At 51.6% G+C, this 68427-nt stretch overlaps 9 protein-coding genes across 9 annotated transcripts; 6 read left to right on the top strand and 3 right to left on the bottom strand.

Annotated features, from left to right (window-relative positions):
• Nucleotides 1-792: 792 nt before the first annotated feature.
• LOC100906359 (protein strawberry notch homolog 1) lies at nucleotides 793-4427 on the top strand. The gene is given in 2 exon segments (XM_029111712.1): nucleotides 793-2692; nucleotides 2695-4427. Coding segments are annotated over 2 exon segments (3561 nt in total). The 5' UTR covers nucleotides 793-858; the 3' UTR covers nucleotides 4422-4427.
• A 4185-nt stretch (nucleotides 4428-8612) lies between these two features.
• Nucleotides 8613-12764, bottom strand: LOC100906216 (uncharacterized). Its single transcript, XM_018639880.1, has 8 exons — nucleotides 12663-12764; nucleotides 11895-12053; nucleotides 10465-11763; nucleotides 10086-10337; nucleotides 9684-9927; nucleotides 9240-9572; nucleotides 8950-9155; nucleotides 8613-8750 (listed from the first exon to the last, which is right to left on the bottom strand). The coding sequence occupies exons 1-8, from the start codon at nucleotides 12762-12764 to the stop codon at nucleotides 8613-8615; spliced, it is 2733 nt and encodes a 910-aa protein (XP_018495396.1).
• Nucleotides 12765-14548: 1784 nt separating this feature from the next.
• Nucleotides 14549-17101, bottom strand: LOC100902358 (bifunctional coenzyme A synthase). The gene is made up of 6 exons (XM_003744239.2): nucleotides 16892-17101; nucleotides 16586-16706; nucleotides 16199-16447; nucleotides 15866-16080; nucleotides 15328-15780; nucleotides 14549-15219 (listed from the first exon to the last, which is right to left on the bottom strand). The coding sequence occupies exons 1-6, from the start codon at nucleotides 17099-17101 to the stop codon at nucleotides 14911-14913; spliced, it is 1557 nt and encodes a 518-aa protein (XP_003744287.1). The 3' UTR covers nucleotides 14549-14910.
• A 2010-nt stretch (nucleotides 17102-19111) lies between these two features.
• On the top strand, nucleotides 19112-21457 carry LOC100906070 (transducin beta-like protein 3). The gene has a single exon (XM_003744265.1). The coding sequence runs from the start codon at nucleotides 19112-19114 to the stop codon at nucleotides 21455-21457; it is 2346 nt and encodes a 781-aa protein (XP_003744313.1).
• Nucleotides 21458-21806: 349 nt separating this feature from the next.
• LOC100902216 (peptidyl-prolyl cis-trans isomerase NIMA-interacting 4) lies at nucleotides 21807-22732 on the top strand. Its single transcript, XM_003744238.2, is given in 4 exon segments — nucleotides 21807-21876; nucleotides 21879-21898; nucleotides 22313-22420; nucleotides 22551-22732. Coding segments are annotated over 4 exon segments (369 nt in total). The 3' UTR covers nucleotides 22722-22732.
• Nucleotides 22733-24184: 1452 nt separating this feature from the next.
• On the bottom strand, nucleotides 24185-45458 carry RhoGAP71E (Rho GTPase activating protein at 71E). Its single transcript, XM_003744264.2, has 10 exons — nucleotides 44964-45458; nucleotides 33050-33186; nucleotides 28724-28939; nucleotides 28340-28527; nucleotides 26768-26904; nucleotides 26438-26612; nucleotides 25686-25910; nucleotides 24963-25172; nucleotides 24498-24836; nucleotides 24185-24373 (listed from the first exon to the last, which is right to left on the bottom strand). Exons 1-10 carry the CDS (start codon nucleotides 45062-45064, stop codon nucleotides 24185-24187), a joined length of 1917 nt encoding a protein of 638 aa, XP_003744312.2. The 5' UTR covers nucleotides 45065-45458.
• Nucleotides 45459-48094: 2636 nt separating this feature from the next.
• LOC100905776 (solute carrier family 22 member 2) lies at nucleotides 48095-51845 on the top strand. Its single transcript, XM_018639879.1, has 2 exons — nucleotides 48095-49772; nucleotides 51697-51845. The coding sequence occupies exons 1-2, from the start codon at nucleotides 48095-48097 to the stop codon at nucleotides 51843-51845; spliced, it is 1827 nt and encodes a 608-aa protein (XP_018495395.1).
• Nucleotides 51846-55514: 3669 nt separating this feature from the next.
• On the top strand, nucleotides 55515-60329 carry LOC100905629 (leucine-rich repeat-containing protein 42). Its single transcript, XM_003744262.1, has 3 exons — nucleotides 55515-55669; nucleotides 59570-59764; nucleotides 59990-60329. The coding sequence occupies exons 1-3, from the start codon at nucleotides 55515-55517 to the stop codon at nucleotides 60327-60329; spliced, it is 690 nt and encodes a 229-aa protein (XP_003744310.1).
• A 4173-nt stretch (nucleotides 60330-64502) lies between these two features.
• Nucleotides 64503-65913, top strand: LOC100901921 (GTP-binding protein Di-Ras2). The gene is made up of 4 exons (XM_003744236.2): nucleotides 64503-64742; nucleotides 64931-65116; nucleotides 65293-65460; nucleotides 65803-65913. Exons 1-4 carry the CDS (start codon nucleotides 64605-64607, stop codon nucleotides 65911-65913), a joined length of 603 nt encoding a protein of 200 aa, XP_003744284.1. The 5' UTR covers nucleotides 64503-64604.
• Nucleotides 65914-68427: the final 2514 nt, after the last annotated feature.

Here is a 68427-nt window from a genome sequence, read left to right as displayed (position 1 = left end):
GCTCCGAGAGCCACCATGACTGCCGTTGTGCAGAATCGTCCGACCGTAGTGAAGACAGTCACCACCAACAACAATGTAGTACCAGGACAGCCGGTCAAGATTCTGCTGAGTCGACCTCAGACGGTCGTTCGGCAGCAGGTGGTAGCACCTGGCTCCCAGATCGTTCGAATTCAGAGGGCTCTCGCCCCCGGAACCGGTAGGCAGCCAACCTTAATCAAAGTGAGAGCCCCACTCGTGTCGCAAGGGGTGGCAGCTTCTCCGCGAGGGCAGGCCGTTCATGTCGTCAGACTTCCCACAAAACAAGTTTCGATGGCAAGACCGGGTGTTTCGTCACCCCAAATTCGACTCGTGCAAAACGGTTCTCCAATGCTGATTCGAACCACTCAGGCCGCTCCATCCACGCCGGGTGGCAGTGGCGGTACACCACACGTTGTCCGAGTCGGTGTGGGTGGTGGACAACCGAAAGTTATCACGAGAGTGTTGACGTCCAGAGGTCCGGCCATGATTCAGTCTCCACGCGTGGTCAGAGCGCCTGCGGTGGCGGCGGGAACGTCTTCGACGACAGCGGTATCTGCAGCTGTTGGATCCGGAGTGATGTCAACACGGATTATACAGGCGCCTGCTCGAGTTTTGCAATCAGCGAACGGACATACAATTATCCAGCGAGTGGTCACCACGACGGCACAAGGTACGCCGACACTGAGAGGAGTTTCCACATCGTCGATTCGTCCCAACACTCCAGTTACCCAGTTCATCCAGAAAGTTGCGGCACCTGCCGGCGCGGGGACGACGACGACGACAGTAGTCCGGAAGCTCACGAACGGTATTCCGACAACGAAAACCACGACCACCGCCGTCATGAGCAGGAACGTGCCAAACCCTCGATCTCTCCTCGTGGCTCCGAGATCGACGCTGGTTTCCAGCCCCGCGCCGAATCAGTCGCGGCTTGCCATCGTGCCCGGACACCAAACTCTGAAGAACGGCGAAGCGAAGCAACCGAGTCTCATCCGGCCGCAGCTCGTCGACGACGGGGTCGTTGACGAAGAGGAAGAAATGGGGGTCGCTGAAACTTACTCGAATTACGTCCCGGCCAAGCTACGGATCGGACTGAAGCACCCCGACCCCGTGGTCGAAACGGCCTCGCTCTCTTCAGTACCCCCACCCGATGTACATTACCGCCTGAGCATTCCCGAAGAGATCATCGATACCGGTGCGCTATCAGCTCTACAACTGGAATCGATAACTTACGCATGTCAGCAACACGATGTGATTCTTCCAAACGGACAACGAGCCGGCTACCTGATAGGCGACGGCCCCGGTATCGGAAAGGGTCGGACCGTGGCCGGGATAATTTTCGAAAACTATTTACTCGGTAGAAAGAGAGCTTTATGGTTTTCGGTGTCGAACGACTTGCGTTTCGACGCCGAACGAGATCTGAGGGACATCGGGGCTTCGAAGCTCGAGGTGTGTCCGCTAAATAAATTCAAGTACCATAAGATCACGAGCAAGAAGAACGGCTCTTGCAAGAGAGGCGTCATATTCGCCACGTATTCATCGTTAATCGGGGAGAGCTCATCTAGCTCATCCAAGTACCGAACACGGTTGAAACAGCTGTTGCACTGGTGTGGTGATGATTTTGACGGTGTTATTGTATTTGATGAGTGTCACAAAGCCAAAAATCTCTATCCTGCCGGTTCTTCGAAACCCACAAAGACCGGCCAGACGGTGCTGGAGCTACAGAATCGACTGCCTAAGGCGAGAGTCGTTTACGCTTCGGCCACCGGCGCGTCCGAGCCCAAAAACATGGCCTACATGACCCGGCTGGGCATTTGGGGCGAAGGCACGCAGTTCAAAGAGTTCAATGATTTTCTCAACGCTGTGGAAAAACGCGGTGTCGGAAGCATGGAACTGGTCGCCATGGATATGAAACTCCGCGGAATGTACATCGCTCGACAACTATCGTTCTCCGGTGTCACGTTCAGAATCGAGGAGGTCGCACTCCAAGATCATTTCGTTCAAACATATAACTTGTCTGTGAAATTGTGGGTCGAGGCACGGAGGATGTTCTCCGAAGCCGCGCAGCTGATGGACGCCGACACCCGGGTGAAGAAAACCATGTGGGGGCAGTTCTGGGGCGCCCATCAGCGCTTCTTCAAATATTTGTGCATCGCGGCCAAGGTATCATACGTGGTGAAAGTGGCCAAGGAAGCCATCAAGGACGGCAAGTGCGTCGTAATCGGTCTCCAATCGACTGGCGAGAGTCGGACCCTCGAGCAACTCGAAGAACAGGGCGGCGAACTGACGGATTTCGTCTCGACAGCCAAAGGGGTCTTCCAGAGCCTTGTGGAGAAGCACTTCCCGGCGCCGAACCGGAAGAAAACACTCGCGCTCCTGGGTCTGGGCGGCTCGTTCCTCGACGAGCGGGATTTCATGCCGAAAAAGGAAGAATTCCCCATGAAGACCGAAACGGAGCCCGAAGAGAGTTCGGAGCACGACTCGAGCTCCGAAGTGAGTTCGGGAGACGCGTCTGACGATTCCGACGAGGACGATCTCAGCGGCGACGACTTCAACCCTTTCGGTGGAGACAACGGCGACGAGGACGATCCCTGGGCGAATCGGAGCCTGAAACGGAAACGGAAGAACAAGGATGCGGACAAGAATCCTAAGCGTGAGAAGAAAGAGAGAAAAGTCAAGAGCGAGAAGGAAGAGCCCAAACCGTCCGTCCCAAAAAAGAGCGGTCACCTTCCCCCTTCTCGGAGATGACGCAGCCCCTGTACTTCAGCAAAGACTCTGGTGATAAAGCAGCTGCCATGAAGCTGCAGCTTTTGAACATGCTCGAAAACATCGGTGAATACCTCCCCATCAACACGCTGGATCAGCTGATCGACGAACTCGGCGGGCCGACGTTCGTCGCCGAGATGACCGGACGCAAGGGCCGACTGATCAACGGGAGCGCCGGGGTTTCGTACGAGTCCCGGACGGAGAGTGACGTCCCGCTGGAAATTCTCAACGTCACCGAAAAACAGCGTTTCATGGACGGGGAGAAGAACATCGCCATAATTTCCGAAGCCGCGTCGTCTGGAATATCGCTCCAGGCCGATCGACGCGCCGAAAACCGCAAGCGGAGGTTGCACATAACGCTCGAGCTGCCGTGGAGCGCCGATCGGGCCGTGCAGCAATTCGGTAGAACCCACAGATCGAACCAGGTCTCAGCTCCCGAGTACCTTTTTCTCATTAGCGATTTGGCGGGAGAACGCCGATTCGCTTCGATCGTCGCCAAGCGCATCGAGAGCATGGGAGCTTTAACGCACGGCGATCGTCGGGCGGGCGAATCGCGAGATCTGTCCGTCTTCAATATCGACAACAATTACGGTCGGATCGCCCTCGAGCAAACGATGAAGGCTATCATGGGTCACGAGAGACCCATGGTCAAACCTCCCGCGGATTACGACGGGGATTTCTTCCAAGATTGCAAGGAGGGTCTTCTCGGTGTGGGTCTCGTAGTGAAGGACGACCACTCGCAAGCGATGAGTCTCGACAAGGATTATAATAATATTTCGAAGTTCCTCAACCGATTGCTCGGTCTAAAAGTCATGCTGCAAAACGCACTGTTCAAGTACTTTATGGACACGATGGAGGCCGTGGTCTCTACGGCGAAGAAAACCGGTCGATTCGATATGGGCATTCTCGACTTGGGCGCAAACGCCGACAACGTCAAACTAGACTCGACTGAAGAGTTCGTCCGGGAATCCCCCACCGGATCGACCGTTACCGAGCTCCACACGGTTCGAATCGAGCGGGGAATGAGCTGGTTGGAAGCAATCGACAAATACAAGGAACTGTGCGAGAACGATGAGGGTTTCTACTCGTTGAATCAAATGACGAAGAACGGCAAGAAAACCGCTATTCTCGCGGTCTACGCCGGTAAAACGAAGAAAGGCAAACAGAAGGAGAAAACCTTCCGAATCTTCCGACCGCATACGGGCCTACAGATGAAACAGGAGAATCTTGCCGATCTCAGGAGCAAGTACACGTTCCTCACGCCCGATGACGCCCAAGATCTGTGGCAAGCCCAATATGAAAGCTCGGAGAAATCATGTTCGCACATCTTCGGCAACGGCTTCTGTAACAAACGAAACTCCGGACATCCTTGCGATGTTGGACTCCGATCTCGGACGTACCACGTCCTCGCCGGCTCCGTTTTCACGGTATGGTCTAAAATCGAAACGGCACTGTCGACCAACAATATGAACTCGTCGAAGCTGCAGGTCGTACGACTCAAAACCGAAGACGATCTTCGCATTGTGGGTACGATCGTGCCTCCTATCTGTGTGCCCACCCTCCGCACGATTCTGGCTCAAGACGCCAAAAAAACTAGCATAAAAAAATTCAATGAAGACGACGAAGTCCAAGATGACTGAATTGGAAGAGACTCTCTTTCTCTCCTACGCCCCCCCCCCACTTCGTCTCCCCAGACAATTCGGATTCCATCCTACTTTAAACTAAATTCACCGCTCAGAATTCTCGCTCCGCTCGCACCTCGTCCAAGGACCGAAAACTTTCCCTCCGAAAATCCGAGATTTCTCACAACGCCTGATTACTCGATCCGTTCCTTCCGTCTCGCAATTCATGCCTCTCGCGTCTTTGTCCTCACCCCAAGTGTTCCCTAGAATCGGCTCTGGATTGAGTGCATCGTATGAGTCACCATATTCCCTTCGACCTTCCCTTATCCCGCGACCGACCCAGGAGTTCCCAAAACCGTCCTGACCGTCGTAGATAGCGATGTTGAGGGCACCTCCTCATTCGGTCCAAAGCTCAAACTCGATCCCAAATTCACCGCATCGATTTCCAAAAGGCTGATTGTTTTCGACGGTGGGTTGTTTGTTTTTCACGCGCAGCCGAAGAAACTCCGATATCTAGTGCTGCCCTGTCAGTCTCTAAGTTCGGGGTTCTGAAATCGATTTGAAGTCAGGTCAGCTGTGCAGATGGCCTTTCGAAAGTGTGGAGTCTTGGAACGATCTCGGGGACAGCCCCGTAGTCGCGTCGGAGGGAAGGATATCTAAATTGACGAATAGGTTCGGTATCCGAGTAAAAGCGATTGATCGCACGGCAATTCGTGCGGAGAGAATAGGGGGGACGAAGCTGCGCAGAGAGAAAAGAGCATGCATAAAGCAGAGTCGGTCGCACGGTACGGCGTCTGATCATCTGGCGGAGGCCGGTTCCCGCGCGTGAGTGGCACGATTGCCTCGCCACGTTGTTGAAGGCCGTTCGGAATAGGCCCAAATCAAGTGAGACTTGTTATATACATACAATGATATGCTCCACCCGGCAATTGTTAGATACCGATGATATTTTGCGTGAAGACATCCAAGCTGTTAGGTAGTCGTGAACTGGAACCAAATCTTCATGCGTGGCCATCCAGTGCCTGAGGGGATGAAGAAAAAAAACGAGAGAAATATTTATGTATATTCAGCTAGTTACATGAATACATCGCGTGTAAGTCGATGAAACAGAAAAATGCCGAGGGTAGGGCGATCGTTATAAGCGGGGTCGACAAAGTGTCAATGTAGTTCCAGTTGGAAACGTTGTACATACGATCGATGATGACCAGCTGAAGTTTGAGATCGATTGGAAAAGTTGTATTAAAATAAAATCATCTGCAAACAACGAATAAATGTTGGAAAATGAGCCCGAGTTGAACCTTGACACCGCTTCTTTTCTCCTAGTTTTCCTTCCCATTTCGTTTCCCATTTTTTGCACTGTTGTTCCCCGGCATGCGATATGTTCTCGGAGGGGGAATCCATCATTGGATACAGAACTGCGAACGAACAGAAATTTCCGCTTGAGAAGTGGGAGAAACTTATATCTTGCTTACAAAGATTCAAGCTCTCTCCACAGATCTTATGACAGTCGCTCGGAGTCGAGATGATTCGATCGTCTCTCAAACAATTCGGCGACGAAAAGTGAACACACGAAATCTCAGCTGCTCAGGATTCATTCTTTCGGGTGTCCCGTTTCTCAGCGAAAGTCTCGAAAATATACCTGAAGGTACTCATCTCGAGAAGTCGGTGCTCGATCCGGGTACCCCGGGAAAAATGATATTCATGGAGAGCCGAGCTCCTTCATAGTCGGAAATGCCGTGGCTCACACCGGTAGGCGAGGAGCTAACCTATCTGGAGTCATTCGTAGTCCGACGAGCATTACGGTTTCCGTCGCTTGGTTTCTCAATGACAAGCTTGATGTCGCTTCGTCGCGATTTATTCAAATTACTTTCGTTCAAGCTCCGTCGCTTCTGGCATGCGTATCGGTGAGACTCTCCTTGGTAAAGCAATTGCGCTTGTGACTCATATATATGCTGCAGACATCTGAGACGGCAGCGATATGCGTTATCATGAATTTTTAGCCGAGCGTCAGTCCTCATGCAAGAGCTCCGAGAAATGTTTCGATTCGAGTTCTCCGCTGTCCGAGTTGCCGACTGCCTCGAAGCTCCTGAACAAGGAGCGGAGCGATTTCGCTTCTGGATCGATAGAGGAGCTTCAAATTCTGTCTGGCAGTCACCCGGAAGCGATGACACATGCATTCCCTATAACATCATCGATCCGACTTGCGACTCGGAAGAGCGACAAAGCTCCAGACGGAAATGCTCCCCATGCTTCCTCCGATACGATGAGTTCCTCCTGCATCTGATGTGATTCTCGCTCCTCAGCTCATGTTTAATGGCCGATCCCCCATCCCCGCATCCCGACGGCCTTCCGGAGGAAGAGTCCCCTCTCTTTCAGTATAGAGCATCCATCTCGACGGCAGACGCGTTGTTGAATGATGGCAGGTACGAGCCAGTGGGATTCGAGATGCGAGGACCGTGAGCAAGTTGGCACCCCATAAGATCTTCTCAGATCTTGAGCACGGATGGTACGTTCCAGACGACTCGGCCGTCGAGAGGAATTCGAGCATCGCGGTACGGCTAGGCGCTCTTCCTCAGGGCTAGGAACGTCCTCCGACGATCCTCGGAATTTTATACCGGGACTCGTCTCGGCTGAGGAATGCCGCTCTCCCTGAGGCATGACATAGCTCGCGAGGTCCTGTCCATTGCCTCCAACTGACCGCGGGCCGTGGAGTCGACTCTGCATCCCTCGATTGGCGGAATCGATGATCCTTCGCTGAAGATTCGATGCCCACTCAAAGCTCCCCAGATGAATGTTTCCGAAAAGACCATCGGGTCAATCAGGCATGGGAGACGTCCGGCATGAATGGGGCAAGCGTTCGAAGCTCGAGGCGGAGCGTCGGAACGTATCACAGAAGCAAGCCTGGGCAAAATCATGAGTCACTGCATGAGGACGTTGTTCGTTCCCCGGAGGATTTCCACCAGGAGTTTCCCGAGCTGATTGTGAATTGTGAGTCATTCCTCGAAGAAAACTTAAAGAGCTCACGAAATCCCGCAGTGTTGCAAGAATCGCGACATTCAAATCTCCCATGGATGTGGATGGTGGAAAGTCTGATCGATAGGATCAATCAAAGAACGAATGGAGACGAAATTCAGCGGAAGTTTCTCGCTCCTCGCTGAAGCACGGTCGTCATTTTGAGCATGGTGGGATCGGAGCCTCGATTCCCCAGTTCTCTGGCTGAGATGGAGCGGATTCTAGTCGGAAATCGAGAGCGATCAGGTGAATGTCCTCCACATCCCAGCAGATGTGAGACACGTTCGATGTCAATCCTTCTCGACGCCCCTGACAGTTCGAATCGGGCACCGTCTCCGGGAGAAATGTCTTCCAGAGATTGACTTCCTTGACTTGAGACCGGTCTCTGACTCTGCTTTCGTGATCCAGTGATCGCCAGGACGTCCCCCATCGCTCGCATGACAGACCCGACTCGGTATTCAGATGATATCAGGTTCGCGCTCACGGTTCGATCCAAGACCCTGCCTAGACAGGGATTCTCCCGGGAGCTTCCCAGGAAGACGGCTCCGTGGAATTGAAAATCATTTCATTTATTGATTCTGACATCCTCCGACTATCGTTCCAGGAAGATATCGCTAATCTGGATCCGTTTCTATCCTGAGAACTGATATCGCACATGCCATTTGGGATATTTTACCGGCGCGGCTCACTGCGCAACGCACCGGAGACTTTATACAATTTTTGGCGCTCCTAAGAATCTATCTCGGCTAGTCACCTGGATCAGCCCGAGTAAGCGAATCTGCGAGAGGGATGACTGGATAGGAGCAAACAGCCAAAAATTTTCGGAGCTTGGGCGGAAAATTCGGGCCCAGGCAATGGGGATTCGAACTCACAGCGACCTATAGCTGATTGAACTACTCTCCTGGATGAGGGTGAGTCTTGATTGCTTGACGGGATGTGCAGCCCACTAAGACGAAGCTTCCCTACAGCACAGCAGGAGTCTTGGGCGACGATTTATACAGAGACAGTCACAGTCGCATCCGTGTTTCGCCTGAGATAGGCTGCGAACGATACTTCAAAACGGATTAAAGTATGACGTGCGACCGTTGTTTTCTCAGTGATGTATTTTACAAATGAATACTTTCCCAGTTCCTTCCTGGGAGCTTGACAAAAAAAATGGTCGAGCATCCGTCACAGAGGATCGAATAAACCGATATCCTAGGCTGCTCCTTCGGATGCCTCCCCCGCCGAGGCTTCCGCCACCTTGACGAGCTCCACGCCAGCTGATTTCTTCAAATCCTCGACTACGTCATTATCGTCGACGCCGATTGGAACGATGACGGCTTCCATCATCTCCTGGGAATCGGGAAAAGAAAGTACGTCGTTATACCCCAATCGATTTCATGATTAGCCATATCAGACCAACTCTGTTTTCCAGAAAGATGGAGATCGTGAGAGGAAAACCAAGCTGCAAAGCGATACCCTGAGGTTGTCTTTCTTGTCTTCGATCTGGATATCCCAGAAGTTCCCTCATAGCTACTCGACTTTTCCATACCTCTCCCCCACCAGCTATAATCACGGCGGGGTCCGAAGGATCTGTGTCTACTTTGGCTTGGGGAGCGATTTCTTTGATGGATTCATCTTGGCCGTTTTCTCTCGAGTCCTCCAGTGGGGTCAGGACGGCCAAAACCTTCGCCGGACTCGGGTTCTCGCCCACGGGGTCAGTTCCGTTGCTTGTGCTCACTTTCCCTCTCAATTGGGCTGGAAAATCAATTTAAAGATTAGAATTCTCGATTTTCAAATGCATGCGGAAATGGCCTGTGGTCGGAATTGTGAGCAACGAACCTCGGGCGGGTGCGGGGTCACCGGTTATGACGCACATATCGTCGTCGTCCTCGTCGTCATCATCATCATCATCATCGTCGTCTCCCTCCTCGACAATGTCTTCATCACAATCGTCATCGTTCTCGTCGACTTCTTCGACTATTTCTCGCTCTCGGTCCGCGGCAGCTCCTCGGCCGATTGGATTGTTGTCGGCGGTGTCTGAGCTAAATGGCTCGACATCGTCTTCATCGTCGTCATCAGCCTCGGGTTCACCCTCTCCGACCCGGAGTTCCGGCTCCCTCGACGAGCATGGGCCTTCTCGCGTGATGACGACGTCGTCATCGTCGTCGTCGTCTGCAAGTCGGAATCCGGTTATGGGAATGAGTGCGGAGATTAAGACAATGTCTCGATGTGGACTTCGCCTGGCAGCAGCCGAGCGGGAGAAAATAATTATTTCAGACTGACCTGCAATGATCACGGCTGCGTCGGAACCGTTGGCGTGTTCCTGAATCGGTATCATGCGACTTCGTTTCGCGAGCGGCATCTCTACGTCGCATTCCATTTCCCCGAAGGCCTCCTCTTCATCCTCCGCGTCGAGATCTTCGTCATCATCGATGTCTTCGGCGTCTTCATCGAGATTCTCCTCATCGTCATCCTCGTCCGACGGCGTCACTATTTGCGTCCTCCCAAGCGCTTCACCGAGTTTCCTCTGGTAAGGGGAGGAGAGAGGAATGAAGGAACGAGAGGAGAAAAATTTCATTAGGCACCGATTAATTATTATCAGGCTGATCGGGGTGAGCTCAGTGTTAATGAAAAATTTGGAAGTGGATGGAAATTTCCCGAATGGCGTGATAGAATCGCGCGCACCTTTTGACTTTTGGGTCCTGGTCGCGATATTGCACGGATAGCTGCATCCATTTGGGCTTGCCGCACGCTGGGAACGTCGGTATTCGTCGCCTTTTCGAAAGTTTTCGGTGCCCGGAGTGAGCTCTCAATCGTCTGCGTCTCCACCGGACGCGTCCGCTCCGCTCGAGTCAACTGTAAACGTTTGATTTCTCGGTTGTGCTCGTGGAGAGCGTGTGAGTAACTCGTCGAGAATGCACACTCGACGGGATTAATCTGGAAGGATCAAGCTCCTAGTTAGATGCCGTAGGCTTCCTTGAGATCGGAACCACAATCTTCTGGGGAAAATCGACAAAATTATCTCGACAGAATAAAAAAGGGGCCAAGCTGCCTGAACACTCACGATGCCGCTGATTATCTTGTAGGAAGCTCTACAGGTTTCCTGCACACGGTGGTCGTCGTCGTTCATTCCCTCGGCCACGACCTTGCAAATCTCCGCCGAAGGCGGAAGGAGCGTGGTGTTGGGGTTTGTGCAGAACGCTACGAGTAGCTCGTAGATTAGATTTCGACAGGCGGGGCTCGTGCAGAAAACTCCTTTAAACGGCAAGGTCATCTCGATGGCGTAAGGAATGAGTTGCATGAGCAAGTTGCGAACGTGATCCTTGTCCCGGTGACCGTACGACAATACGACGGCGCGTTGGAGTTTGAGCGCTGCGCAAACCAGAACGACCTGATTCGGCCCCGTGTAGCTCGTCACGTCCTCACACGAGAGTTTGATAATTTTCATGAGCGAGTCTGGCTGATTTCTGTAGAAAGCAGACGGCGGTATCTTCTGCAACCAGTCACTCATCGCCTCGTAGATGTAGGCTCGCATGAAACTCAAATCAACCGATGCGTTCAACAGCGTGATGTCAAGCGCATCCATGAAAATCGGTATGAAGAGATGGTTCTTCAGGATGAGTTGATCACCGAAACGACAGATCAGCTGCCGTAAGACGGTCATGGTCTTGAGAATCAGAGACGGATGCAGGAAACTGAGATGCTCATCGCGTCCACCGGAAACGAGCACCGTATTCAAGAGCTTGAAGAGAGATTCAGTTGAAAAGCTCTTCGACAGATTCGACTCCAGAAGAGCTCCGATAACTTCCAATTGGAACGTGAGACGTCGCCAAAGGATCAACTTCGCCTGTAGATGATCCACTCCGTCCGGGAACGCGGTCTCCCCCGTGATTCCATATATGGTGCCTTGGAAGGATTCTTCGGTGGGACGGTCTTGAGTTTGACTATGAAGCCTCTCGGTGAGTAGGCAACTCCTGATCATGACGTCTAAATACGAGGTCTGAACGTCGTGTCGGGTTTCAGGATCGGCAACGCATGTCGATAACATAGCAAGTGTCCTGGCGAGAGCTTCACACGTGGCCTTGTTCAGCAGCTCGGCCTGGACGATTTGCTTGAAGAGGAATCGCTCCATGTGCTCGCGATTCGGGCCGCAAGATTTCGAGAAGAGAGACACAACTGACTGCGTCAGAGACAGCAAGCTACAGCTGACAGGGACTTTGGCCAGTTCTCGGGTGACCAGTTGGATTAATTGAGGGAAAACCTCGTGTCGGATGTCACGCAACATGTAGAGCATCGACTTGCACCTGATGACCAGCCGGTTCAGGACTCCCAAGCAGGTTTCAGCGTGGCTCTCGTTCGCACACTGAAAGCCGAAGTAGCCGGTCAGGATCCTCCCGACAAGGGTCGGTATTTGATCTCATAGGATTACGGATGGAATAATTTTCTTTGAAAATACCCTTGACCCCCGCCTAGCTCTCCATGGACACCGCTTACCATTCCGATGATTTGCTTGAGAAAAAAGACGAGATGCTCGCTGAAGATCTGATCTGGAACTTTGTCTAGAATCAGATCGAGGAGTATGAGGCCTTCGACGCGGCGAGCTTTGTTGGTTAGGAGATTTTTCACCAATGGGCATATTTCATTCAAGTGATGCTGGAAAGAGGAGGACGGTCAAGTTAGATTGACATTGCGAGTACCATGGGGTGCGTGCTCCTAAATATCTGGGTATCCCGATCCAGCCGGTGTAGAGATCCCTCGAAGCAGCTCATGCCATAAGACTTCATCGCTATCGGCTATGTAATTCTCCCCAACCCCGGAGACCGCGATATGTCTCGAGCCGTTAATTCAGGGGAGGGGGTACCGAATTTTTCAGAAAGAAGATACAGGAAACGTCAGGGAAGTAAGCGCCGCCGGTAAGTTCCGCTTTTAATATTATCATAATCGCTCATTCATTAAACCTTGTGATCAATCGCCCGTTCGAGCCCTCGAAATCTGAGATACCAGATCTCGAGAACTCGTTCTTCCTTTCTCGAAGAAATCTCTGTAGTCGAAGAAGTCTGCTCTCTGAGTGAGTGGCGCCATTCCGCCCCGACCCAGTCCGTAAACTTTCGCTGGAATATCAGCTCATTGGATATCTTTCCAATGTTCGAGGGATATTCGCCAGAATGCCCGAGCATCCCGTCTCGATAGCAAACACAGTTGTCTTTCGGAGACTCACGCGACTGACTCCGGTAATGTGAATCTCAAAATAACTCCACTCACTTTCGGCACTCCGATTCCAGGTTCCTTGAGACTTTCGTAAAATCGAATTTTCTGTTCGAGAGGTATATTTGTATTCTTCATGTACTGGATGAGAATCTGCATCTTGTCTCACTGAAGCGATCGCTTTCTAGAAGAAGGAAAAATGTTCCTATGTTATGAAACCGTCACAACGCGCTAAGCGCCACGAGCTGCGGTGGAACAGGAGTGATGATGGTGGTTGGTGGCGGTACCAACAACAACAAAGGCAATCCGGCTCGTAGGCTGCGTACGACGTGTTCTTGGACGCTCGTAAATATGCCTGGGACAGCGTAGAATAGTAGATATGTCAAACCAATTGGCACAACGTACAAGAAGAACGCGGGGTAAAATTGCGCAAAAATGGAATCTGTCGATGGGAGAGTGTATACAATGAGATTGATGATCTTTACTGTCAGTTTGTGCGGCCCCGGGCGGTCCCGTCCACAGCTTCCCGATTCTGATATTCACACCCGCGATGGGATACACCTGGATAAGATCTTTAGGCTGATCTCATGGGATCATTCAGGATCACGACAGTTCACAGATGGCCCAAGCCGGTTCAGAAGAGGGTTGAGCGGAGTTGCTACATGAATGATGTGTTGCCTCGAGTCAGTCTGGGGGAACGACACAAACGGTTCCACGACCGTCGATGTTAGAGGTCAATCGGACAGAACGCCATAGGCGATTCCGATCAGAAATGATGCCACCGAACCTGGCTATCCCCCCTCGAAATCCCCCCTTCCTAAGAGCAACACAGAACTCCGCTCTCAGCGTGGTGGCAGCACTGATTTCCCACATGAAGAGACTGATTGCAATACGTGATCCGGGCACAACTCCGACAAATCCGAGGATACGGATCGACAGCTGAAGCATCGCGAAGCTTCGGAACCTAAGCGGTTCATTTCATCAGCCGGACGGCCCAGGAGAAGCGATCTCGACCGCCAAACTGGACATATTTCGAGGTTTCCTCATTTCGTTGCTCTTGCCCCGGGCGCGCAATTCCTCGAGTATTCAATCATGCCCTGCTCCGACCAGCGATCGTGTGTTCAATACTCCCTCTGACGTGCTGAATTTCACACGCTCGATCCTTCACTTACTATCGGAGCTCATTCGGTGCTGGCGAGATCGACACCGCGTTCCTCCCTGAAACCGGAGACCGCGAGAAGCCTCCATTCCCTTGATGCATTCCTTCCGGGCACTTATCGAGCTCCAGACCCGACTCCTCGAATTTTCTGATGTTCCCCTATGGGAATGGGTCTCCTGTACCACGAACAACGACGCACAGATGCCATACTCTGGTCACCGAGAGCTCTCCGCGAATGGGTGAGCCGACCACAATCAATCTCTAGCTCGTCAGAGGTACATAGGTATGTATGTGGTTTCTGCGGCTCAGTGGCTTCCTCATGCCACCATGCCATAAGCTAGGGCTAAGCTCTGCGCTGAGAGAGTAGCTCTTATGACATACATAACGAGATATGACTGATTGTGAGTATGATATAAGTAAATCAATGGAGCTGACAAAAAGCTAGAGCTCGAAATATATCATGGATCAAGATGATGATAATCGAGTCTTCCTAACCGCTGCATGCCGAGTCGAGCCATGTAAGCGGACCACAGCTACCTGAGACAGCTCTCTTCGCACAAGGGGCGGCTGCTCAACATTCAACACTGCGTTAGTTCCATCCACAGTTTAGGAGAGAATCTGTGGATATTGGAAATGGAGAATGTGATGCCTTCAAATTGTCTGTGCTTCTGCTCAAGGGAGCAGATACCTGCATCCGCTTATCCACACTGATGATCTGCTTCAGGGAGGTCCTTTGAGTCTCGCGAACTTTCCGTTCAAAGAGAAGACGATCCAGAGCAGGTCTGGTCCCAGAGGGCGCTTTATTTCTCTAGGTATTGAGAAGGTTTCGAAAAAATATGATTTATACAAAGCATGAAGACGAAAAGCCAGTTCTCATAGATGCAGTCAGATATAGCATTTTTCGGTGGTACCACCAATGTTACTGGTGAAAGACCATAGGGTTATGGTGTAGAAGAACAAACCATCAGGGATATCTATAAAAAGTGTCTCTAAATCAGTTGTGTCTCGAATGGAGCTCTGGTCGCGAGACACAGAGACCGGATCCGTATAAGATCGCAGCATTAATCTACACCGAGTCATCTCCCCTGCGAACTGCGTAGTCGCTCGAGATATTCGGAATCCGCGCTCAATAAAAAAAATAGCCATTCAACGGACGTACTTCTGGATTGCCTCAAATGCTCGACGAACTTGCTGTTGCGTCACTTCTTTCTCCCACATCGACGATAAAACAATGTGCGCTTTCTCAATGAACATTTTCGCCGGTTTCTGCGAGCGGATTTTCTTCAGGGCAAGTTCATGATCACAATGATCCCTCTCCGTGACACGACAAATCGCTTCCTTTTCCGAAATGAGCGAATACCAAACCATGTGAGTCAGACGATCCCAGCCTCCCTCAAAGAGCAGAGCAGCTTCTATTACCACAATTCTCGCTCCAGCCCGACCAGCTTCCTCAATCTGGAACCGAACACGAATTAAAATTTTGTCCCTGGTATCTACATGAGCATATCCTCCATGATTTCAGATCTCCCGCTGGCGGTGAACGAACTTCGAGCAAGCACAAACCTTCTGCCGGATCAATCGCTCAATCTCGGGCCACACGAGTCCGTTCAATTGCTCTCGCTTCTTCGCGTCCGCGAAAATGATCGCTCCGAGCGCCCTTCGGTTGATGCTCCCGTCCTCCGCGCGAACGCTTGCCCCGAAAGTATCGACGAGCTTCTGGTTCAGAGCCGTGCCAGGTTTGTACGTTTCGTGACCGAGGAGATCCGCGGAGATGCAAGAAGCTCCCAAAGTCTCCAGCGTTTTCGTGATGTGCGTTTTACCCGTGCAGATACCTCCCGTGAGTCCAATAACGAAGGGTGATGGCGGAATATTCGGGTTGGGGCTCGGCTCTCGGAGAATTCTGCCGAGTAGTGCGATGCGTTGCGAGGAAGACGAGATTTTGTCGTCCATGAATTTCTCGAGCTTGTTGTGGTTTGGCAGCAAGGACACGTTAAATAGCGCCATCGCGGGGAAATTCTGAGGAGAACGTCGGCCATCGTCATAATGGTATTCACGATGGAAAGTATCTAGGAAATTGTTTGAGACCTATAGTAGCAATTACCTTCTTCGCGCGTTCCTCGTTGACCTTGTGGCCGCCCTTGATCGTCTCATCCGAGACATACAAGCATTCCAGACTGGGATCTTGAATTGTTGGCCCGTAGGGATCGTAAATCGGGGTGACGTCATAATTCAAAGTTGGGTCCATATCCCGCAGACATTTCTTTAAGGCGTCGATTCTGACCTCCAGGGGTTCAATTAACTCCCACAGGAGCTTGTCTGGAAGGAAGGAACATGAATGAACATGAATATATGATCCAGAATCCAGAGGATTATTATCCGAATAGACGATCAGAACCGGAGCAGGCAATGACATTGATTGATCTTGCTAACCTACTTTTTATCATGTCGCCATCGGTAACTCCGACCACTAATTTTTCCGTCGCTCTTGCTACCGCGGAACTCAGGAGAACCTTGTGTCCGAGATGCAACCTGTCGAAAGTTCCTCCCAAACACACGCTCTTGAAGCTGGCGGAATTTGAGCTCGTCTCCGGCTGATCGTCGTCGGACTCCAAGGTCGTCGACGGCAAAAAATGAATTTTCGGACAGATGGCGAAGTTTTCCTTCACGTAGTCTTCGACATGATCTACGAACAAACATCCACTTTAGATATCAGGCATTCCATGCTGCGATGAGGAGGGTGAGCCGGAGGAGGACCCCCTCGAATACTTCGTGGGATAGAGAACAAGGAACAAACACTCCTCAGTGAACCTAGAAAACTCACGGAAACCGCTCTGAGCTAGCACGACTTCCACGCTGTTGTTCAGATGTGTTTCTCGAAGCTCGACGTTCTTCAGGAATCCTTGAAGCACTCGGACGTCGAGGTGACTGCACTCTCTCGCTGCCTGCGGGAAAAAATAATGTCAGAAGCGCTTACGGTAAACAGTACGGAGAGGCCAACAAGGGGCAGGTGAATGCCGAGGTGACCCTAAGAAATCCGGGTCACCAGTCACCAGATGCTCGGGGCATGGAACTCTGAACGCCGAGTCTTCGCCGGGGGTCGTGTCTACGCATGGCAACCGGTACTCACCTCTCCGTATATTCTGGGAATGAGACTGCGTAACTGCGAAATTTCGCCGAGAGTGAATGCGGTTCTCTTCAGGGGCCACTGGTATCCGGGTTCGAGGCGGATGTAGAGGGTCTGGTCCACGACTTGCCGGGCTTCGCGCAGGAACGGAGCCACATTCTTGAGGATTTGACGGATCGGGGTCGCGATGACCAACAGACCCGTGTGAAACATCTCTGTAAAGGAAGGAGCGTTACTGCTCAACGTGTTCGAATTCTCTGACGGAAGGAAGTGACGTTCGATCGCTGAACGCTCCGTCACTATCGGAACTCTGGAATCTCGCCCTTGCTCGAAGGTATCGAGACAGCTCCGCTCCACGACACAGTTCGAGAATTCACCGAGGGTACACTCGGAGCTATTGGCGTTGGTCGAAACTAGAAAACTCCGTCGACCATCGTCCGCCGAGAGCTCAGAGGAAGGATAGAAAACAGGATCGAGGCAACATTCTTCCCGGTTCGGGGCTCAAGTTTTCCCGAGGCACAGCAGTCAGACACTCATTCCGTTGTAAGAACTCACGTCCTTTTGCCTCGTCGCCCATGTCTCGATCGAAAGAGGACACTCTTGGCTGACCACTTATCTTAACCAAACCACAGACTGTCAGATCTGCTGACGTGCCACCGCTTACCTCCAAGAGCTGAAGACGTGGAGAGGAGGTCTGAAGTGAGAGCTTCGCGGCCTCTTCACAAACTGTACGAAGAATACCACATCCGGCAGGAAGGACCAAGAGAAATTACTTCCCTTGCAATTCCAATTGTCTATGTGCACACCGCACAGCTTCTAGCAGACCAGTCGAATCAGCCTTACACAAACGCATGTGTGCCGTTATCAGGAGATCGTAAGCGCAACTCTCGAAGGTTCGCATACGGTGAGATGAGCATGCCTTGGACTCGCATCGCTCCCGCAGCGAAATCGCGGCAGGTACTCAATCCCCGACTCGGGAGATGAAGAGCAAAGATGAATGCTGGACCGGCGTTGTGTGGGAGTTGACTGAGAAAATCTCAGACTTTCTCTCCGAAACTGCTACAATGGAAGTGCGCCCGCAGAATGCATTCACGAACACATGGATACCTCCTGAAACAATCAGCGAAGAGAAGCGAACTCCGAGACGCGCGGGAGCACGGAGACTGTGTGCCTCATGGGATACACTATATCTGAGCATGCGAATTGCGGATAGAAACCTCCTGCGGAGGGTAGGGTCGCTGCGAAATACCTCGGGAAGGTGCCAGAGAAGTCGTCTACCCCCCAATGCTCAACAGATCGATCATGTAGATGATCTTTGCTTTATGATTTTCAGAATTCGGAAGCTTTAAGCAATTCTTGATCTTTTCGCGGAAACGAGAGTTCTTCAGCGGTGAGGAATCACCGAAGGCTTGGTCTCTTCTTAGACAATCAGATCTCTTGAATTCATCCATTGTTCTTCTGCGATGCAGAGTCCGAATGCTAATCGCGCACTCATGACGGTGATGCAGACTCTATCCCAGTCGCATGTGGTGATCAGGACCTCAGGATATTTTTGCTAAGCAAGCTGTCGATCTAGAACAGCGGCATCGCGCGTCAAGAGCCGAATTCAGGGTCCGAACGAGTGCTAGAAATCCTCGGAGGCCACTGAAAACTGTGAACTGGGGCGGACCGTTCTCGTCCAGACGTCAACGATTCCTCAGATTAAGATATCATTGCATTCGGTACTCCTTGAATGAATATTCCAGAATCCGCTACACCTGTCGCGCAGAATCCCGCTCGGCTGGACTCATATCTCCCAGTAGAACCCATAATCATTCACAATTGACGGCATTTCTTAGGAATCGTGTGAAATGCCCGACAACATGTGTTTCCCGCAATTTCCCCGGGGACTGTGACAGGTCGAGGGTCCGAGGATTATCACTGTTGACAATCTCGAGGACTGTAAGGAGCTGCAATCTATCATTCGCCCCCAACCGCTATAATTCGGAAAATCGTGGAAAGCTCAGAGCCTCAGGAACTTTCTCTTTTCTCCAGCAGAGATCATCACTGTCATCGCAAGCTCCGTCTGGTAGTACCTCCCCCTCTGTGTCTGTCGTCCCCAGTGGCACGTGCTCGCTTTGTTTTGGTTTCTCCTTCTCAACATTGATCAACAATAGTGTGGCCGCGCAAGTTGGGGGAAACTCTGCGATACTTCTCGAGGATCAGTGATGTCAAGTTGACAACATGAAAGAAGTGCTCAAAGTCGAACGCCAGATCAACGCTTTCTACGCCGGGGGCGATGTTTTGTGGACATCGAATGGAGAAAAACTTTTTTGTCAGTCTGGATCGGCGGTGAATCTCGTCAATGTCGGAGATGGGCTGGTCGACTCGGTTTTTCGACTCGGTGAGGAAGAGACGGTGACCGCGTTGTCCCTGTCTCCAGACAACACTATACTGATAGTCGCCTCAAAAAATGATCTCCTGCGACAATTCAATTGGCAGGAGTCCGGCACCGAGGTCCGTCGGAGCTGGAGGACCATGTTCAAAACACCGGTCCTGAAGCTCGAGTTCGACGTGGACAATCGGATGTTAGCGTCCGGAAGTGCAGATGGTGCCCTGAAAGTTTGGGATGTCGTATCCAAGTATTGCACGCATAACCTTAAAGGCGCATCTGGGACCTTCACCATGCTGCGCTTCCATCCAACGAAACATTTATTGTACGGAGCGACTACCCACAGCGGAACGCTTTTCTGCTGGAATCTGAAGGACTCTCGGTTGGAGCAACAATTGGAGGCTCACACCTCGGTCATCACGGATCTCCAGTTTGTGGACTCGAAGGTCGCCTTGACGTCATCCAGAGACAAGGTCGTCGTTGTCTGGGACATTGAAAAACATCAGGAGATCCGAAGCATTCCCGTATTTGAGAACGTTGAGAGCCTCATGCTTTTGAGAACAGAAGACGCTGGTTTCGCAGAAGGGCATTTCGTCACTGTCGGCAACAAAGGCGTCCTGAAAGTATGGCACATCGCGAGCGGTAAATGCGTAAAAGAACAAGTCGAGGAGAAAGCCGCCGTCCTGGCCTCAGAAACCGACACCGTCGTTGTGAAGGGAATGTTCAACCGAGAGATCGGTTCCTTCGCCGTCGTGACCTACGAGCAGAATATCGTACTCTATGATGCCGAAGATTTCGAGCCCACGAAACGCCTCACCGGGAACTATGATCAGATACTCGACCTCGTTCTCCTGGGACCGGCTGCCGAGCTCCTCGCAATCTGCTCGAATTCCCCGCTGATAAGAGTCCTCAACAGAACAACAGGCCACACGTCGCTTCTCAAGGGACACTCCGACATTGTCCTCTGCGCAGCTGTAGCGGGGTCTTATCCGAATCTGCTCGTTTCCGGGAGCAAAGATCAAGATATCCGGGTCTGGGGCTGTCAGGAGAATGAAATGAAATGCTTGAGTAAGGGAAGCGGACACACGCATTCGGTCGGAGCCGTCGCAGTTTCGAAGCTGAAGGCCGACGTCAAAGGCAACATCCAGATCTTCTCCGGCGGTGAAGACAAGACCCTGAAACTCTGGAGCTACAACCTCGATAATAATTCGATCTCCTGTCAATACACGGTCAGGGCTCACGAGAAAGACATCATGTCTATCGATACTAGCTCGAACAACCAGCTGGTGGCCACCGGTTCCCAGGACAAAACCGCGAAGTTGTGGAGAGCGGCGGATCTGTCGGAACTCGGAGCTTTCAGAGGTCATCGTAGAGGAGTCTGGTGCGTGAAATTCTCGTCCGAGGAACCGATTCTCGCCTCGTCGTCCACGGACACCACGGTGAAGATTTGGAGTATCGACGATTTCTCCTGCCTGAGAACCTTTGAAGGTCACGAGTGCTCTGTGCTCCGAGTGATGTTTGTCAGTAGAAGCCAGCAGCTGCTCACCGCCGGAGCCGACGGCAATCTCAAGCTCTGGAACATGAAGACGAACGATTGCGCGGGGACCTTCGACGGGCACGAGGGCAGGATCTGGGCCCTGACTGCGACCGCGGACGAGATGACTTTCGTGACCGGTGCGGCCGACGCAACGATCAGTGTCTGGAAGGACGTGACGGAGGAGGAGAAAGAAGCGGCGATGGAACTCCGTGAGAAACTTATTCTTGAGGAACAGACTCTCCTCAACTTCATCCAGGACAAGAAATGGTCGAAGGCGCTGAAGCTCGCGCTAAATCTCGAACATCCGCAGCGGACGTTGAACATCGTCAAAGCTATTCTCTATGAAGACCAAGCCTCCTCGAAGCTAGAGAAAGCCCTGCATGGCCTCGAAGCGTTCCAGGAGAACACGCTATTAGGTTTTTGTGCGACTTGGAATACTAACGCCAAGCATTGCCACGCAGCGCAGGCCATTTGTAGGCTGCTCTTGACTTCGCAAAAACCAACGGCTCTCTTGGAACGATGGAAAGACCTGCACGAGCACTGTGCGGGACTCCTTGTGTACTCGGAGAGACATTTGGAACGGCTACAGAAACTAGAGCAGCAATCGACGATTCTAGAATATATGTTGAAGAATATGCATGTAGCCGCGGATGTTGAATAAATTAAAGTTGGTTGACCGGATTCTTCATGCCGATTTCCTGAATCACACCGATCCGAGTTTGGCTTCCTTCATCGAATAGTTCGTTTTTCGTATCTCGTCCGAGCGACATCGTCCCCACGGAGAACTCCGCACCTTACGCTCGTGGACTGACGCGGACTGCACTGCAAGCTGCAGGTCGAGCGCGAATCTCTCAGACACCATCGTCGGCCGGAGTAGAGCGCGCCGTTCGAATGCGTCCATAAGCATAGGGATCCCTCCGGCGGAGAAAGAGCCAAACAGCGCGTCTGCTTCAAAGCTGTCGACAATAATTATTATTTGTAGGATTCCAGTTTCTCCCTGTGGTGGACTGATGCCGCCGAAGAAAGGTGGAGGTGCCAAAGGCGGTGGGGAGAAGAAGGACGATAAGAAGGAGAAGGGGGCTCCGGCGGAACAGCTGTCAAGGTAATCAATTCGCAATAAAAGGGGATTCACCGGATCGGATTCTCGACTTCTCCTGTGAGCTCCGCCAACTATCGAACGCATTCGGCGAACGGAAACTGGCCTAGGTATTTTCCATCTCTTGTGATTCGTCATAGATTTTCTTCATCTCTGTCTCGGAGCACCGCTTGCCAGCTTCCGGCGCCGGCTCAAATCGGCGTAAACAAGGGGTGCTTAGGACCGCATGCTCGGAAACATGTTGCGGTTGTTTTGCTTCCGAGTAACTCGAGCGCTGCGCGTAAATTCCGAAGATCGGAGCTCTTGCTGACAATTCATTTTTTGCGGGAGCGACTGGGGAATTTGGGGATGGGTAAGGAAATGGTTGACGATGCATTTCCGCGATGGCTCCGGGAGTGAATCGTTCATTGTTCCTCTCAGGTACGTCACATTTTGTGCGAGAAGCAGTCGAAATGTTTGGAAGCGATGGAGAAACTCAAGGCCGGAGAATCGTTCGATAAAGTCGCCGCAGCCTTCTCTGAGGACAAGGTGAGCATTCCACGGAGAGTCATGCATCTACCCCCAAGTCACTCCTCCAAGCTTTCGCATTCCCTATGGGGGGATGATTCCGCTGTAATTTGTGAAAATCGAGAGAGCTGATCTTTGTTCGCCCCCATAGGCCCGGCACGGCGGAGACCTCGGCTGGATGACAAGAGGATCTATGGTAGGACCTTTCCAAGATGCGGCATTTCAGCTGCCAAATTCTACGTGTAATAAACCTGTCTATACTGACCCACCCGTGAAGACCAAGTTCGGATATCATATCATCATGGTTGAAGGCAAGAAATAAATCCAGTCCAAGTTCTTGCCTCGATCGGAGCGTCCCGTATCTTTGCTCACAGAGAACACCGCTCCTCCATGAAAAGAATTCCTGTAATATTCTAATGGACGGGCACCCCAACAACGAACTTTCCTGTGCCTCTCGCAGAAAACTATCAAGCACTTCCGAAAAGGAGGCTAGGATGACGATCCGGCCGTCCACGAGGAATTCCAGACACGACGAGTGGATGAGTCCTTTTCCTTCGGCATTCTCAAGTTTTATTGAAAACTTATGAAACTTTCCCCTTCGATGAGTCAAAACTGAACCCTTCCATAACATACACAATCAGTTTTCCGTACACAAGATCTCGAAAAGTAATCCTCAGCTAGATATGTTCGCCATCGTTCGACACTTCCGCACAAGATTTCAATCGCACAAGTCGCTATCGTAAAAAAAACCGAGGTCAATCCGGACCCGACCTCGATATGGGGGGATACAAAAGTACAGCATCATTATATTATCATCATGGAGCGTGATTCTGTTTTTTTCTTATTTTCGATAGATATACCTAAGCGTCGCGCAGCCAATAGTTCTCCGAAGCGACGGACTCGCTTCGGAGGGCTCGCGACAGCGGTTCCATTCTCCTTCTGATTTCTTTGATTTTTTCCTCTCGATAATAGGCTCCAGAACCAATACAGGAGGTCACGATACGGTTACCGTATTCTCGTCGAGTGAGACAAGAACACCATGTCCCTGAGCTCAAGTTCTCCCTCACGATTCTGGTATGCCGCAGTATGTTTCGCTGTAGTAACTCAGAAGCTTCCATGCACTTTGGTTAATTAATATCACAATTTAACCACTTGTGATACACAGCAGTAATGAGGCAGTGTCGCCTGCTTTCTTTAATGGGGCCCAAGAGTCTCTCCGGTCTGAGTGGTGGGGTTTTTGGAGGAATTCACGGAGGATCCCCTGAGAGTCTTTTCACAAAATCATCGAGCTCGTCAGGCCTTCAAGGAATGATTTTCATCGCCGAACGCTCATGAAAATCGTGAGGAGATTTCCAAGCGAGATGGGTGGTCAGATCAAGACGGTTGCACTCTCCGTCGACGATATAGATATATATAAGTCGATCTCAATATGTATGTATATGATCACGTATATGTGAGATGATTGAAATGGTGAGGCGAATTGAATCGGAGGTGTTATAAAAAAGAAGTATCGGAAAGATAGAATGGTTCGTCTTCAAAAGACGGACACTATAAGTTCGTTCTCTTGTTGAGGTAAGTTGTGACGATAGAAGTTTTGTTGATGTCCCGCTTATAGATCGCTTAGCTTGACGAATACGAGCAGATGTTTAGCACCTCATGAACCCCACCAGCACCGAGTATTGTACCCAGTTAGCTCCAGCTAAGAGCTCTAGTCACCTGGGGTAGCATTCCCCGTTTTTGATGCTTAGTCCCTTCCTGTTGTCAGGACATCGGACTCCGGCGGCTCTATACGCGAGGCTTGAAGGGAGCGTGACCAGGAGCGGTCTGTGAGGCTTGGTCGTTAGACGAATCCGCAGTCTGTATCAGGCAACTGCCCCCATTCGGTTCTACGGCCACTGAGATCGTGCTGCCCGAAGAAGTGCGTTTGGCTGCTCCATAGGACGAATTTTCTTTGTTCTTCCTCGAATTGGATCGCTGTAATTCGAGGGAATGTTCATTAGAAACGGGGGAAATTTTATTCCGAGGTTCGAAAGGGATGAAATACTCGTCCGACGATCATCCCTCGTGCGATTCCCCGACACCGCGTCACCACTCGTACCTTGAGGGATGTTTTTCTCTGAATTCCGCTTGACGAGTTGCTGGAGGTAGAATTAGTCGACGAAGACCGATCAACTTGCAAGAGGGAGCTCTTCACGTCATCGAGAGCGGACGCCGAGTTCGAGTGGGATGACGCACAATTCTGCATTTTGCCAACTTGATTCAGTGGCTGCAGCGGGTTCTTGCCTCCGACAATGCCTAACATCGTGACGGGCGCGCCTGTTGAACCCGCGGTCGGCGCACAGCTTAACTTCATTGGGACTTCAAGCTGCGCGGGCACCACAGGGTTCAGGAACCACTCGGAGCGGGTGCGCATTCGTTCAGTTTGGCGTTCATGAACCTGTTGACGACAATAATCCGGATTGTGAAACGAGGAATCGATGGATCCTCGCGGACGATTGGAATCCCTGATACGAGACGACGCAGAGGTCGTCTTCCGATTGCCTGACGCCGACATGCAACTTACCAAAGGAAGGAACGACATGGATTTATGGACGGCGTCCTTGTTACTCGGGTTGGGAGTTTGTGAATCAAGCGGGAGAAAGTCTTCGATGTTATTCATGAGGCTGGTCGTTTCCTGGAGATCTCCAATATCTCGCCGCCTCAGATCGGTTCCGAGGCCGCCTGTCACCGTGTAGGAATGAACCATCAAGTTCGGCTTCTTCGCCGGCGACCCCTACGGATAATGAAGACCAACACCGGGAATTGTAAGTGCGTCAGCCAAAGTGCAACCGGCTCACCTATTGGCTTCTTAAGTGACTTAGTGGTTCTATTCTACGGGTCGAAGATGGTATATGGTATATGGTGTTGACACCAAGAATGATGAGTAAGGTAAGTTTTGTTTGGAATCCTCGGATATTATTATTCACAATATTATACAGTAGTAATCATCGTCGTCATTCCTCTCTCTATGCATACACCTTGCGAAGAGAACGAGATTTCTGTCAGTTCTGAACAATGTACAAGGAGTCAATATTTGGTTAAAAACAAAAGGATTCCCCTGTAGTGTCCGTATTCGAACGAAGTGAGGGTACGTCAACGGATATTTTATCGCTATGTGGCGAGTGGGGAGAATTTTTGGTTTCTAGTAGGGAGAAATGAGATTCGTGCGCCGTAGTAAATAAACATCGTTCCGTCTAGGTCTACTTGGCACAGATTCTAATAGGATTTATGGATGATCCTAACTAACCTTGGTGGTAACGACTTGCATGCAGTTGTTGAACAATCTGTGCTGGTCATATTGTCTACCAGAGTCCTGAGGAGCTTTCTGCATGCATTCGCTGAGTTCCAACTGGTTGTTCTGTTGCACGTGTTTTCCGTTTTCGGGGGCGCCAAGCGATTTCAGCACGGTGGGGAGTAGAGTGTTATCCTCAAGCGATATAGAAAGCCGACCGTAGCACGCCTCGCCCTCGGCCTACACACCACGAAACGAGCACAAGCATGGGTTAGCACGGTTGTTGAGACACACTCAGTCACGCGTCACGCACGGACTACGTTGCGTTCACGTGCTGCTCGAACAGGACGAACTGACCGATGACTGAACCGCATATGGAGACCTATTCGCTTCAGGGCTTCAATTCTCCCAGGAATCCCTCTTTCTCTCGGGACAGAGCAATGTTCCGGATAGATCCGATCGTTCGGTCAGCTCGTCTATTCGAGAGCTCAGTCTCACAACCCGACAGCATACGTGATCGCTCGATGGCGGAAAGCAGCAGAAAGCGCAACAGAGGAGATCAGAGTTTGGAAACAAAGAGGGGTTGAGGGGAGGAAACAGAAATCAATCTCCGAGAACTCTAGTTCTCTGCGTTTTCAGTATTCATTGGGGCTCTAGGAACGCTCGTATCGACACGGGAACGGGAATTCCCTGTGATAGATGAAAGATGAATCAGACAAAAGAGGGCGGAAAGAGCGGAATTGATAGGGTTAGCAGACGAAACCTACTTGGGACACCCCCGACAAATTCAGGATGGGCGTAGACGCACAGGACGACATTCCCAAGGGACCGCCTACGCCAACCCCAAGCCAAGGAATAGACTCCTCTGCTTCGGAGATCTCCAGGGACGGCGGCGCCCGACCAAGTAGTATCGCGGTATCTTTGTGCGACGCGAAAGGGTACCTGGAAAACGAGCTTTGTTAGAGAATCTCCCTTCATCTATTTGATTCGTCAGGGGACTCTCGGCTCGGGGGAAAGCCTTTGGACACCTGCTAGAGGTTTACGCGCAGCATTCGATGAGAATTTCCTGTGCGCTGGACTAGAGGGGAAAAACTCACCGATCGGCGAAGATCCAGCCATCGTCCACGCGGAGAGCTCGTCCGGTCATCCTCGCGTAGTATTCGTAGTTTTCTCTTCCATATACGTTGCTCGCTCCAAATTGCTCAACTAGGAACTGCATGGCGCGAGTAGCGTTCTGCAACAGGAAGGTTCTGCATTGAAAGATCTGTGTGACTCACTGCGACATCGTCGGTCAGAGCGATCCGGTCGCGCATCAAAATCATACACTCGGGTGACGATGTAAGAATAATGTGGAGTCGTGGAAAGAGAATCAGCTCATTTGCGGAACAAACCATCACCTCAAATTTCGAGTGAACGGAAATATGGAGTTGGAACGCCCGATCTGGCAGTCATCTTTTTTTTTTGAGGAGAATAACTCCACTCATGAAAGCGGGACGATTCGTTTCTCTCCTCTCCCCCTTCAGGATAGCCGCGACGACAGCGGGATCGATGGAGTTTGCCGGTCCCAACGACTCCGGCTGAGCATTGCGCGATTTTCCTGCGAAGATGGGAAACCTCGCTCCCGCGTTTCCAACAGAGTTTATCCTTGAACGCGTGGCGAGAAGCATCAGCTTCACCCTATTTAGCTTTCGTCGAATTCCGAGCAACTTTCACTCCGCGAAACGAGCGGTTGAGCTACCTGGTTAAAACCCGGAGCTCGCTCACGGGACTGACGCGCGAAACTTCCAGGAAGCCTGGCGGAGTAGAGGCGAGTCAACTTCTCGCCAAACCATGAGAACGCAGGTCAATCGACCAACCACGAAAGCTAAACACTAGCCCAGCCGCTATTGAGCGGGAATGGGTCTTCCCAACGAATTGCCCCATTGGTTTTTCCACCGGTGACTCGCCGCGAACACAATGGGACATTACAGAAAATAGGACAATTTCTAGATTTCATTACGGGCACCACGGGGTCACAAGGTAGCGATTTCAAAAGCCGCTTTCACTATGACCGTCTGTTCGACGTATCCGTCCACGGGTTCGAACTCGAAGCGAAAAGTGGAGCGCTTCAAATCGTGATATCAACAGTTTCGCTGAATTGTGAGTGGAAAAAAACATGAAGCAGGAAAAAGACACCTGATACGTAGGTATATCACTTGGTCCCGAACGAAAACCCAGAACGACCAGGAAACGATGTCGCGTCGAGCTCGTCGCCCCGCGATTCGTCTGTCGTCATCATACAATCAGCGAAATCTTCTTCATTCCGGAGAAGCTCCATATCTCTTTCCGCACCAGGATTTTCTACTCTCGAGAACAATTTCTCGAGCTGCCGGTCTGAGGAGCTTCTGAAAGAGCTTCCGAGACCACATTCGGCACGGAATAGTTCTAATGGAAGTGATGCTGTGGGGAAAGCCGTGGATCTAATAGAAGCAGCAAGACGTTCTTCCCGCACGAAGACGATCTCTTCAGGCGGAGGAGCCGCAGGAAAAAAGGCCGCAGCTTATCGAACCAGAGAGGTGGAACTGACTGTCACCTGCACTCTCGAGAAGTTTCGCCGGAACGCATTTCGAGAATCTAGGAATGCAGATGAGGGAGGGCTGAAGATGAAAGTAGAATCGAGCGCAGCCTACCTTGAACTTCACGATATCGGTCATCCGAGCAGTTTTGTTGATACCGTCGCAGGTCCTGAAGAACGAGGGAGCCACACTCACTCCCAGTGCTTCAGCGTTCATCCTGTTCGTCTCGCTAGAAGCTGCGATCGTGCGTAACGTCCCGCAAATTAGCACCAACAGTCGCTGCGTCAGCGGAGGTAGGCCAGCTGGAATTGAGGAAAAACACGGCGTGATCAGACCGGTGTCCTTCAGCGGGGCAACGCCGCAGCATGCGTGCCACCCACGTGAACACGTATGCGCATACATTCCCATCGCGGCCTTGGACGAATATCGATACCGGGGTCGACTACGAGTGCGAACAGCTGTCGCCTAAGGCGGGGGAGACGATGTGGGAGATCTCACCTATAATAGAAGCGATGCGGTCTCTCTTTTCGTCGAGCGGAATTGACTCGTCATGAATAATTCCCAGTAAGCGTCCCTCGACCTCCGAACCGAAAATGCCGCCGGGGATCTTCCGCAAAAACTTTTTCAGCACCGAAGCTAATGTATGCACGGAGAATTTGTCCAAGTTTACAAGTCGACCCTGTTCTAGGAATTCGGTGAGTTTCTTCACGTTCCCTGGAAAGGAAAAAATAATGAAAACCGTCATTGGAGCCAGAGATGGTCAGTGATTTCAAACGAGCTGAGGATGCATGATCTACGGATGGACGCAATGCTGTGGGTGTGTACATGTTTTCTTCGTGAACTCTGGGTCTCTCCCTCGATGGAATGATTTTCGTGATTTCGTATCACGAGGGAAGTCTGGTCAAGCAACGATCAAGAGCATCAATGATGCGAATCCCGCTTGATTTCGGAGGATTTCCTCTCTTCTCAGCCGTCGAAGATTCGCCGACCACTTCAATCTTGATTGTCGTTCTGTGTAGGCTCGCGGAGAATTTCTGATAATACCCGTGGGTTCTACTCCTGACCTGTCAAGCGGAAACCCACTCTCGACAGAAACGCGAAGAGTCCTCCGCGAGCAGGGCATCTTCATCTTCTGGAATGCAGTTGAATTTCCGCAGAAAATAACGAACGACGCCGAAGAAGACGTGCGCGAAAATAAGTTTGGAAACCAGGCTCTTCGGGATACACTCCGCTATTCCCCGATGTGTGAAGCGGGAAAGTAGTCGGAACGTGACTCATCAGTCAGCTTCGACACGAGTCTAAGTGAGCTAATAGCATGCTCGTTTGTACATCCCCTTCATCAGGGAGATATCCAGCTGAGACGCGAGCAGGACGTTACAGGCGGCGCAAGTAAAGTTTTCCCACCCGTCAACAAGACTCGACCATAATATCGGGATAACTGTTTTCGAGGCATGAGAATTTTCCCGCAATTCGAGGCAAACTCTCGGAATCGCACGTAAGCGACCTTCGCTTTCACTGTTGAGTCACGAGTCTGCGAGCGGTTTCCAGCCAAGGCGATTCATCCATTTTACGACGGTGTGATACGATGGGTTTCGCCAATGGAACGATACCTTAAAGTATTGAAGCCCGAGCTCCTCAAGAAGAGAGTTTCACGCCTCCAGTGGAGGAGACCTAGAGTACCATGCGGGGAACCTCAGGGGAACCCACGTATTGCCAATCGATGCTGCCCCTTAATTAGGCGAGTCGGGAATTATGAATATACAATGTATAATTCATATTTATATACATTCAATACAATCCAATGATTGCAATCAGAAATCATATTCGAGCTGACTCATTGAAGAATTCGCTTCTCGAAGCCTCCATGTCGGAAGGAGTAGCTGGTGGGAGCTCTCTCGAAAGTCGCATGGATGGCGAGCCCCGAGTGTCAACGATAACCTACTTCCCAGTCCAAGATCACTGCGAGATATTATGTTGTCGGGCGAGATGTTGTTCTGGAGACTGACTTGCAGTAGACGTTGAGCCGAGTTCAATAAACTCGACTCGTTGGGAACAATGGTCCAGAAAGTCCGCGGATCTCGAATGCTGACTTCGAATGTAGGTCGTCCAACTGATTCAAGTCTAATTTGTTTCTCGGAGCACGCTAATTGAACGGGAAGCCTCAGTGAGTGTTGAATCAGAAAGACAGCATCGACTGCCTCTTGGAGACGTCGGCTCCCGCGCGGTGTGAACTTTAACGCGACCAGATTTGCTACGTTTGGTGACGCTTCCTCCCAGTTGATGACTCCACGCGACTCTGATGACTCCACGCGACTCTGATGCATTCCACGCGACCGATAACCAGCTGGGACACATGGAGCGATACGTAGATTCTCCCACCGCCAATTCGGGGAAGCTCTACATATAACTAGAAACAAGGCTCATCGATGAATTTCGAGGAGCAGCTGCAGCGACATCGATGCTCATGGCGGCCTTTTCTAGTGCGAATGGCAGAGGGGAAATGGGGAAAAGTCAACGTCGTCGTGAGTCAATCCATGGAACACTCAGCTTGCCTTTCAACGTAGTCACCAATGAAGCTCTGCAGTTCGATACGGGCTGCCTGAGCTCGACTCCGACGTCAACTTGCTCGCTCGCTCGTCCAGGCGGTCGGCAACAGCCGACGGAAATGGTGGAACGGATATTCCGCTCGCTCGTGCATATTTATAACATGATAAAAAAAAAAAAGCTCGTCAACATAATGGAGGAACCTTTTCATTTTGGGCTTCATCGTTCACTCGTTTGCCAAACGAGGGACGAACGGACGAACCGTCAGCTTGCCAGTAAACACAACAAGACTCTCGAGACGGCCACATTGAAAGTTCGAATTCGTATCAACCAACGATGAGCGGCAAAGCCCCGTTGTTTCGCTCTTCGCTCGCGTCGTATGACTTCGAGTACGAGGATGGTCATGGTGACGCGATGATTAGCGGCAGATCGTTCTTCATCCACAGCTTCGGGGACGATAGAAGTATGAATGGAAATGAATCCTCATTCATCCCCGTAGTAGAAAACACCTTACTTAAGAAATATTTTCTGCTGCGCCCCACGGCTGCGGTGAGCAACCAACGCGCAGTTACCCAGCGGGGGATGCCATTTCCATGAAAACTCCGATGCGGCCGCAAAGCTATCGCACAGAAAACACGTCGTAAACGTGGCTAAATATTGTTCCGTAAGTTGCTTACGTCGAGGGTTTACCAGCCTTGCCATAGACGACAGGACTCGTCTCGAACAGGACAGATTTCGTTCGACGTATTCGAGGGCTGCAGACCATGGAGATTGGCGAATTTCCTCTTGTTGCATCGCGAACGTATCATTCCGTTTAACTTCCCGATCGCTTGGTTCGGAATTTACGGGAGGAATTACTATAAGGCTTAGTCCAGGATCTCCGAGTTGAGCTCTTTCTGCTCACTCCCAAGAGAGGACCAGAATCGATCAGCAGGAAGAGGCAAACACGCGGCAAGGACAGTGCGCAATTAGATTATCATCTGAAGCTTACATAGCAGCACGCTCGATCCGATAACGGTGCCACGGGAGCCGCTTAATAGAGGTGGACCCGAGTCGAGGCAAGCCAACGATAACGCTCACCATCAAGCGATATCTTCAACAAACAAGGACAGGGAGTCTGTCGACGAGCTCACGGACTGGAAAGGCCCACGCTGAAGCTCAAATCAGGCCCTGTTGAGCAGAACCAACAGCCGAACTTTGGCTCGAGACAGGATAGCACACCGGCTGAAATACTGGGAGGAAACGCATTCCGACACGTTCTGCGTGATAGCGATGAGTCCGACGCGACGGCGGGAATTAGGATTACACCCACGACAGCGATATACGTTTCGAGATTCGCATTTGAGGACATGGAGCCTGATCTGTGATAAATAAAAAGAATCTCCATAAAACAGGAAGTCCCATTTTTGGAGAGAGAGCGTTATTACTTCGAACGCCGGGAGCGAGACTCTCGGCGAAGGATAAGTGTTCCGCTCAAATCGTATCCGGGGTACAGACTCTCGGACCAGTACGTCTCTCGTTCCCGCCGCATTCTAAGGGAATTCGTAACGCCTTATTGCACACGTTTCTCGACGATTTTTCTAAAATTCCCTCGGAGCCGCTACCGCGAGAGCACTGAACGGAGATCGTGGTCGCCTCCAAAATTTTGCCGGTAATCCGAGACATCGGAAAGACGATATTGGAATTCCGAAGCTCTCACATTAATTGCATGGAATCAATCGAAAGCCGGAGCGATAATGGCAGAAAGTCCTGTCTGATGCGAGCAATTCGATCATTCTCGATGGACCGTTTCCGGATGTGCCCATCGCGTCGTCGCTCTCAAAACTCGATTGTACCCGCGCGAGCACTTGACCGCACCGAGCTTTTCCGAAGACCGACTTCGCGGTGGTTGGAATACGTCGACTCCAGTCCCAACAGCTGGTGGATTTTGGATTCTGATATTCCTGGAGATTCCTCGTTCCTCCTTCGCTTTCCGCTTCGATAGTTTTCGTCATGCCTCCTTCGAAATTCGGAGAGAACGGGAAGCCCCCATGAGCCCTCGGGGGCGTTCCCTCGTCGAGTCGACGAAGTCCGTGTTCAATCATACCGCAAGAGACTTAGCTCTAAGACGGGAGTGGACGTATCGCCTCGAAGGTTATCCCAACAGCGCGGTGGACAGCATCGACACTAGTAAGGCTTGATCCAGAAAGCCCTTGAGCGAGTTGATTGCAGTGAACGAATCGTGTTGTCTCGAGTGGTGAGGGATTCCAAGGCAGCTAGAAGAGGAGAATATCTACCAACCTTGATGTCCGGGTGCTCGGAACACGTCGCGTTTATGAGGTCCAATTTTATTAATACACAAGATTAGCACAAGGAGGGGACCAGGAATGTCGCCGTTTGCTCTGCATGTGTCCGAGAAGGGCACGCCGAACTTCACCCTGCAAGAAAACAGACACGTTAAGCAAAATGGTTCTTCCTGCGCAGCCATAGGTGAGGGCTGGCGTCTCGTGGTACCTTGAAGATAAACTTCAGTTTCGGCATGAAAACTCGTGAATCTGATTCTGATCATTTGAGGACGATCGATGGTGTTAAATTATTTTCTTCTCATGTTCGGACGACCCGGAGCTCCCCCTCGCTTGGAGTCACTGTACTTAGACATTACGCGCCCACCGCTCAAGAGCAATGCGAGTGATTCGTATGCATTGCCACCCCGTTATCTCCAGCCAGCGGGTGATATTGTCGAGCAACAAAGCAGTACCGACATTTTGTCGCAGCAAAATGACTTTCATGCCACTAGGGAAATGTTTTCCCATCGTTTCTATATCGCTGTATCCGAACAAAGCCCTGTGGCAGTGACTGTCGCACCCACTGAAAGCGGCGTCAATTGTTGGATTGCGACAGAGAGGGCGTCGGTCGTTCTTTCTTTCTTCGACCATCCGTATAAAGATATCCAAAACTTTCGTGGGCTATACGCGCTGGGTGGACGCTTGCTCACAGGGCATAATAAGATGGATAAAGCTGTGTCGGAACCGAGCACGTAATCCCGAATAGAAACTGACCGACCACCGCGTGCGACGACCAACGTGGGCGTCTCGACGCCTGGACGAGATTGTCCAAAGGGGAAATTTGCATCGATTACCGGAGTATCACGCAATGGAAGAAAATGGAGCGTTCTTTGAACTTTGGCGTTTTTTTCGGCGTGCTCCCCTGAGATAATATTTTTATGCCACCATGTTACGGGAGATGCTAGCAATAGAAGGCTGGGACGGCCACGACGAGCGTGACGAGAGCATGGATTATTATCCTTAGCTCGGGCTCTCTCTCTCCCTGAAAACGTCGTTGTGGTCAGAATAGAACAGCTCTGAACGTCAATATTTTATAAACATCCGTGAGTGAAGCACGGTGTTTCCGTTCGACATCGGAAGCCTGTCGTGTACATACAACAGAAATCGAGACATGACACGGCATAAGTATAAATATTTTCTCCTGACACCGTATCGGTTCTCTTTCGCTGGAGACGATCGTTGCTAAGCAAAGGTCAAAGTGGAACTCTCGACGCGAACTCGGACGTTGATGGAACTCTCGGCGACTCGAGACCGATTGCGTAGAGAGCACCTGAGCTTTGAAAACTTCGGAACAGAGCGCGCTCAATTATAAAGTGTTCACTGGTTCTAATCAATGGCCGACCTCGTGTTTCCTCAACCGTAGGAAGCGAGGATTTGCGACTCATTGACGGCAAATCAGGCGGTGGACAATTGAAGAGGTTTTGTAACAGCCTCCGTTCTAAACATAGCTCACACATTACGAAATCTCTACCGAGACTCTCGACCCTACGGAGCTCATTTTCAGAGAACGTGTGCGACCGAAAGATCATTAGCGAATCGATCAGTCACTCAGTCAGTCACCACGCAGACTCTTCCGTATGTCTCAATCTCGAAAGATGAAATAATGAAAGGATCGACAGATGATAAATGAAGACCGGGTGGGAACACATCGCTTGATACGTTTCTCCTCTCCTGATTTCCGTCACAGAAGTTATTTTCGAGAATTATAACCAATCGGCTATTCTGAGCGTCTTCATCTTCACTGTTGCGGGGAAACTTCATCATAGAGAATGACCCGTGACCTGGAATCTCTAAGAATTACGGTGCAATGCGATCATCACCGAGATCAGCTGTTTTAGTTGGGTGTGGTCTTCGCCCACTGACTTTTCGCGCACCTGACCCACAGTTCACCAGAGCAAGGCCGTTTTACGAGTGTATACCCGCAGACAAACGCACATCTCCCATCGTCTCCTGAGCCATTAGTTACATCGATAATGAGGCAGAGCACCGCTTTGAGAAATGCCTGCCTTCATCACCGTTGAGGAAACATCCTCGAGCGGTGTGACAAGAGCGGCCACCGAGAGGGCCGATCCTTTGAAGGTGTTCGAGATGATTATCTCGGTGAGATTAATCAACGAACGAGTCAAAATAGGAGGTGTCAGTCCTGTCATCCCGATGACGTTTAGGACGGGTCTGCCAGGTTATAAACTCCATCTGTTTGCGTCGCAGCTCGCGACCTGTTCGATTACACCGCGACGTCAAATCACTGGCTCCTCCGTCGTCGGGGTACCCGCCTTAATTTCCTCGGGAGCTTCAATCGTTCGACTTGACCTGGATATCCAACGCTCCCACCTGGAGCTCCGCGAGTTCACGCGCAGTTATGAATGACTCAGACTATAGCTACTACAACAATTATTCCGAATCAGATGACTTTCGGATCGATCAGTCCTTAAGCCTAGGGACTCAGTGCCGGGGTGGGAAAGGGGGGTCGAAGGTCGTCGATCGTTCCATGCGGACCTGTTGACATGACTCCGGCATTGCAACACTCCCTGAATCGAAACGGCGAATCTTCACAAATGAGAGTCATGCTGTCATGCTCATGACGTAGAGGCGACGCCGAAGCTTTTCTCCATGAATGAATGAATCGATGAAATTGCAAAACGTGGTGACGATATCACATCACGATACATATATTCGATCTCCCCATCGATCTCTTCATGCGGGCATGGATGCGCTGAAAGTTGTGCGGAATCTTCGAGCGCGACTCAGGAGAGGATTGCTCCTGCTGACGTTTCATGCCGCAGAAGAATAATACCGAATCTCAGCGGGCTAAAGGATTCCCTCGCTCATGATGTTGCACTTTGGCCTTCAGGAGCACAAAGGAGGAAAATGGACGAAGATACGACCGAACAAAGTCTGTTGATGTCACGGCAGCAACGGAGTCACTCTAATATAGCATGATGTCACTCAAGACCGATTTTCGTTGCCGTCAGGGCTCTAGGTGGTGTCGCTGCTGCTGCTGCTGCTGTTACTGTCAATTCGTAGCATGTCCCTACCGGTCGTGGGCCCCATCATGTCGCATAGCTCTACTACTGCTGCTGCCACCAACACCGGTACGACTGCAGTCTATTCCTGGATGCTTCCTAAAAGGGCTGTCCTAGAGCGGAAAGTCGGCCCGAACGACCGACGGGTGCTTAGTCAGCTCCAGGCAACGGGCTTGCTCGCTTGCCTGAACGAACCGACGATTGGGGCTCACTTAGTCTCGGGACGCGTTTAGGGTTCAAATATCAATTCTCGGATCGAGGCTAGGCCGGAACCCAGTCTCACTACAGCCAGGGACCGGTGATTTCGTTTCTGACCCGCCTCAACGCCTGCAAATTGGACACCGACGATTCTGGTAAATTCAATCCGAGTGGAATCGCTCGCAGGGGCCCGGATCCTCCCTTGGAAATCGCTCCGAACCGATTGCGGCCGGGAAGCGAACGATTTGAAATTCTTGTATCGAACTCAGCAGAAACAAGTAGACAGAGAAGGCCTTCTTTCTGGATGCTCTCGGAGACTGATTCCGTCAATTTGCCGCGAGCTCCATCGGGGCGAATCGCCGTAATCGCGTCTACGTTTCGATAATGACACGCTGAGCAAGCTGAAGGATTTGGGAATAGGGTTCCCGTCCCCTCTACGATAATCTTCGATCGGCTGAACGCCTTACTTTCTCACCAAGAGTCCCCCCATTGTTGCTTCGCCGTCAGTATCATGGAGCGACTCCTTAGCGACGAGAGACAGCCTCTCCGCCAGCAACGAGTTCCCCGAGCGGAACATGTTGAACCATTCCTTGGTATATGAGCTCCCTAACAACGAGAATTAGTGGATATTCGATACGGCCATCTCAAGAACCACTTCCGCAAAGCAGAGCGAGCCTCTGCCACCAGCGAGCTGCGTCGACCAACCACGATACCACAGTAATTGGTCGTGATGGTGGTTTGTCTCTGCTGCCTCATGTGGTCGGCTGCTGAGATCGTCCGTGACGAGCTCTTTCTTTGATGAACCACTTCCTACAAGGAGAGTTCCCCTCTACAGGTTGGCTCAACGAACGCTCGAAGTGTCCTATTCGGTCACCACAACTGTTGCTACCCATGACTTGGACTTCTGATATTCCAGCTAATTCCAATTACTGACTGCGTACGCGCGGGTATGAATAATCCTTTTGTGATCGCCGCTTTCGAGCTATTTGCGATAATGATCACACGACTCGGAGACGCATTATCTGTCTCCTTACTCTTGCAACGTCTCTCTGACGACAGCGAGATCCGACGTCTGTACGTCCGCCGATTACGTTCCGCTTCTCAGAAGATTCGTCGCAGAATCTGAACCAATTCACTGTTGCTGCAACGTAATAAGCTCGTCTCGGCATACGCGGGAGCCCTATCGAGGAATAGGAGATAAATTTCGTGGAGATTATCCTCTTCGAACGGAAACCACGATACCCTGATAGGCCTATTAGTGGCTCCGTAGAACGAACGTCTCCGGAAGATGCGGCCTTGGAATTCCAGTATTTTTTCTCTTTTTTTCTCGGAGTGTTTACCAACGAAGTGCTACGTCTTTGGGTCTTCGGGACTTCTGTATCCAAGAGCGACAATTAGTCACCGAGGAGGCCCGTGAACGATCGCGAGAACATTTGCATCGAATAAGTCCTCCTGCGAAAAATCTCTCTGAAGTCGCAGGTGCCGCAGAGAAAACAAGTGACGGAATCCTTTTCCAGGGTCGATAGTGCACGAAAACGAAAGTTGCCGAACGTCTTGCTTTCCATTCCGAAGGTCTCAGTCAGTGAACTGAGCGTCTTCCACGATGGCTACGGCACGAATCGAGCGGAGAAAACGAAGAGCAAGAGCGAGAGAATAATGAACCTTCGACACATGGATTTCATCCGCGTCGATACACGTTTTGGTCGTCATAACCAAAACTCGCGGGAGGACGTCGGACGTGTTTCCACTTCGTTCCTTCTGCGTCATAGATTGAGTCGAGATAGTGACCAACAAAAAAGCTGGGCCTCGATCCTCATTTCTTCAAATTTCCGATCGCAGCTCCCGAAAATTACCGGATAGGGGGTTGGGAATTCCGAGATCTCCAGAAAATTGCAAATTGAGAAAATTCTCGGTGTCTCCAAAGACCGTTCCTTCACATCTGATACCGAGACCGCGATCTTCTCTGGGCCGTGATTCCGACAGAGGCGCTCCGTTCTCGTTGAAAGGAAAGAACAAAGTCAACACTCCGTGATCTCGCATGCCGTCGGGGAATTATGAGCGCTAACCGTATGGACCTCCTGTGAGTTTTGCTAGGCAAGGCTCCGAAGAGAACTGCTATTGTACTCGCTCTTCGGAAACTTCAAAAAATCGGATCGTGTGCTTGATCCGATAGGTTGAGATTTCGTGACGAATTATTCTTCCTCCTACGAACGCTGCGCTCGGAGATTTTCAGTGGTGATTCCCAATCGTCCCACGGATAGGCCGTTGACATCTCGCGCTCGCTCGACCACGCTACGTATCACGGAAGGAATCGCAGACACTCAAGAAGTGTCCGACAGACCAAAACGAGGAAATCGGACTTGACGATAGTTCAGTCACCGCAATCGCTCTCGGTGTCGGCAAGTTTTCCAATCCCTCGACTAAGAGAATATTCGACGACGAATGTTTGATAACGAGCTGCTATTATCAGCGCAGACGGCAGCACCATTATTTCGCGAGCACTTGGTCGACATTCACGGTTGTTATCAGCGAAATTGCTAACGACAACGGGTCGGGACGACATGTTCGTAGCACAATCCTTCTCGTCTGTGTGACGTATCACCAATTCGTCATCCCGCCTCCTCCGTTCCGGGGGATCTAATCGGAAGACGCAAGAAAAATTCTCAGAGAGCCGAATCGAAGACGTCGCATGAGTCACGAGAGCCCGGACTCCCGATACCATTGGAGTTGCCGGAGAAAATTCCACGGAAGAGAGCTGCCACAGGAATTCTCGCTGTGACTTTCATTGAATTGACGTCTGTCGCGTGACATGATATTGGCTCCTGGTCGTTGACGCGGCGCCGGTCGGCCGCACGTGTCGATCTGCGAAAGATGACAGCAGAATGCACAGAATCTCAATACTCGGATAATTTCATAATGCTTTGAGCGCTGACGACAAGTGGCCGCCATGTGAACGACAACCGCTATTCGGCGGTCAATCGGCGAGCGACACCATCCATCACTCGCACGTGATCTATGATCCACGCTGGCGACCGTCAACGGGAGTTTCTCTTTCTTTCTCCTTCCCAATGGAAGGCAATGCCGGAACGAATGTTTTGACGTCCGGCTTACTCAAACATCTGTAGGTCAGAGGTTCCCGTGGCGTCTTATGTAACGCGGCGACAGTTCGACGCGACGACACTTCTATGTACTACGAGCACTCGTGCGTCATGTTTCCTCCCAGTTTGGCACAGCCACAAACTCGACCCGGGCCCGCACGGAAGGATGAAAACAATTCGAGAGCTCATGGAAATCCGTGTACATAGGAGCCCACAGAAATGAGTTGCTAGAACGAATAATTCCTGCGAGACTCCACTCCTTCCGGAGTAAGTACAATAAAGACGCTGCTTCGGTCGATGTAGATACAACTTTAGCGCGTCCTAGAAACTCCAAGACGTCTTCTCGAAAATTGGGGACTCTCGTTTTCTACGCCTCATTATCAGTGTAGATCCGTATTCGCATCGTGATTCTATAGAGATGTAGAACTTCATTGTTGATCCACTGGACGTAAGCCGTACGTTGTGTCTGACGCTGTTTATCGCTCTAATACCTTGGCTAAAACCTCCGGACCCCCACATACGTATCGCGGAAGTTTCGTCTCAATCGGTTGAGCGGTGTCGCATTGAATCGCGTTCCGAGCAAAGGGCGATCGCGCCTTTTTATACATATAAATAATAATAAAATAAATAAATAAATAACAATAATAATATATAGATTCGCGGGCCACGGTCCCATAGACATCAGACGATCATCGTGCATTCTTATTCCGTTCTGATTCTGGCTCGGACTTCTGCTTCCGAATCAATTCAACAACCCGGCCGAAGAGAGCTGCGGAGCTTCCCGTCAGGGACGCGACATTGTAAGCTTGATTTCGAGCATGAAGCTCCTCGCCTCGCGGATACGAACTCTTCGAAGAGGAACAGCTCGCGCGCTAGCTAGTGACACGAACATCACTGCTATTATCATCATTGAGCACTCCCATCTTCCGTATTTTCCGTGACCTAACTACTAGTTGAAAAAAAATACTCTAACCGTGTGCTACCGCGCGAGACCTCGCGTGTTCCCGTTTGCGTGTGGACGCGCCTGCGTGGGAGGAAAATTTGCGTGACCACGGAGGCGATCAAGTCCAGTTTTCAGCGCAACTCAAGCCGAAAAATCGTTCCCTTTTCCGTGTGATTCCTCGCGGCTCGACACGACATCTGGATCCTCGGCAGGATTTCGTCCTCGTGAGGAAATCTCTCTCGGGACTCACGGCAGACTTTTCAATCATAGGCTCGCACCGGACAGAAAACGGAAACCGGAGCAGCGACTGACATGAGCGGGGGTTTCGCTCGGGGAAGTTATCACCGGAAGTCTCTGGATGAGATTCTCCCGCGAGAATCAGGGACAATCAATTGAGGGGCAAAGCGTGGAGAAGAATCGGATTGAGCGGGTGTATCACGCGGTGGGAGGCCGAGGCAAACCGACATTTTTCCGTAGGCGTTCATTGTTCCCTTCGGACCCGACTGCCCCCTCCGGTGAAGCTTATTCTCGGACCGAGCTTCTGATTACTCGGATGTTCCGTCCTGCACCGGGCTTCGAAGAGCGAAAAACAATGAGGATGATGTAAGGAAACTTTTTTTCCGCGGAGCCATCCGTAAAAACTCGGGCGCGGCTCACGTCGGATACATGTTAGCATCGCCGGCTTTGCGATCGGCCGTCCACGAGACGAGCGTTGCGTCACAAGCAGCGGATCAGAGCCTCTGCTCGTCCGAACGAAGTTTTGCAAAAAGTAACGCACGTCTGGCAGTTTTCGTTCCCGCATGACTCAGCCGGTGTATTTCCCGGTTAGAGCGAATTGTACAGTCGGTAGTCCTCCGGTAAGACCCCAAGGAGACGTCATCATGCGCAACATCGGGACGAAACGGAGCTCGTCTGGACGAACTTGCCTGTGATGATTCCCTATTCGATCGAAAGATTCGACGTATTCGGCGGGGGATCCTCCGAAAACGCCACAAGTGTATCTTATGCCTAAGCATTGTCGGACCGCGGAGCGGGGCACCGATCCGGATCCCGGATCCCCGACTTCCTTCTTTTGTCCGCCTGTCTTGTGAGAAAAAGGATATCGCATCGAGAGATAGAATCACGCCGAAAAGTCGGCACCTTTTACGGAATTTGTGCTATGTCGGAACAGGAGCCGTACCCCGATGCAGCTTCCATGGTGTCGAGTGTCGATGTTGGAGCCATGTTCGACTTGCTCTGCATCTCTAGGAGAGAATGCGCCTCTCCTCACAGAATGGCAGCGCCTCAGAACTTCTCAAGCGATGGCCCGTCGATACCACTTCCGGAAATCCTGCCTTCGGAAGTTTCGTATTGGTCCGAACCCGTGTGAAACTTCGGCCGGCATCGCTTCTGCTTTCGACAAAAGGTCGAGAAGCGTTGAGGCATGAGTCACAGCAATAACAACAACGCCAGCGATCAAGAGAACAGTGGCAGCGTGTTTTTTTTAAGAGCGTGACACGTCACGTTTCTTTAAGCGATGCCACAGCGATCTCTGAATGCGATCGCCGACGTCCCTTTCTCGTTAGCGCCACCGCCGATGGCAATATTTTCCAACCGATTTGGGGATTCTCGAGAGCACAATTGGAAGACGACGAATACATTTGCATGGTCCGCTATTCTTCGCAAAGGACTTCAGCTTTGGATGCTTTCTGTGGCGTTCGTTTTCGGGTCAGCGGAGCCGAGTGGAGCCGATGCTTCGAAACGATTTGAATGCTATCATCGAGACCTCGCAAACGATGACTTGAGCGTTCGTTCGCCGCGGGAAGAATCATGGAAAACATAAGGACAGGAGCTCTTCCCCGGATATTTTCCTCATCGAGTTACAGATGTCAACGACAAGTGTCTGGTTGAAGACATTCCGTTTTCGCCACAGGGACCCTGTCTCTCTCATCGATTTGCGCGTGGGGGAACTCGTTGCCGGAATCCCTCGCGACCTCGGAAAAGCTCGCGACCCGTCCACGTGAACACGTAATCAGGTGTGCCTAGCGAATATCGGGTCTCGGAAATCAGCTCGGAAAAGCCGAGGGAGCCAGGCACAATGGGACGATTGACGATATGGGATCAATTCTACTATTCGGAACGATGGAATCAATGTCTCGTTGAGCTGACGATCGTTGTCCAGCGACGATAACTCGTTGACGACCACTTTTTTGATCGGCAGAGCGGCTGGTGCTTCTCGAAGCGACGCTGGAATCGATGAGACTTCCGAATTCGCCCAGGTGTATTTATACACAAGCACCGACATTCGGAGAGCTCGAGCACATCTTCCGAAGACATCCCATGGTCTCTCATGGTCGCAAAAGCATCGCATGATCGTAGTAGGGGTTTCGCCCCGGAACCTGGGACTCGAACACCTCTCGCGCTGCCTTCCTTAACCGATCGGATGGGTTCCTTACGTTTCTGGCGTAGGAAATTGGGGACGAAAATGTTCAAGGCACGTTTAACTCGGACAACGTTCGGCTCACGGTGCCGCAGGCCCAACAACTGAGCAACTCAACGGTAAATCAGATCGCCACGTGGAAAACCAGAGAGGAATCGGGTGGAGTAGATTCCGCGCGAATGCTCGAAGCACGTCCCGGGCGACGGTCCGAGAAAAAAATTGTGCCAATCTCGATGGGAGTTATAGTGATTCCGCAAAGATCTTAATTTTCGCGGGAGAGACCAGCAATGGCTGCCAGACAATTGAAACGCTCTCTTCTAGAGTTCAGCACTCTACGGATAACGGCGGCGACAGCAATGATTCGCTCGAGAGATTCCGACCGAAAGCGGCCCCACCACGGGGCCTCCTCCATCAACAACAGCATTGGGAGAACATTTTAAACTCTGTCGTCGGCGGCGGAATCATCGTCAACAACAACAACAGCTGCTGCTGCCGCTTCGGCAACAACAACAGCTCTCCGCATGAAACCGACTCTCGAGCGACCCGACTAGGTCCAGAGAGACTCTTAATAATCTCATCTTTCGAAATAACTTGGGGAAAACTTCCGCTGACCCTTGAAGCGCGCCAGGAGAAAAGAAATGAGTCACGTCGACCTCGACGTTTTCCAGGATTAGGATTCCAAGGGAAGCGAGTTGCACCGGCGCTCCTGCCGCTGACGATGTGTCGTTCACAGCGGAGCGTTTCTCAGGATACAATCGACAAAAGTTCAAAAACCACGTCCCGAAAACGTCAATGCGTGGCGGACGGATGTGACAAGAAGAAGTGTCACACGAGAAGGAGGAAACAGCCACAACAACAAACGCCTCCCCGTGGCGGAAATCTCGAAAATCCGATTCAAAAAATTCCTTCTGACGAATCGTCCGAACTGTCCTAGATAAGTCAGCTCGCCACTTGAGAAGTCGAGGGTCGAAGGAATACATCGTTATGTCAGCAGACGAGGAGGGTGGATATGAAACGGAAAACAATAGGATCAATACTCGGAGCTCTCTAAGGTAGAGAGGTCCTTGAAGTTCTCATGTCGGCTTTCTGAGTAGTCCACGGTCGGTCATCCGACGTTGAACGAAACCTCAGTTTACCGTGCTCAACCAGAGAGCTCGGAGAGCCTCGAAGTCTCTGTCTCATTATCCTCGTGTTCGGACCCACGTCTGCTGATCTTCTTATCCATTATATGCGGTTCGAGCTCCCTGCTTCAATTCCGTCCGTGTCCACGAGATGAGGACTCGTCGATAGAAGAAATATGCCAGACGAGTTCCAAGAATCGAATATTCAATCAGTTATTCAATTAAGTTATCAATCGATCGATGAATCAATCGGAGTTTGCCTCGACATCCGCACCAAGTCCGAAGATCTCCCAGATGAGAGGGGAACACCTCCGCGCCGATCATACCGCAGCAAAGCGATTTATCTCTCGCTTGATGGACTCGTACCACGTATAGCACTCATGATTCATCCGAAAGGTTTTGAGGAAAATTTCTTCAGGACGGAACCGTAGCGCTTCAACAATGCTCCGGTGAAGCACGCTCCGCTTCCGACTCCCGACCTAGCCAACAGAACGAACGAAGATGTATACCGGGTACGAATCGAGAAAATTATTTCGTCTGCTGTCTTGCCGGCAGTGGTGACCACGACCGTCACCGTGAGTTTCGTTTTTCTCTCGCAAAACAGCGTCTCGATGAAAACAAGCTCGGCCGCCGTCGACGCGGTCTTGCATGATTTCGTATCCCTCGTAGCTCGCGAGATGTCACCAAAGCCCGCGGAGTTTCCCCGCAATTATTTGCTCGGGAGATGTATTGGGAAATCGACTCTTCCTATACCTCGGGGGTGAACAGACTCGGAGCATCTTACGATAAGAAACGGATCATAGACATACTCGGAGGGAGTGAAAAACATTAAAAATGTGAGCAAGAGCATGACGGGACGGCATGACGATGCCTGAGTGCGCAACGATTGGATCGGACTCCTGTCATGAGTCAGCTATCAGCTGATGTTCAGGGAGAACTAGTTCTGTGGTTGTTTCCCTCACCGAGTAAGCATACGGGACGGGGATTCTATCGCGTAGAATGACACGTTTTGAGAGATGAACGTCGAACTACTACTAGACAGAATAACGGAAGGAGCAGGGCACTTACTTTTCCATACGTATCGCGTATGGGCCATTGTATCCACACGATGTCACAACACTGCTGAGGGTACTCGCCCCCCGATGAACACGTCGAGCCCAGCCCGACATGCTGATTATGGTCTCGGCCGTCGTGGGTCCAAATTTGACTGATGACGATCCCAACGACGTTGGAAGAACCGATATGGTTTGTTTGCTGATCGACCGAGGTGCTCAATTCTGTCGTCGTCGTCGTTGTTGTCGATTGGGATTTGAACGCTTGTTCTCGCCGCGCTCGATTCCAGTCGATCGGAAGTCAAATCACATACAGGAACAGTGGCGATAGGGCGCCGGTAGCTTCACCGCTCTCCTCCAGACCGGAGTTTTTCCGACATGTGCGGAGACTTCGGAATAAGAAGAAGAAGAGGAGGATATGTGTATCCGGTAGACGAGACATACGACGGATTCCAGAGCGCTCTGGCAGACGATTCTAATGAGGTTGGTTCCGGATTCGATTTCCAATCTCTTCGCGGAATTGACGACTTCACTTGTCTTCGGGCTGCGTGACTGAGAACTATGAGCGAGCGAGCGAATGATCGATGAGTGAGAGATTGACTGACTGACAGACTGATTGACCGACTGGCTGGCTGGCGGAAATGAGGAGGACGGATCGGCTAAAATTTTCGATCGACTACAGCGGCTGTTCGGGTGGCTCCTACATTTTGGAATGGTCTGCTATCTTCCGCCAGTAGTCTTCAAGTTGACGTTGCGGTGGTGGATGCCACCGGACGAGTGGGACTGCTCTACCGTTCGCCGTTGTTGTCTACTCCGTGAGCGGCGGCGACGACAGCGGCGGCGACGAACGACGTGAGTTGAAGTCGAGCGGCGAGAGCAGAGTGCAACTGAGCTACTCGGATCCGTTCCGGATGGAGCCGACGGCGTCAAAGCGAATTCCCTTTTCGGTCGCACGCCGCACAGGATCACCATACAGCTGTGGAGCACACAATTGTAGAGCAGCGAACGTCTGATCGAACGCTGGTCTGCTCGCTAGCTAATTCTCGCACAGCACAGACATAGAGGTAGGCTGGGAAACAACCGTTCTACGAGCTAGCTGTTCACTAACCAGTTCATTCACTCAGTTAGCTTTCCAGCAGCAACATTTGCAACAACAACAGCAGCAGCAGCCGCACCACTGCTACGACGACGGCGGTGGTAGCAGCAGCAGCAGCAGCGAATTTACTACACACACGACGAACGGAACCAACCAACGAACTAACGAATGACTGGAAGAGCCACCGAACGACGACGACGAACAGCAGCGGCGGAACGAGCGGCACAAAAAGAGAGGGAGAAAGAGAACCCACCAAAGGGGGAGCACCACCACCATCAACTAGTACATACACAGCACCACTTCTCTCACTAAGAGAGAGAGGGGCGCAGCCGCTGCTTCGGATGGATGAATTGCGAGCGACCCGAGCGGCCCTCTCGCTATAAACACCGATATTTATTTATTTTCTTCCTCGGCTCAGGAGGAAACTCGAGTTTCGCTCCACGACGGTGACCGCGCACGCGAACGGCCACGCGGTCGGTGACAGTCCAGCTCATGTCGAGCGCGTGTCGATATCCCGTTTGCATTTGCCGTTCCTGACGGTGGGATTTGACGTGAACCGGGCCCGCTCGAAATCCTCTTTCGAAGTGATTCTGTCGGGGAGATATTGGAGTGTTGAACCTCGCGCGATAGGCTCGAACGCCGAGGGCTCGACCCGAGAGAGGATATTGTGAGAAGAGGAAATCGTGAGGATGGCGCAAGACCCAGGAAATTCCACTCCAAGTAAGTTCTCTATCGAACGGAGGGGGACAGGCTCGTTTATCGGTTGGTCTGACAGCGAGTCGCGAGCTGAAGTCGACACTGAAATGTTCCGCGCGACCGCGTCCCATTCGAGGTCGCTCTTTCGCACTCCGAAGCGATTGAGGGCAAGAGATAGGTTGTCAATGGAGAACGGAGTTGATCTGGTTGCTCTCGGCCAACGACCAGAGATTCCATGCGCGCGTGACCGAGGCCGCCTAACGGATCGCGGACTGCTCGAAAATATTCCGGAGAGTTCCACGGGCTCTCTGGATCTCGGAGATAACATCTGATCGGGGACAACGACTCAGGAGAGGGCAAAAATGATTTTCCGATTCCAATCATGCGGAACAGGGCAGATACGGTCGGAGCGGAACTCATATGGACAGAATTGAAGTCTCGCCATCGACCTATTCAGAGACTTCCGGGCTCAGCCTGGAGAATGAGCACAGCGAAAATTCCCATTGCATTGAGTGAGCTTCATTTTGCGTCAGAAAGTGCTAAGTTCTCCGAAATCTCCGACGTTGGGAGCAGCAGCTGAGGCGGCGCAGACAGCTGTTTTGGCGCCAAAAGCAGAGCAGCTGATTCTCTCACTCTCTTGACGTAGTGGTGGCCGGTGGTGAGGAGAGCGTAGTAGGACGACGAGGTGAGATCATCAGAATGATGATGTTTATTTCGAACGACGACAAGCCCCGCTGCTGTTGTTGTGAATGAACAAGAGAGAGAAGAGTCTGAAGCAGCAGCCGTCCACTCGCTGAGGAGCGGCAACCTACGACGACCCATTCAGGCTGCAGCAGCAGCGGCAGCGAGTTAGCGAACGGTCAGGCAGCGAACCGCACTCCTCGGGGCGGGCGAGAGCAGCAGCCGCCGGCGCACTGACCGCGGACAACAGCGGGTGCCGACCACCATCACCGTTACACTGCTACCACACGAGTGATCATCATCGTCGTGAGAGGAGACTGAGTTTGCCGCACTGTACGTCGGAGAACATTCGCTCCTCACGGAGAAAACGGAAAATGGCCTCCGTCTGATTACCGCTCCGAACTCGCTCTCGTCGAGCTCTCGGAACAAATTCCAGGCTGCTTCAGCTGACCTCGAGGAGAGAACGTGAGACCGGCTAGCCGCAATTGGAGTCTCGACCATGGTGCCTCGTACGGAGACGGCGGCAGCGACGGTGGGGTTGCCGACGTCGAGCGCGGTGCTTCCAGGGTTCGGCGAATCCTGAGGATCAGATATCCGGTCGTAGGAGATATCATCCCCATATCGTCGGATCATCCGCGGACTGAGCGGGAAATCCGTCGGCAAGTGCCTTCGAGATGGAGTTCGACGTTGCGCTCAGAGAGGCCGGATCGTTCGGACTCTACCAGAAGCTCCTGCTCGGATTGATGGTGGTGCCGTCGGGGGTGTTCTGCGCATTTGTGTACTTCTGTCAGTACTTCATAATTCTCATCCCGTCAACGTACCATTGCAAGCTACCATTCAACGAAACTCAACTTCAGCTGGCCAACGTCACGTTCGAAAACGCCAAACGCATATTCATCCCAGACGACTCGGAGCGGTGCCACATCCAGATATACGAAAACGTCACCTCGGCACTCTTATCTCCCCGGTCCGCCATTCCGCTAGTGAACGAGACCTGCGAGGAGTACACGTTCCAATTCGAGGAACTGTATCCTACGATCGCCACCGACATGGGTTTAGTCTGTGAGAAGAGTCAGTACATCTATCTGATCCAAACACTGTTTTACGTGGCTTCATCGCTGGGCGCTATAATTTTCGGTATCGTGTCGGATCGTTTCGGGAGACGCTCTTCGATCATTTGCAGTTATTGTCTCGCGGCCACCGCGGGCCTTCTGTGCTCGATGGTCGATCTGAACATCATGTCCTTCACTCTATTCCGTTTCCTGGTCGGTTTGTGTCTTCTGCCCCTATCCGAGGATCCGTACGTACTCGCGCTCGAATACATCGGAGCCGAGAAACGTACGCTGGCAGTCGTGTTCTGGGCGGTTTCCTACATTTCCTCGTCGATGGTTGTTCCCTGGGTGGCAAAGGCTTGTCACAATTGGCGTCTCCTGAACGTCGCGATGTCCGTCCCGCTGCTCCTTCCCGTGCTCCTGATGAACTTCATCCCCGAATCGGCCAGCTGGCTCCTGTCGAAGCATCGCGACGCCGAAGCCGTCGACGAACTGGTCACGGTCGGCAAATGGAACGGGAGAGAAATTCCCACGTCGCTCGAGTTGAAGGTCGAGGACGACGAGGAATTCTACGACGGCAAGGCCATCACCCTCCTGAAGCTGGTGGGAACGCCCCGTATTCGGAAACATACGATCTTGGTGGCCGCCTCGTGGTTCCTCACCTACCTCATATATCATTCCGTCATCTTCAGCACATCGTTCATCGGCACGGACATATACCTGTCGTACACGTGCGGAGCCGCGGTTGAGCTCCTCGCGCTGATATTCGTCATGTTCTCCTTGGATACCGTGGGGAGAAAGTGGCCGATGTTGATTTCGACGACCACGACGGCGTTCACGGGACTTTGTGGTGTTCTCCTGATCGACAGTTCACCCGACCGCGATGCCGGCTATGCGAAAACCCGTCTCGCCCTCCTCTTGCTTATGAGGGTGGCCATCACGACCCACTACGACATCATGCTCCAGTACGGGGCCGAGGTGTACCCGACAATATTGCGAGGCCGAGGTCTCGCGGTTCTACGTTTCGCGGGAACTCTGTCTCTCTACATATCCCCCACCCTGGTCTATACCGCACAATACAACCCGGTGTACCCGATCATAATTTGCGGTCTCCTCAGCGTCGTCCTGGTGATCCTGACTTTATTCCTGCCCGAAACCCGGGGACTTCCCTTGCCGCAGACGATTGAAGCCGCGGAACGCCTGGGAAAAGGCGAGCCCCTCCTCGGTTTCGTGTGCAACTGCGTCGATAGAAAGGGGAGGGTTCCCGCGCCGGACGAAGAGCCGGAGGAAGACGATAAATGCTAACGGACGAACGTTTCGTTCGATATGCATATATTAAGGTGGTCAATCGCACGAACCCCATTGTAAGTGCCTCCGGGCCCGGAGCCCGTTAAGATAATACTCTGTGCCTTGTCTAAGCCATCACTCGGGATCTTGTTCGAAGCTCGTATCTGAAATACATAGATTCAAATACAATCATACACACACACATTTAATTGTATGCGTACAGAAGTGAGCATACGTACAAATGTTGTTTCGGGCGCCATTTAGGTCGCCTTCCAGCGCTAGTTCCGGATGAAATCTTAGAGGTCTACAGCCGTCGGGCTTATCGACGAGTCTATTTATACAATTCCGGTTGATAGATATTTAATATATGTATGTATTGAGAAACTCTTCAGTGTAGGAAGAATAAATCAATTTAAATTGATACGGTCTCGAGTTCCTTCCCGATTACGAATGAGTCGACATGGGTATCGGTGCGTGGCGTGGGACGCCTCCAGAATGGCTCGGAGACGTTGCGAGTTGCGACAGTGATGGTGAATGTTGACCATCGAGCTACACTTCGAAAATTAAAATTATCTTGCGGGCCTCGTCTGCGCAGATAAGATGCTCTGAGCGTTGTCGGGAAGATAGGTCTTGGCAGAGGCGAGATTCTCATTCCGAGACCTATCGGTGGAGGGAACGGAAAGGTGCAAGCTCTAAAATTCGCAAAACGCGAAACCTAGTGAATATTCTCGGTCCCACGAGCTTTCGATCGCAGACGACCTTTGGAACGGGAGCGAGCAGCGAACCGCGGGAGGGGACGATTCAGTGTTGACGCGTCGCTGAGAACGGCGACGGAGGATCGATAAAGCTCCGAGATCGGAAAATTATTCAAAATTTGTTCGGATCTTGGCCGACCGAAAAGGTCACAGTTCCAGAGGTCCAGGTGTGAGCCCGCAGCGCGCGAAAGTTTTCCGCAGGTCCGGTTTGCCTTCAATTCTTTCTAGCCACCATGAAAATGAAAGCCTGCTCCGAATGAGCTCCCAACTCGAGTTGAAACGTCCGTCATGCATGAAAGACGATCAGAGAGATCCGAGACTATATTCCTCCCATGAGATTTCAATTTCAAATCACAATCGGATTGTCTATCGATTGGCCCGGAGCCAGCATGAATATCCGAAGCCTCGAGGGTATCAGTCCGACATCTAATGCATTCTGTGTTCGAGACGGAAGTCCTTCGGTCAGATCGGAGCGCCCTCAAGGCTGCCCTCAAAGGAGGACGAATGGCGTGGACCTGGCCAAGAATCGAGTATTCACTCGAAATCACATTTATCCGGAAAACTCAGAATCTCCGAGTTGCGCCGGTTTTTCTTCAGCAGGTCAAATCATTCGATCGTGAATTCGGAGTCGTGGACGCAGTGCTCTGTGTGTATTCGGGTGACCAGAAGATTAAATACTTCACCTTGAAATGTGGCGCGAGAAGCGAAAAAGAAGGCCCTAGACGATCATGCTCGGGATCTCCGCAAAGCACTGCGCAAGAAGTGATGACCTTCCGGATTCTCCAGGATTATCATCGCGACACGCTCCAGGCAGGAGGGGGAGCAGGATCTTCATATGACGCATGAGCAGGAGCCGATGACCGTCGGGAATTTAGTCGTGTGTCAGCTCAATGAGTTAAAAATACATGAACTTATCTGATTTCAATAGCTTCAGCCGCTCGGCTGAATGATTTCCGCGCCTGATGTGGACAGCGCCGTTCCATGTTGGTTTCTGAATGATGGCTCCCTCGCTTCGCCCGCGGAAGAGCTCTCTCTCTCCTTGGCATCAGGATATTTCCATTTTTCAACCACGAGCTTGATACAGGATGTTGCTTGATGGATTTTCTTCGTGGAAGCAATGCGACTATAATAGGAGTCACTTCATTCCGGCAGAGTAAAATTCGTACTACTCACTCTTGACAGACTCTCGACGACATTCTTTGGAAAAATCTTCTCCGACTTCCAGCGTCAAGGGCGAGCTTGTAGAGATTCCCCGAGATACCTACCCTCCGAACATTGCGAAAGGCCCTCAAGCTTGCTCTGATCCCGTATCGAAATCCTCGCCCCGATGAGCCCCTTCCCGGAAATTTGACATTCAATCCACGTTGAGACGCCATTTCCCGGACTCGAGGCGACTCGATGACCGCACACCCGAGAGGAATTCCAGTGGAGATGGTAGAACTCATTTCGCAAGTCGATAACCCTTCCTAACGAAGGATCGAATGACGTTTGCGGGCTGACCGGGGAGGAGGAAGAACCTGAGGGATCAGTGCATCGTTTCCCGGATGGTGATAAGGCGAGGATCAATTCTGGTTACGTTTGCTAATCTCGCCTGCCTTCGCGAGGCGAGGCCGAATAACAACGACGGATACTAAATATCCTCCACGAATCCTCGGCGAACGGCGTCCGACTTCGATTTTCGTCGATCTGTGTTTTTTTACGTAGGCTTATGAAGCCACGCAGGCCCAGAATCCCACTTGGATCGACCATGTAGCTATCCCGAAGGAGATTCCGCCTCGCTCCATGTCGGGAATTCCTTCCGCTCAATTTATCCTCCGGAGATCATCCGTCGTGATTCCGGCTTTCCGGAGAGCGGTTCCGGATTGATGAAACTGGGACCCGCGACTATATCCAAAGGCATTCGAGACAGAGCTTCATGAGCCAAGTCTTGTCGCGCAGAGCTCAAAGCCGCTCTAGTTGGAAAAGGATTTCTATGGTGGAAGAGATCGTCTCGCAGATGAGTGAATGAGGATCAAGCTCCCATGCTCTTGACCGATTGGGACCCAGGGCTCCGGTCAAAGCTCTTGCGGACTTCTTTCGAATTTCGGCATGAATATGTGCACAAACATACGCTCCGAAGATCCGCGTTCAAGCAAATTTTTCCGAGCAACCGATTTTCTGTCGTCGAAGTTGAGCGAATCCAAATTGGCAGCTTTGGGAATGAATTTGGTATAGGATCTTAGATACGAGACGGGTCGGTAAGAGGACCTTGATTCGTCGATGTTTTGAGCTGCATCGAGGGAATTCGATCACCCAAGACGGAGAAATGCTTGTCACCATCTCTTCGGTGTGCTCGGTGCAGCAATGTATTGAAAAGGGCTTCGCACCCGCATTTTATTCCGGGATCCGAACTTCACATGCTGAACAAATAGAACGCACGCGGAAAGCCCACCGATATCCCACGCGAGTTCCGAACAACTTGGACTCTAATACACAACTATGCGGCCCGAAGAAGAGCTCTCCGGGGGCGATGATGAGTCGTGACCGCTCTCGAAGCCATTACTGAGAGGGGAAGAAGAGAATTTCGAGATCCGATTAGAGCACAGGGATTACCGCGAGAGAATCGAGTGTCACATTGTATGTTGAATACTTGATCCGGGCGGTAAACATCGTTCGCCATTCTGATCTCATTAGTAGACCGAATCGCATTGTCTGCCAGCCACACTTCCATGGAGGCTAGGCGACGGGAAGCATATCCGAAGCGAACGGAAATGCGACGAGACTTTTATCGAGGCCGGCGTTGAATGTAATTATTAATGCCCGAGTTCCTTGTTCTCCCAGATGCCCTCTTGCGGGTGTCATCGATTGGAAATTATCCGGTTCTCCGTCTTCCGTTCCGCTCTATCTCCCCTCGATTCCCCACAATCCTCCCCTCCTCGACTCCCCACGGGAGGATGTATACTCGAGCTGCGCCTCCTGAGAACGAATTTGATGCGTCGAACGTCTTGCGAAACGATTGATTCTCCACCAGGGGGCTCGAGAAGACATTGGATGCTCCCTGCACGAAAGACACTTTCGACGTCATCGTGTCCGTCTCATCACAGATCCGATTCCCAGGCTTCGGAACACCTGACGATCAGGAAATGTCCAGGAGAAGACTAGAAAGCACGCGAAGAATCGGCTCCGACGAGATTGATCGCCTTCCTTTCCGCTGACTCGCGGAAACCTTCGATGCAATTTATCTTTCAGCGAGGCTCCAACGAAGAAAAATGACTCCGCATCGCATGTTGATCAACACGTGGTGATTAGGCTTTCACCGTAATGAGCACCCATTAATGTTGTTTCTTCCACTTCATTCGCCGCCGCTGATGATAGGACAGGTCCTCGCCAAACAGGTCCCGGGCCGTTTAAGTTACGGAGGGAGACCGATCATGTCTAAGTTTCTGACTAAGGCTCGACCTTCTTCTCCTCTTCTCGGGATTTCTGGTCTGGAACGATATTCTCCCCCGGAGGTAAAACAGCGAGCGTTAGAAGCTCCTCCATTAGGGATCCATGAACGCCAGGTCGGAGTCCCGTGAGAGCTCCTCGTGTTGTTGCTTTCCGCCTTCATTGGCGGAAGCGGTACGGAGGTAGAGTATTCCATGCTTCAGCTGGATCCGCCGTCGATCATCGTTTTCCGTTTTCAAATGCACACAGAATGCTCGGAATATTGGCTCCTACTTGCCCGCGGGATCGGGCAACGGCTTTCGTGATGCTCCTTAGGCTCTCTCTCCAGCATTCGAAATTCCAGAAGTGATTAAATTGTTCATCTTGTGGAGTACTTTGTTTGGCAGATCTTGATTCGGCAGTAATTACTGACTACCCCTACCCTCCGAATTGCTCCCCCCCTTTATCCTTCCTCCCCGGGGGAACTCGAGCTGTCTCGGGAAAGTGTTCTTCGAATTGTTCGAGAGAGATAAGTCAGCGGGAACGATGCAGCGGTCTGAGTGCGTCTAGGTCTCGGGGCCCGAGGCCAAAGGGAGCGATCCGGTGGAGGGCGTTGCCTGTCGGTTCAGCCGCTAAATGAGTCGATCCCTCGACTTGCTCAATTAACATCTCTGGCCTATTACGACTGGCTGAATAGAACTAACTGCCTAACTCACTGAATTGACTCGACTTAGCTTCTCCATAGCCAGTGAATATACCCCTTTCCATCCACGGAATGACTCCACCGGCAGCAGATACATACTTTGGTTTCACACGAGGTCACGGCTCGCCAGCATAGATACCTCGCGGAGATTATTCAACTCGAAAGGCGGGTTCGCAGGATCGGTGCTTGCTTAGCGAGGAGGAAATTATTTCCGTATTCGTCGTCACGGTCCCGTCCGTGCTCGATCACCTTTCTCATCTCATGCAAGAATCCATGGGAGCAACGGGTCTCGCGAAGAGCCAAATGCGAACTCTATCTCGATTCAGAGGCGGAGTATCCTCCCGGAAGGCTCCCTCGCCCATTCATACCAGCGCCTGTTCACTGCAAATTCATTCCGACGACCACAGGACACCTCATGCGGGTACTATCCGACTTCTCACCATAGATGGAGTTCCTCTGGTCCGAGAACATGATCTTCAGCCTCGAGGGGAGGCCCTAGAATCTGAATCCCGTACTGCACGGAAGCGGTATTGGCGGGGCTCAGTACTCCGCATCCCTGAGACGCCCAGGAGAGCTGTGACGCTGCGGAGGCGTCGGAATTCCGCGAGAGATCTCCGGGAGACCACCAGAATTCCTCCGGTCGTGCCGGAAGAATTCCCTCCTCCCCCAGCTCGACCCCAATGCCAGTAGGAACGCGTGGGGATCTGAGGCTGAATTCCTGTTGGCGAATCGCGGCACGGAGCAGTCGACGGAATGTGGAGTAGCTCAGGCTCACCGGCCATCCGGTGTTTTATTGCGCAAAAATTGTATCTCTTCTTTTTTCCCAGGCCTACCTTGTCCAGCGACTTCCTCCCATCTGCCTGCGACCTCTCAGAACCCATCCACGTCGGCGATGTCCTCCCTCGAGGATCTCTGCGTCGACTTCATTTCTTCGCACTGTGAATGGGTAGACTCTTGGGACGGCGTACCGGACTATCTGTCCAAGAAGGTGTTTTTCAGAATGGTTGACAAGGGATGCGTCGACTTCACCGAGGACGCCTGCATCAGGTCAGACACAGCGTGTTTCAAAATTAGACTGGCTAACATATCCTCGTTGCATTCCTCCCGGGAGTCTCTCGGGTTATATGTTCTCCCAACCTCTTCCTCGACTTGTTTCCGAAAGGAAAGAGACGCTTTTGAGAAGTCGAGACTCAGAAATGTTTCCGAGTCCCCTCTTTAAATCACTTGAGATTCCTTCCATGTGGCCTTTCGTGCGGCTCTGCATGAGCCGCTCGTTCGATTCCAATCCGTGTGTCCCGGTGGCGGGCTGGTGAGGTCCCCGCCCTTCGAATTGTTTCGACGCAAATAAATGACGTCGATAGTTTATTTATCACGAAAAGCTTCGCTTCGACGCTTGCGCGCAGTACGCATATCGAGCCCGAACTCGAATGCCCGCCCCGCTGTGTTCACGTATTCATACTCAGAGCGCTCCAGTACGATGCCGGGGATTTGTTTTGCGGTATCAGCTGCCGCTCCAACGGTCTCTGTATAGAATTGGTGAGCGTACAAAGTTGCTCGGCTCGGAGTGGCGGAAGAGTTGCTTCAGCTCTCTCTTGGATTCCGGTCAGCTGCTCGGGGCATGCCTCGCCACTGCAAAAACTCCCTTCCGGCTGTCTGCGTAGCTTTCTCTCCTATGGCGAGATTTCGGTGCCTCGGCCCGAAATCGACCGACCGTCGCTTCTAATTTCGACGATCATTGGATCGGATGATCGGCTTGACACTGATTATGTATTAATGTCGCCCGGTGTGAGGCAGGGCTCTGATCGAGTCAAAGGCTCAAGCCGCGTCAAGCACACTAGAGTCGAGAGACGAAGGCAACGGAGTTGCTCATCAAGTCCACTTTCGACGTCAATGAGGGCAGCTATTGACAAGTTGGGAATGGACGTTGTTGACAAAGCACGGTGTCGGATTCCGCCGTGCAAGCCTCGAGACAGATTGCGCCAGAAGCTTTTACCTTGTCTGATAACAGCTAATCGAAAGTGTTGTGAACTCCTCTAAGCTCAAGGACTCCCAAAGTTTCTGATTACATTCCCTTACCATTTTGTCACAGAGGACTCCGCAGACCAGCAGGATGCGCCTTGCTTCTCTCTCTTTTTGCCAGGACAGGCATCAAAGATCTGACTTCATGGGTGGTCGGAATCAAGCATTCTGCGATTTGGATTGACGAATGCTCATACAAGGCTCGCGAAGATCGTGAGAGAGTCGCATCGAATTGAATCTCAATGCGGGAGTCGATCCCGAAGTCGAGAAGGCTGCACCGCTGCTCCGGGAGTCCAGAAGCGTTCGTCCGCTCGGTCGGTCTCAAACTCGATACGATTCAATCAATGAGTCAGCAAGAAGAATCGTTCAGAGACAAGGAAAACAATTGTGAAACCGAGGGGGAGGAAGATAAGGGAATGAGATGTCCACCCAACTGTTCACACGGATCAGGATCCGCTGAGAGCATCCACTCAACCTGGAAGATCCTCGATGACCCTCAAGCTGTTCAAGAGTTTCGTTTCCCGCGTGATGTCGATCGAACCTTGGCAGACAGATCTGCCCACGCAGACAGCCAACACATTCTGGATTCGGCGGAGAAGATAGTTGGTGGCGAACGAGGTTCCTCATGCCTTCGTCCCAGACCGAGGTCCCCCTCCTTCTGCAGCTTCCGCTCCCATTGACCCCATGATGATGAGATGAGGGTTACTCGACGGGAGAAGAACAGTTTTTCTCGTGAATCTTCCAACAACTTGAGACTCCTGAGCAGCCTTTAATTTTCTTCGGAAAAACCCTCCTGGTAGCGAGGGATCCTTCGGCGAAGCAAACGTAGAGGTCACGGACCGTACTCACGTACGCTTCCGTCCAAACGGAGGAGCGCGCTCAGCCATCGACTTATTTGCTCAATCGATCGCTAAATTATATGATGACGATGAATAACTCTCGGTGAGCAGGTGACGTGGGAACTCGGAAGACTGTTTGCAGCTTTCTCCCTCTATTCCTCGCTCGGGCCCCATGGTGCCGCCTGCCACTGTGAAAGTTCGGAACCGACGCTTACCCGAGTGTAGACGTCGAATGGCGTCCGAAGCGTCCTACCGAAGAACACGTCTGCGTCCAAGGCTCCCGGTCCAACGAATCTTTCGAGTATGAACCATCTTTTCCGCCTGACCGTTACTTTGCGGCATCCTCGGAGCACATCGCAAGTGCGCTATGTTGAACTCCGCACAGAAGTCGACCAGACATTCCGCCGTGACACCATTCCGCCGATCCCTCCGCAACGCGATGAGCAGCACTGTTCCTTTGTCATCTGTGTCTGAAATCTTTCATGAAAACGCGCCAAACCTTCCGAGATTCCAATACTCTCATCGAGGACAAGGGATCTGCGATTCGGACGCTGTTGAGCCCAACTGGCTAGGCATCCTCTAATGTATTCCGTATCTCCCACCGGGATTCCCAGCTGCGGTTACCGTCGATCGTATGTTCGAGACTCCCCGTTCAATTCCTGAATGTCCCCTAAGGTGCCTGCTCATGGGTCAATGCTTTAGTCTCCCTAAAGGTGCTCGTCTTTCGGAGACAGCCCGTATGTTCAAAACTACCATCTTCTGGAAATATCAATGGCATACGACCTCTGGATCGCATAGTCCTAGTCATCGATGTGGGGTCCCTTCTGGCCCCTCGCGAGTGCTGGGGCTGAATCGACAGTCGGTTCAACCTGCCCACAGTCGGTTCAACCTGCCCACAGTCGGTTTCCTGCTCTCAACCTCGAACCTACAATGACGATCAGGAATGTTTCGAGGGGAGATTGTCGTGAAGATATTGAGGATATCCACAGACGGGCCTCCGAGCCTCGGTTTGTGGAAGAGCTGGGGTTGATTGAATTCTAAAAAACGCGAAAACTTCTCGCTCGGTTCTGCTCAGTCACTGGAAAGAGACCTGGAGACCCGGAGCGGAGCTTGGGTCTTGTCGTATGCTCTACGTGGGATTCGGAGAGGCAGTTTTATGACAGAGGATGATGTCATTCATCACTCATCCGGTGAAGGAGGATTTTTATTCACCCTCTTAAGAACGCTCCCTTTTAGCGTTGGAAGGACGCCTCACAATAAGAAGACAATTCCTCCCTCTCGCGGCTGCTCGTCGTTCCGGGCCGATTCCCCAGATTCAGATTCTCAGGGCAAGTGATGAGCAAGTTAGATAGCGAAGAGCTCAAGAAAAAGGATTTATACACTTGTTCTGATCCGCGCTCTGGTTCAAGCGGTCGATATCGGGCCGCTAGGCTGTTCTCAGACGGCACCGACATTTTCCGCGAGCGCCGAGGCTGACTATTGGTTTGATCCTCGCGACCGAGCCTGCTTCCGATTACGGGGCGCCTACTCCATTCTCGCGCTCTCGAAACAGCCGGGGGAAATCCGCATGTAACCACTTGAATGGATTCCTGCAGGGGATTATAAATTGGATCAGAGAGAAAGGAGGGTGGTGATCGTTAATTAGATTGAACGTACCACTCCCAGCGCGATGCATAGTTGACTCCGATTGGTTAATTTTCCGCTTGAATCAGTGGCTGAATGACAACAGATTTCCCGCCTTCAGGGGATATGTTTGCCTGCCTGCCTGCGCTGCGCCGCAAGTCGGACGCAAGGTTCGCGAAGAGCCTGCGGCGGTGACTCCGAAAGGGCTATTTTCCGCACAGGCGTCGACTCTGTAGTCGCAGACCGAACTTCTGATAGCTGCGTTTTCACTCAAGCATCTATAGGGGCTCTCGCGGCTCGGGCTCGGTCCCCCGACGCTCCGTCGGCATGTTTCCGATGCCTCCTATAACCTAAAAATGAGAGCTCCCGGTGCCTCGGGGCTCCTTATTCTTTTGACTGCGTGAAACGAGACCCATGGTAAAGTTACGATGGTACCATGGTGAAGTTACGTATCTTCTTTTTTCAGATTAAAACCATTCCGCGACACTTATGGCATCCTATTACAAAGTCGAGTGAACTTCTCTCAGCAATCAGCGATGTTCTTCTCGGAAATACTCGATATCTACGAGCTGATCGCGGACTACATAGCTTTTTTGGATCTATCTAAATGTAAACTGGGATCGGGCCATCCGGTTTTCGCCTCCCTCGTCTATTTCCACAAGTGAGTGATTCAGATCGTCGGTCTCGCCGACCCTCTTGTCTTCCTGCTGGAAATCGGTGGTCGTTTTTCGGTCGATATTCGGTAGTCGAGTTCAGTGAGAGCTTCCCGGAATTTCCGGATCATCTTTTTTGGACCCAGCATTCCCTCCGAACGCCCCATCGAACAAATATCCATGAAGAAAAACTCGTAATTCCTTTTTAAGACATGCGTTGCCCTTCGTTGCAGTCTCCGTTGCCTCGTGATGAGCGAATGTGCTCTCAACGATGACTCCCTCAGAAGGCTCACGCTGCCGATCTCGATGAGGGACACCGGCGCTAAAAACCTACTCATGCTGGACATTTCGAACAATCCTCAGATAACATCGAGAAGCATTCCCAAGATCAAAGTGTTCCGCAAACTTAAGAAGCTCAACATTCGCGGGACGCAGATAGCGGCCGACAGTCTGGATATTGAAACGATGCCAACCATAGAAGTGCACAACAATGGATGGATCTCTGAAAGCGGCCTCTGGGACCGATGGAACAGCATTCTGGAAGGTCCGAGGAGAAAGAAAAGACACTTTTGAGTTCGAGACCTGACACCCTGCCCCGGACGACTCGCAGCACTCAAGGAATCACCTTGCGTGGCACAAGCCTCACATGGACTTGCCGCCCTCCTGCTAGCGAAAAAAATATGCATCTCGGGATGGTATCCATTTTTGTTCAGGGTCAAAGCGAAGAAGTGCTTCCCAATCCCATTGAAGGATAACCAAGGAGTAGAAAACGAGAGAAGTTTCCCCCCACTGGATAGGGACTGTTCTCGATTATAAATATTGACATTGTGATAGTTTCGGGGGAAAGGTTCTCATTTCCTCCGGTTGAGTTGTTGACGGCTCGGATTCGGATTGACCTTCGGAGCTCACTCCGCCTAAATGCCGGATGGAATAGCGTGACTAATGCTCGCATTATTGTGCAGACTCGAGCGACGCCTGTGAGTCCGCCAGGTAGCTCGCGATTCTGATGGGGCATTTTGATACAGGAGCTCCACGCGAATCCCAGGCGCGTCCGCACGCAGCGGGAAGATCGCCCGGAAGTGCTTCTCGATGCATAAGTGAGGAAGCGACGATGCTCGGGTACCATCGGTCTGTCCTCTGCTCGATCATTTGGGCTCCGAGAGACGGCAGGTTTCCCGAAGTGTTTGCTTCTCGATGGAGATGGGGCGGGCTCGAGGCCGAGGAAGAATACAGTGTTTCAAAAGAAAAGTTTCCAACAATGGGTTCTCAATTGCATCCGTCCAGCTGCGCGGGCGGCCCGGCAGCCGGCGCGGAATTTCAGGCAACGTAACTGCCTGAGTGAGTTTGGGAAATTTCAAAACATCTCGCAGTCGAGCGCCCACACAACAACAATACAGCAAGCAGCACGCGGTGCCGGACGGAACGAGCTGCGTCTGAGGGATGAAGCAGCAGCCGAATGGGAGGACTTTCCCACGTGTGGGAAGGAAAAGGTCGGATCCGGCTCCTCTTCTTGTAAAGAGAGTTGCGCGAGAGCCAGATTCGTAACGGGGCATGAGTACCGGGTACTTATCGATTGCGTGTGTCGACGCGGCGAGACACACTCTTCTCAGTTAGGCTGGGGAGTTCCTTGCATCGGATTTACGCCCATCTCAACGGACCCCCCATGATCTCCGCTCGTGACTCGTGAATGAAGTTCCATCGAGCTGCTCGTTTCTTGAACTTGCGTACTCCACATCGAGTCGTTCGCGCGAGTCCGCGGCGTCTTCGTTTCGGTTCATAAATCATCTGCCGTTGAAGTTCAAGGGTTCCCTCCATTCCCGGGCGCAGGAACAATAGTCCACAAGCCTCGAGCGGACTCGGAGGTCATCGAAGCTGCGGCATTTTCCGCTGCTGAGCTCGCGTTGCCGATGGAGGCCGATCTATTAATGGGATAATCTCTTCCGCCGCCTCGCGAAATTCCTCCGATACGGGGAAAGACGGCTTTCAAGCTGATGGGGCTACTTCTGACCATACGACATGACTGGGGCGAGTTCAAGAAGTCCAAGAATACGCAGTCAAAAGCATCCTGCAGTGCTCGAAGCCCCTGCTGATTGGCGAAAGTTTTCTAAGATTGACGGAGATAACTTTCGGATGGTGAAAAATAAAGTGCGGTCAGTTGAAGACGTTTTCAATCTTTATCCGAACGAAGGGAGAGGCTACGCCATACTCCGGGCCAATCAACTATGCAATCAAAAGTGCATGACTCCCACGCATAGGCGTGCCCTAAGTGGGGCTGGGGCCCATCTCTCTGCTCTAAAGGAAATTACATGCCGTGATGCTGAAGTATAATTCCAAGAGGGGGCGCGCCATCGAGTTCCCATCCAAGAAACCCGGATTCCTCCCACCTCTCCGAGAGAATACCCTGGGCCCCTCCGCGCGCCTACGCCGGTGCCGTTCGGTGTAAAGTTCTGAAGCGGGAGTATCTAGGTTTGGGATCGTTTTGCCTCTCTGGTACGGTCCTCCGCAAGGTTTCAGAGGTATCGAGAATTGCCCTCGGATGATGTTGAATGTTGCGGCTTAGAGCGCACTTCCCCAGTGCAAATGCATAGAGGAAGAGCGAAGTCGGGAGATATTTCCCCTGGCAGAGGAATGGCACCGCAGGTGAAATCGAAAGTTCGCCAGAAGGCGCTCGGCATTCGCTCAGCTTCGTTTTCCAGCAGTGAGTGTCTGATAAAATCCATGCCTCGCAGATGTACGGCGAGAGAGCATGCAGTGTTCTGCGGCCCTTCCCGAGCGCCTGGTAGGCTCCCGACTCCACTCTTCCGCCCCAGCAGAGGCCTTATATTGTTGGGGGCGCTTGACTCTCTCTCTTTTGGCGTTTTACGGAGTTCCCTTGCCCAACGCCATTCTTCGCCATTCGCCCAGGGCTGGCTGACGCTTCGAAGGCCCGATTTTCCATCAGCAGTGGGGCCGAAACGAATCGTTCGAAACGCTCAAAACAGGCAGAAAAAACGCTCCGACGCAGCCTCAACCCTCAACCCCCACCAATCCTGTCAACATCGAACAGCCTTTGATTTCGACCGAGCCAGCCCGAACACGGCCGCGAGGAGACCTGCCTTCTTGTCTGTCTACCGCCTACAACCTACCTCGCTACCTACCGACGTACCGTGTACCGACCGACGACGGACCGATCCGCTTTGTAGTCAGTCTCTGCCTCCCTGACTTCCAGTGAGTGTTACCCGGAATCCACGCATCAAGAAAACTTCCGACGCGAGCCGAACGTCCGTGTGTGCGCGATACCAGACAAGGTTCGCAGTGTGTGGAAAAGCCTTCCTGCCGATTGACCAAGCGACCGACCGATTCATTGACTCCCTGTGTGTTTATGTGAATGTGAGTGAAAACCCCAAAATCAAAGTGGATTCCTGAGATCCGGTGGAATACTTCTTCTTCCAAACAACGAACGTTAGTTCTCCTCAAACGGTATCAGGTGCGTATGGAGACCGCTTCGACTTCTCACGCGATGAACCACGAACCGGAGACTCGATCCACGTAACGCGGCGGATATGTACGCATGACGTTTTTCGAACAGAGGCCACTAACCTGGCAGAACGCTCGCAGTGCAGCCCTTGGCGATGACTGTCCTTTCGGACCTCTTGGACTGCCCGTCAGTCCCTGTGGCCTGCGTGCCTTTGTCATTGCGTGCGTGCGTGCGTGCCTGCCAGCGAGCTCGACCGACGATCCCGCTAGCTGAATCTTCGCGCGCTTCTGTCGCTTTTCATTGAAGTCGAAATGAAGGGTTCAAGGACCCGGGCTCCAACCTCCCGCGGAACCTCTTCCGTGGCGGGAGCGGGGCAAGGGAAGAGTTCGCACTTCCCGTGATCAGCGGAAACTCTGATTGAGTGATTTTATAATTAGTTTTCGCTTGAGTAATCGTTCGATTTGGGCTCCTTGAGTGGGGTGAAGGCCCGAGAGAGTGGGGAGAGTAGCGGAGAGATGTTCTCAAGAACAATCGGTTTCGTGCGTTATGCCGAAGAGCCGTTTGGCACGGATCCAGGACAGTGAAGTCGCCGAACAAGCTCTCAGATCTCCTGTCATTCAAGGCCATGTTCGGAGGAGTTTGCATGCTAGGATGCATTAGGCTATCGGGAGGAGAGCACGTTGCTTTGCTGCCTTTCTTTCGTCCTCTCTCGCAAATGCGCCGAGCTATCGCCCCTTTTGTGTCGGGAAGTGTTTGCAGCTGCATTTATAGCAGCTGTTGTGGCGCCACTTAGCACCTGCATGCAAGAGACCAGTCTGGAGCCAACTGATCCACCCGGCTCTCGAGTAGAATCGCTTCCCTCAACCCACGGGAAGGAGCTAGAACGAGCGAGCGGAGCGTCGAGTAGGACACCGCGTACTTCGCTTGCCATCAGACGGTGACATCTGCGACGTGACACCTCTTGGGTGCACAGAACTTGGCCCTGCAGCACTGGGATTCCCATTTCGATTAGGGAGCCAATCTACAGGGACAACGCGAGGCTTCTCACTCGACGACGTGTTGTAGAAGTCTATGACGATTTCCGAGATTCCTCCTGGTCGATCGAAACCGTCGTCGAGGGACGATCAAGCTCTCTCGCGAGATCTCTGCGCCTGACCTCGATTTCTCTCCGCAGATGAGCTGAAGCTGAAAAAATGCCGAAGGACGGCAGCGCGAAGGATGCCGCGGCGGGTGACAGAAATGCCGCCGCAGGTGGAGGAGGCGGCGGAGGAGGGGGTGGAGGGGGCGGTGGTGGTGGTGCCAAAGGAACGCCATCGAAGGACGCCTCGAAAGACGCTGGGAAAAACGCGAAAGATGGCAAAGAGGACTCAAAACAGGTGTCCTTACTCAAAATGCCAGAACAAAGCAACGACTACAGAGTGGTCGTGTTGGGAGCGGGAGGCGTCGGAAAAAGTTCCTTGGTTCTCCGGTTCGTTCAGGGAACGTTCCGCGAAAGCTATATTCCCACCGTAGAAGACACCTACAGACAGGTGGGTTCGAAAAAGCTCCGATTCCTCAACTTTCAGAAATTGAATTTGTACACTCTAAGCTTGCTCGGAAATCGGGCTTACCCCATGGGGCCCGGCGCTCGACGGCATGCCCTTTTGCTCCGCTCCTCGAAAATCACATGGAAGCGGGACGGTATCAAATCCTGACTGGGTCCGTTCGCTCCCAATAGGTGATTTCATGTAACAAGAACATCTGCACACTGCAAATCACAGATACAACAGGATCTCACCAGTTCCCCGCCATGCAGAGACTTAACATTTCGAAGGGACATGCGTTCATCCTTGTGTTCTCAGTTACGTCAAAGCAGTCGCTCGAAGAACTTAAGCCCATATACAACGTCATCCGGGAAGTGAAGGTGAGCGCAAAAACCCTCTCGTCGGATTTAGAGCTCCATATCGGTCGGTTCCGAGTCTGAGCCTGGAGAGCCTAGAGAAGGGGCAGATGATAGAGAAAAGAAGAACTCCGCCACTTCGTCTAATAGAGTTTTTCCCCTTGTTATACGCACGTTGTGGAATAAAGACTAAATTGCAGAGCGGCGAAACAGAGCAAATCCCGATTATGCTCGTTGGAAATAAATGTGACGAGGATTCATCTCGTGAGGTGGATGCTAGTATTTGTGAGAATCTCTCCAAACAGTGGCAGTGCGGTTACATGGAAACGTCTGCAAAAAACAACACGAACGTCAAGGAACTATTCCAGGTTAGTGAGCATCCCCTCTGGGAGCGCTTTATGAACTGTAGACGGAACGCAAGGAAAGGGGAATGGGGAAAGCGGGGTTGGATTCGAAAACCCTCGCCTCCATGTGTCCCCCCGGGTTTTCTCTCGCAAAGCATGCTTGTGAGTGGAATTCCATCCTCGCTTGAGCGATTGTGCACTTGGTCGAGGTGAGGGCTCGCGAGAAAGCGCTCCGGCTCGAGCCACCGACCGAGGATAGGAGAGCCTCGGACCGACGCGACGGCTTCGGTCCGACTGACGGAGGCCACGATGAATGTGTGAGTTATTGACTTGGGCCGAGTTGACGACAACTCGCTTCGTTCGCAGGCCCTCCTGGAAATGGAAAAACGACGCAACATGTCGCTCCAGCTCGACGGGAAGAAAACACGTTCTCGCTTCGGCCGTGACAAGCTAAAGGGAAAGTGCGATGTGATGTAAAGAGACTGTACCAAAGTATTAGGAACTCAACTAACTATTACAACAGCAACAACAACTTGTTCGCCAAACAGAACAATAACAGCAATGGCGAAATTATCAGCAACAACACAAACTACCTACCTACAACGACGACGATGACTATGTCGACAACGACGACGGGTGGAAAAGCAAGCAAGCAAGCAAGTAACCAAACAAGTCAACAAATAGTCGGATACAAGGGGGACCCTTTATTGGTGTGGGGCCCCCCTCCGTAGACAACAACTAGAATGTCTGCCAAATCCTCGATGCTATCTCCGAATCTATCTATCTATCTACGAATCAACCGGACCTCATACTCGACCGCTTCGGGTTTCGCAACCTGGCGGAGACTCACGAGTCTTCGGATCCCGTTCATCGCGAATTTCGTCCGCTCATCTCTCCCCACAGAGGACAGAAACACCTGAACAGATGCAGAACGCTTATTGGTTCGAGCGATTATACGCGTGGACTCCTTCGATGCGCCTCGGCCTCATCAACCCAAGCGCAGATCCTTATGGCCCTCCAAAGCCTTGTGGCCCCCGAATCCTCGTAGCCACCCTCTTGTCCCGGTTCAACTCAGTCCTCGTCTTAGTCCTCCCCTTCACCCGTTCCGGATTGTCTCTCCCCTCGTCAAACGTTACACCCAACCTCCGCCTATACCGAGATCCGAAAACCTGAAAATCATTCGCCTCCATTCCTAATTCTTCCCTATTTGGACTGCCTTCCTTTTCTCACCGAGCGTGAAATCGCGTATCGAGAAGTCAAACTCATCTAGACTCCTCGCTCCGTCCTCTGTTTCGATTCCCCGCCACGGCGCGGATTCCCCCGAGTTTTTAATTATGTCTTCGCCAATTTCTGATATTACCAAACGCCAAGCCATGTGCTTCGAGACTACTCGACACGACTGTGTCTGACTGTGTGATTCGGGTATTGGGAACGCTATGTCTCAATATCCGGCCTTCGAGGTGTCGCTTCAATGTGATCTCGGCTTATCTCCGACGCTTTTTTGTACAACATGTTACCCAGTTATTGGAGAGGGAGACAGATTTTGCTTATGGAATGAGCAAGATCAGCTCGTGCTGCTTGAACGACGGGAAGATAACTAGTGAAAATTTTATTCATCAAGCGTCAGTACCAAGGAAATCCTCATTGTCGATAATAATGCGGGAACGCTGCAAACGAGAAGCAAAGACCGATACCTAGACTAATCATCCATCTGTAAGTGCTACCGAACCGATGATGAGTGTCGACGTCAACGTCTATCAGTTCTGATTACGATATGGTATATGTACCTATATCCAACGGTGGAACTCGAGCATCCGAATCGACTCGCTCGCCATCATGACGATATCTGTTTCATTCACTATAATTATTATCATTATCATCATCATCACATCTATCGTTTTAAATGATGATCGCTAAAAATCTAGGGCTACCGAGCGCAATGAGTGAGATTCCGAATGTATGTGCGTTACTAGTCTTGAACCCGCGGAGAGAAAAATCAGGAGAGTTGATGCTGGTGCTATTTATTGACGTCACCAGTTCTTGTCCTGCTAGGAATAAGTCCTATTCGGAATCCGAATGCCTGGTTCTCAAGTGCAAATGTATTATCTAGACAGATTGACCACGGGTTCAGACGTCCTTCGTACACAGATGTTTCCCCCGCATACAAGGACGCATTGAGTGAGTCGAGCGTGAGGAACTCTCCATAATGAACGGGGAATCATCTACCTAAACGAAAACATATCGCATTGATAGGCTTAGTCCACGTTATTGAAGAAGCTCATATCGAACATATTTCGAACGGAGTCTGTTTCCCTTATCGCCGTCGTTTCCCTCTCGGTCGACACAGTAGAGCGCAGATCAATTATTATTACGATCATCATTATCATCATTGGAAGGAGGCCCAAACACAGAGCAGAGATACCCAGACATATAGGATTAGACGGGAACATACTTTTGCCGACGCGCCGTCAGATGCAAATATCCGATTTCAAATGTTCTGTTCACTAACCTGCAGGTAAAGTGATTTTTGCCACATCCGCGAACGCTTACTCCATGTGCGATCTCCCGCTATTTTTTCTCCTCCATCTGCGTAAAAACCTCTACTCAAGAACAACGATGATGATTCGTGGCACCATGATGTAGGAATCCTCAATGCGAGGGATATACTATTTGCAAGACGGACGGCTGACTCGGCTACTCGGCAACGCGACTGTGGAAACGGGCCAAAACGGCGGACTTACCACAAACTCAATAAGCAATACTCACTATTGTGATCTTTTGAAGCTTTTATCCACGATCCTAGATTGAACAGGACGATTTTCAACTTCCGTATGTATTTCTTCCTCATCCCTATCAACTATTATACCTTTGTTTGGTCATCTGCTTACATTTATCCCGTTTAACTCGCCTGACCGAGGCCCTCTGTTATCAAGAGAGAACTCTATTTGTCAGTGGCTCCTCGGGTCGCTGGTCTTTTTCTCTTCCCACTCG

This window comes from Galendromus occidentalis, unplaced genomic scaffold (genome assembly GCF_000255335.2).
Source record: "Galendromus occidentalis unplaced genomic scaffold, Mocc_1.1 scf7180000077463, whole genome shotgun sequence".
Taxonomy (NCBI): Eukaryota; Metazoa; Arthropoda; class Arachnida; order Mesostigmata; family Phytoseiidae; genus Galendromus; species Galendromus occidentalis.
This window is presented reverse-complemented; position numbering and strand designations above follow the sequence as displayed.

What these genes read in the sequence shown, in the direction of transcription:
- LOC100906216 (XM_018639880.1), bottom strand. Translation starts at nt 12,764, where the DNA reads ATGCAGATTCTCATCCAGTACATGAAGAATACAAATATACCTCTCGAA. An exon ending in TCAAGCAAATCATCGGAATG is followed by an intron (nt 11,764 to 11,894) that starts GTAAGCGGTGTC and finishes TTCGGCTTTCAG; the next exon opens with TGTGCGAACGAGAGCCACGC. An exon ending in CAGGACCCAAAAGTCAAAAG is followed by an intron (nt 9,928 to 10,085) that starts GTGCGCGCGATT and finishes TCCCCTTACCAG; the next exon opens with AGGAAACTCGGTGAAGCGCT.
- LOC100902358 (XM_003744239.2), bottom strand. Translation starts at nt 17,101, where the DNA reads ATGTTTCACACGGGTCTGTTGGTCATCGCGACCCCGATCCGTCAAATC. An exon ending in TTCCCAGAATATACGGAGAG is followed by an intron (nt 16,707 to 16,891) that starts GTGAGTACCGGT and finishes TTTTTCCCGCAG; the next exon opens with GCAGCGAGAGAGTGCAGTCA. An exon ending in ACGAGGAACGCGCGAAGAAG is followed by an intron (nt 15,781 to 15,865) that starts GTAATTGCTACT and finishes CGTTCTCCTCAG; the next exon opens with AATTTCCCCGCGATGGCGCT.
- LOC100906070 (XM_003744265.1), top strand. Translation starts at nt 19,112, where the DNA reads ATGAAAGAAGTGCTCAAAGTCGAACGCCAGATCAACGCTTTCTACGCC.
- RhoGAP71E (XM_003744264.2), bottom strand. Translation starts at nt 45,064, where the DNA reads ATGTCGGGCTGGGCTCGACGTGTTCATCGGGGGGCGAGTACCCTCAGC. An exon ending in CCGCATCGCTTCTATTATAG is followed by an intron (nt 28,528 to 28,723) that starts GTGAGATCTCCC and finishes CCTCAATTCCAG; the next exon opens with CTGGCCTACCTCCGCTGACG. An exon ending in CCATGTCGTTCCTTCCTTTG is followed by an intron (nt 24,837 to 24,962) that starts GTAAGTTGCATG and finishes TGTCGTCAACAG; the next exon opens with GTTCATGAACGCCAAACTGA.
- LOC100905776 (XM_018639879.1), top strand. Translation starts at nt 48,095, where the DNA reads ATGGAGTTCGACGTTGCGCTCAGAGAGGCCGGATCGTTCGGACTCTAC. An exon ending in GCCGGAGGAAGACGATAAAT is followed by an intron (nt 49,773 to 51,696) that starts GCTAACGGACGA and finishes CACTCTTGACAG; the next exon opens with ACTCTCGACGACATTCTTTG.
- LOC100905629 (XM_003744262.1), top strand. Translation starts at nt 55,515, where the DNA reads ATGTCCTCCCTCGAGGATCTCTGCGTCGACTTCATTTCTTCGCACTGT. An exon ending in ACCGAGGACGCCTGCATCAG is followed by an intron (nt 55,670 to 59,569) that starts GTCAGACACAGC and finishes TTCTTTTTTCAG; the next exon opens with ATTAAAACCATTCCGCGACA. An exon ending in TCCCTCGTCTATTTCCACAA is followed by an intron (nt 59,765 to 59,989) that starts GTGAGTGATTCA and finishes CCTTCGTTGCAG; the next exon opens with TCTCCGTTGCCTCGTGATGA.
- LOC100901921 (XM_003744236.2), top strand. Translation starts at nt 64,605, where the DNA reads ATGCCAGAACAAAGCAACGACTACAGAGTGGTCGTGTTGGGAGCGGGA. An exon ending in TAGAAGACACCTACAGACAG is followed by an intron (nt 64,743 to 64,930) that starts GTGGGTTCGAAA and finishes CGCTCCCAATAG; the next exon opens with GTGATTTCATGTAACAAGAA. An exon ending in ACGTCATCCGGGAAGTGAAG is followed by an intron (nt 65,117 to 65,292) that starts GTGAGCGCAAAA and finishes ACTAAATTGCAG; the next exon opens with AGCGGCGAAACAGAGCAAAT.